Source organism: Nelusetta ayraudi, unplaced genomic scaffold (genome assembly GCF_046127955.1).
Source record: "Nelusetta ayraudi isolate G7.1 ecotype Tasmania unplaced genomic scaffold, CSIRO-AGI_Nayr_v1 ptg000053l, whole genome shotgun sequence".
NCBI lineage: Eukaryota > Metazoa > Chordata > Actinopteri > Tetraodontiformes > Monacanthidae > Nelusetta > Nelusetta ayraudi.
The window spans coordinates 2,603,017-2,675,105 of record NW_027466103.1 but is presented as its reverse complement, the minus strand read 5'-3'; the positions used below and the strand labels follow the sequence as shown (position 1 = coordinate 2,675,105).

The following is a 72,089-nucleotide window of genomic DNA, read 5'->3' as shown; positions in this document are numbered from 1 at the left end:
CGTCACCGCCGTTCCCTCCTGCTGGCCAACCCCGGAAGTGACGTTTTTATAGTATCACGCTAACCATTGGTTCGCCATCTAACGATGCCGTTGAATGTTCAAATAAATAAAATCCTACGTTAAAAACTGGATACTTTATGTGAAACGTCAATATTTAGATTTATATGTCGTGCCTTAACCAGTACATGCCGCTAATTTCAGCTGACTTCCCAGGATCCCACGATGCTTTGCAGCAGCACGCAAAGCATCATGGGATACCCAAGTACGCGAAGGATAGTAGCGGTGTATCCTTGGAATCGGCTAAAACGAGTGCGTATTTACGAGTGCGCATTTTGAGCGTCCTAAACACCCTCGGGAATTGGGACAAGCCTTCGCGCAGTGCGATGACGCAACTTCCTTTCAAAATGCGCACTTCAAGGATGCAGAACCTGAATTGAGACACAGCAATTGAATCCAAATCTACTTTCCTCTGACCTTCCTGCTCTGCCGATGTTCCTGTAGGCCACTGCTACACCAACCCCCTAAAATAAACCACAGAAGTCACTCCCCCTTCTCCACTCAACCTCCCAGTAACATCGTCCAGTCACACCTTCTCTACTCAGGACCTGCTTCTTGTCAGTGAATCTGTCTGGATGATCACAATAAGACTGAACTTCCTCCATGAATGTCACTTTTCTGTTCTCCTCAGATAATAACAGACGTTTGTGCACTCTGCAGAACTTGCTGTATTTCATCTCTCAGCTTGGTCACAGCTGCTGCCACGTCCTCAAAGTATCTCAGAGGACGGATCTCCAGGCTGGAGGAGTCTGGAGACGGACTGAGTGCTGGCAGTGAGGAGAACCTGTGGAGAAACTGGCTGTGGTCCAGTGTGTGTGAGATCTTCTCCAGCTCAGCGTCTCTCCTCTTCAGCTCCATCATCTCCTGCTCCAGCTTCTTCTCAAGCTCTTTGACTCCACTCACTGCTGCCCCCTGTGTGGATCTGACCTGCTGCTGCACCTCAGAGCGTCTTTTCTCCAGCAGACGGGTCATCTGGGTGAGGATCTTCTCGCTGTCCTTCACTGCTTTATCAGCAGAGCCGTTGATGGACTCCACCCCCTTCAGGTCTTCCTCTGTGTGCTGGATCTTCTGCTGGATCTTCTGCCTGGTCTCCTCCAGCTCTCTCTGCCTCCCAGGCCTCTGTACTGCTGCTGACACTGTCTGATGACCTTTATGTTCATCCATACAGCATAAAGCACAGATGATCTTCTGATCAGTGCGGCAGAACATCTTCATCACCTCATCATGACGAGGGCAGATGTTCTCCTGGAGCTGCTGGCTGGGTTCCACCAGCTTGTGTCTCTGTAGGGGAGCAGCATCACGATGAGGCTGGAGGTGAGAGTCACAGTAGGAGGCCCGACAGACCAGACAGGACTTGAGGGCCTTCAGTTTCCTCCCAGTGCAGACATCACAGGCCACATCTCCAGCTCCAGCATAGCAGTGATCAGCAGGAGCATCTTGGAGTCCAGTCCCCCCACCCCGCAACGAAACTTGGCACGTTAACTTTGCCGACACGTTACCGTAGCGCGACAGCGATAGCGTGCTTCCCCCCCCGCCCCCCCCCCCACCACCCCCCGTCAACGTTAGCGCAATTTCCAACCAGCACTGCAGAGAGAAAGGCAATATCCAGGTGGAGTGAAAATACATCCCAGTGCCCACCATCACAGGCATATAGACATAGATAAGATAAATTTACATAAAATACCAGAATGTTTGTCAATTTTTCATTAAAACATATTTTATTTATTTAGTTAGATAAAAATGTTTCCTCCCAGCACAATATGTATTTGTTAATTTAACTCACATTCCTGCCATCATCTTAACACAATTCAGTGTCACTTTTAAGTTGGAAAAGCATAATAATTAAATTACTTAAATGGCACATTTCAAGTAAAACAGTTGCTATTTAGTCTATTTGTGGTGGTATGTGAGTTATACTTCCCATAAAAAGACTTCCTTTTACATCAAGAATATTTACATTTTTCATAGATGACAGACATATTCTGTCAAGTTCTAACCTGAAGACCACTCTGTCTGGTCCAAAAAGAATTATATTGAATTGAGAGCAGCTGTTCTTATTTTCTCTTTTTTGAGAGAGATTTGCTCAGATTTTCAGTTGACCTGTTGATTTGATTTCTCTGATTAAAATTAAAACAAAGTCTGATATTTGGCAGCTTGTTTAATTCTTATACATAGGTATAAAATACATTTTTTATAATAACATTCACAAGTTTTCGTTGTAAAAGTCATCATTTTCATATTGGTATCTGTATTGGTATCGGGATACTAGCCTTGGTATCACCTGGTATCGTATCGAAAGGAAAAATAGTGGTATCGCACATCCCTACTTCCACACACACACACACACACACTATACTGTAAATGGCTGCAGTTTCTTTTACAAAAGTGCTACAGACGTCATTCAAACATCCATGTGTTTGTCTCATCAAGACCTATATTTTACATTTGACAGCCACTTAAAAAAAAATGCAGGTCAAAAATATGCATCATTTGCATACACAGGCATATGATGATTAGACCTCTTCTCCCTCTTTGTCAACACACAAATGCCTGCAGTTTCCTTTAGAAAAGTGCTACAGACGTCATTCAAATACCTACGTGTTTGTCTCATCAAGGCCAATATTTTACATTTGACAGCATCCTCAAAAAAAAAAAAATGGAGGTGAGAAATCTGCATCATTTGCATTGACTTCTTTCAGCAGATGTCGCCGGGCGTCGGCAGAGGACGGGGGTCAATTGCGGGCGTCGACAGGGGTCAGGCGTCATCGGGGGTCATCGGGCATCGCGTCGGCCACGGCGGCTCAGTCCCGCAAACGCTGCTTGCAGCTTTAATTTATTGTTTTGATTTAATTTAATTTATTAGTGTTAATGGCTGCTGAAAAAAGGGGATGAATAGTTCAAATTCGAGTTGAAAGTAAAATATACAAATGTTGGAAGTACTAGTAATCATTACTATGTACAGTTATGCCCATCTGTTATCTTTGTTGGGCTTGAGTTTATGATTATTTTTTTTACCCTGTGCATCTTTTGTTTTGTTAGTAGTACTTGCCATGGCTCCAACACGAATAAACATGCTGCATCCCACTAGATGGCGCATTTGCCTTATTTACAAGCACCACTGTCATCGGAGCTGATTGCTGCCACTCTCAGCAGCATGCGTCTACTAAGGTCTACTAAGATTCCACAATCTATTACACCTCGCGAGCAAAACACTATAATACTAGGAAAAGAATCCTCTATATGTCAATAAATACAACAGATTGAGTATTCATAAAAAAAATGCTTACTTTAAATAAGAAAATCCAACAAACCAACAAGTGCAACACTAAAAAGCAAACCAACAATCAAAATAATGCTTAATTGCCTTAGCTTCGTCCCACACTTATCAGCTTAGCTACTAAGAATAACACACATTATTCACCTGGACAGAAGGAGGTTCTGAGGAATGTGTTGGTCCTGGAGCTTCCTGGTCAGGATGTTCGGGAGATCCCTCGGGCTCAATGTCTGCAGCGCCAACATATTTTAGAATTGCTCCTGCAGAGACAAAGCTCATTAGATCATCAAGCAAAACAGATCAGAAGCGCATTTTCCTATTTTATTATTACAGTGATGTTGCAGTAATATAGGAAAATTAAAAATGTATTTGTTTTTAAATTAAACATTATGATTGCAGTGTCCCTTTAAAGCTTTTACCCAATTACAAAACTGTCACTTTTAAGAGTTTTTGGCATTTCTTTACACACTGTACTAGTTAAAGTAATAAAACTAAGATAAATGACCCACTGCCACAATAGTCTAAAATAGTCAACACCATGCCAAATAAAGTATTTCCATAAAATATTTCTTTGAATTATAAAACAGTAGCACATTTCTAATTAAGGGCCTACAAAATACAAACTAAGCTTAGTAAATTCATCCTAAGTTAAGGCTAAAATAACATTAAGAGTCAAATATGTGAGAGACAACTTCCACTGAACAATAACAGGGGACTGACTACAACAACAACTACAACATGCTCTCCCTCCCTCCCTGTTAGAATGTGAATAAACGGGTGTGGAGTCAATCACTCATTCCCATGGCAGGATAGGCCAACTTGACAGGACATGGTCAACTTTCATAAAACAAACAAAAACGCTGATTCATGACGAACAAATATTAGCCAGCCAGCTAACATTTATCCGACGCTAGCTAGCTGGCTAGCAGGACAAATAAACAAACTTGGGGGGGGGGGGGGGGAAACAGCGTTTCACCTCCACCTCTCCAGCCCACATAAACAAATAACTTACCTTTCCCCTTTGCAAGTTTTTCTTGATCAGTTTTCTTTTCCTTCCGTTTTTCCGCACCGCTGGGATAACTCCTTTCTGATGCCATTATGGTGTCTGTTTGTTTTTAATCCTCTCGCTAACGGGAACGAATGGTAGCTGTCAATCATTCACATCATACCTGTCGGCGTCGCCGGCCCTCCACGTCACAACCTGCGTGACAGTGCGGCAAGCCCCCAGAGTCCAAGATGGCGTCCCATTCCTTTCAATGAAGTTGCTCACCCAGCGCATGGCTCCCAAAAACTTTTTGACTTCCGCATTGATGGGATAATAGAGCATGCGCAGTTGTGTCAGTGTGGAGACCGTCACGAACCGTACGAAATTCAACCTGGAAATGAATGTATTTTTTACGGAACAACTGACGATTGTTGTTTGGAAATTTTGATGATGATGATGATGATGAATATTATTATTATATTAATAAAATAGTATTATTATAATAATATACTATTATTTGTGTATTAAACAAGTGAGCAATGTGCCACTGAATAATAAATGATAATTCTTTGAAGCAACTCTCTTTGGAAAGCAGACAAAGTAATGAAATGATTGGTCTATTTATTTCATCAGAACTAAAAAATAAAAAATAAAAACTCAACGATCTTGAAAGTTCCTCCCTTTCTCTTGCACCTGTCGACCGGTCAACTTTTGGCTTCTCTACAGTGTTCGAGAAAATGCCGACCTGTGCTGCAATTAACTGTGTCACCCAATCAACAGGCAAAGGGTGCAAAGGACCCACGTTATTTCGGTTAGAATGATTAATGAAATGACTGTAAGGAACTTTTATGCCGCTGACGTTTTTACGTACTTACGTCCGTGTGTGTGTGGCTAACACAAATTTGCAAATATTTTGTCGTCCTCATGGAATTAAACAGCACACCATGTTAATTTATCAGTGAGTGCTCTCTCTTTTCATGCAATTCATCACGCTTAACATGTAATGCTGAATCATGAAAGCTATGGAGCAAAAAATAATAATTACATAAATGACGAGTGAAATAAAATGTGTCATTCATTCAATAAAGATTTCATTCATTCATCTTCTATACCCGCTTATTCCTATTCAGGGTCACGGGGGTCTGCTGGAGCCTATCCCAGCTGTCTTAGGGCGAAGGCAGGGTGACACCCTGGACAAGTCGCCAGTTCATCGCAGGGCCACATAGAGACAAACAACCATTCACACTCACATGCACACCTACGGACAATTTAGAATGTTCAATTGACCTCACGTGCATGTTTTTGGAGTGTGGGAGGAAGCCGGAGAACCCAGAGAGAACCCACGCAGACATAGGGAGAACATGCAAACTCCACACAGAAAGGTCCCAGGTCCGGGCAGTTGAAAATGCCATTTTATTTCATTTAACAAAGCATATCATTATTTCATCATGCATTTAATTGTTTTGTGGTCCTGTGTTTTAGTGCTTCATAATTGTATTCTGTTGTCAAATTTGCCCATCAAAGTCAGATTAGTAATCCTGTACATCAGTTTAAGGAAAACCAATTCTAGGTAATGGATTGCAGATCTTGTAGTGACCTGTTACAATGGAAAGAAATGTATACATAATAAGTACGTCTGTGTGCCCGATATTTTAGCTAACACTAAACTTTCTGCACAACTGTCTGCATTGTGTTCAAGCTTAAATGAGTTAAATATGTTTGCATACCCAATTTTAAGTAAAATTACACAAAAATTTTTTTGGAATGTTTTGCTTTTTACAGCTTTCCTTTTGGGGACAGAAAAAGGTTGCACAAATGGGTGGAAAATGTGAGAAGAAAAAACTGGACACCCAATGACAACTCCAGGCTGTGTGCTCTTCACTTTGAGGAGAAATCTTTCATTTTGCGCGGTGAGAGAAAGTGCCTAACTTCAACAGCTGTACCAACCATTTTTAGTTTCTTCAAATCAGGTAAGAGCATGGCTACCAAACAAAAGGTAAGTGAGTCACACACACACCCACACACACACACACGTGATTTTGATCAAATCTTTGACCATACATATTCTAAAAAATATAAGAGGTGTCAGAGATCTTTGAAGAAGACAGTTTTCTCGTGATTCAGGAACCATGTGACAGCCATACTGTGTCTGATGTACATGTAGAGTTCACAAATGATGTAGAGATCACCAATGATGAAGAGGTCACAAATGATGAAGAGGTCAGAGCAACAATGAAGGGATTTTACATTGACTGTTCAGTTAACATGTTCAATGTTAAAATATTCACATGAAAAAAACTTGAAAATCGTTACGGCAGACGTAAAAAAAAATTTGTAAGAAAGTGTTGAAAGTTATCTTGAAATCATTTATGAGGATACTCATTATAATATTGATGAAGTGTTATTTCATGTTTTGTTGGCTGTTTCAAGGGTTTATTTAGTTTGTTGTGACACAATCTAAGGTTCAATTTGTAAAGAAATAAAAGTTCTTGTGAAAAAAGATAGTGGTCAAAGTGATATTAGTGTTATTTGTGTTTGTGTTTTTTGTAGTCTTGTCTGGATTTGTCCTGTTCGTTTCTGGTCTGTGTTTGTGTTCCCACTCTTGGCCTGCATCTTGTCGTGGTGAGTGGGCTTTTAACTAAGACAGGACAATTATATATATTGTGTGAAGCCAGCAAAATAGTCATTATGAGAATTATAACTGAAGCACACTAAATAATACACCATCAGTCACATTTTCCTTTTCTGTTATTAATCTAATGTGTGTTATGTCAAGCCTCCACAGTGGCGTGCTGCAGTCAGGATGAGACAAACAAGGTGAATGGATGGACGGATTGATGAGCCCAGCGAGCCTCCACCATCCACAGACAAGCCAGTCCCATTTTCCACCCAGAAGGATGTCTCTTCCATCTATCTTTGCCTGCCAGGGAAATGCAACCAAACATAGTAATTACAGATGGCGTTGTCTCTGTTAAAGTGACACATGGAAAAATAATAATAATAATAATAATAATAATAATAATAATAATAAAAATAATAATATATATATGTTTTGTGATTCATGTTCATGACAATAACAATCAAACAGATTTTCTTCATTCTTCCAATGAGTTTCGCAAACAAACATGGAATTTTCCCTGGATCATACAAATACGTTTGTAGATTATATAAAGGCAATTATAAAACACATTTGTTGTGGTTTTATATTAAAGCAGATAGTCAAACGTAAATGTAGCATGGTAATGTTGCGAAGACACATTTATTTTTGTTTTTCTTTGTTTCTTTAGAAGCTTTTATTTTGGTTTTCTGTGGAAGCACAATAGACAACACACATGTTAACGTCCGCTACTACGGTTCGCTCCGCATAGGTCTCACGAGCCACTTGAGAGACTTCCTCTCGAGCGTTATCTACTTTTTACATTTCAAAACACAGATCCATACCCGACTTCGACTTGAACTTATTAATCATGTCGTTTCCCACATTCAATCTTACTCGTATACATTTAAATATTCACATTTCTACTGAATAAACATCCCATAACGTTAAACGAACACTAACGTAACCGAGCGTCAACCCCGCCTCCTGGTAACCTAGCAACGGGCTAGCCGTTGTTTCCTCTTTGCTAGGTAATCACTCAGAGACGATACATTCAAAACGTAAATTTAACTCACATACCCTCGATCTCAGACTTCAATTACGAAACAGCCACACATACATTTGCTCTTATTTTCAACCATTTCCCCTTCTCACCTGTGGAAGCACAACAGATAACACACACGTTAACGTCCGCTACGACGGTTCGCTCCACATAGGTCTCACGAGCCACTTGAGAGCCCTCTGTAGCGTTATTCCCCGGGGCGAACACGACCTCCACTGGTAGAAGTGGGTAACTGCACCCTGCTCACTGATCACTCTCACACACGCCACAAACCACAACAAAAGCAGGAACAGTGCTTTGCCACAATTATGCTACATAAACACGTCCTGGTCCCCTCTGGATCCTCTTTTCCGGTCCTCGCGATCACTCTCTTGGCTGCGGTGGGCATGGTTGTGCCCGCGGTGTCTTCCTTTGTCAGGGCATTCTCTGGCCCAGTGACCCATTCGGCCGCAGATGTGGCACGCCCCCTTTTCGCCTCTGTCTCCGCTAGTCGCCCTTCGTCGGTTGTCGTTGTTCCTGTAGGGCCGTCTCGCCGTGTCACTGAGGTGCTTCATCATGGTGAGGGAGGCACGCTTTATCTTCTTGTCCTCTGCATCGCTGGCCTCCTGCAGAAGCCTCTCAGCGTGCACTGCATGACGTCGGACCTCTGTCAGCCGGGCATCTTCAATCCCCACGCAGCAGCTTGTGTTAACTGCTTTGGCGATCTGGGGGAGCAGCCCTTGTCTGAAAGCAGTGATGAGGCTGGCCGTTTGGTTGACGGCAGTCCTGATGAACGTGGCGACGCTGCGGCGTCGGTGCTGGAGTGCGCAGGGTTGTACGGTGGTAGCGTTGGATGAGGGCAGGCGGGAGGAGGGAAGACAGGCATGTCCAGGAGAGGGTCCCTCGGGCCTGTAAGAGAAGGATACAGACGATTTGGTGCATTTGAATGCTCGTGTGTGAGTGGCTCCTTTTCTCCCTCCTCTGGGGAGTGTGTGTGAGTGTGTGCACCCTCTGCCGTTATCTCTGTCACCCCTGTGCTCCAGCGCCCAGCGCTGTTCACACGTTTCTTTACTTGTTTCCTGTCCCTGACCTCTGCTTCAGGTTTCCAGAATGAAAAACACCTTTCATGATCTTTGATGATTTGAATCTCCCACCTGTTTGGGTTTTTCTTTTTTGTAACCTTTCCCTCGGCTATATTCAGTTTATCCCGGAGGTTTCTCAATTCCTCCATACTCAGTGATCCCCCCTCTGGGAAACCATACTTTTCAACCCAAACATCCAACATATCAAGACAATCTGGACCGTATTTTTTCCGCATGTCGTCCACAATTTGTCCCCCCTGGGGAACTGCAGCAGCCACTTTGCGCTGGTTCTTCCCCATCCCTGTCTAGACTTATTACTTGTAGCTGCACAGGCGTCCCTGTGCCCCCTTTTTTTACTCAGGCGCAAAAAGGTAGAGAAAAAATTCACCCCTTCGGTACTTAGTCACCAAAGGTTTTGCCCGCTCAGCCCTCACCAACCTTCTTGGATATCTGGTGAGCGGGACAGGCCCGGCCAACGCACACTCTGTACTGGGACTGCAGTGATTCACAATCACCGCCTACCCACACAGAAACGACTAACGCATGCGTTCCGTCCTGTACTGGGACCGTTCGTGGACGACAAGAAAAAACACCTTGGTCACTGTTATGTCTGGAAAAAGAACAATTACTTCTCACCCGATCTCCGGATTAGCACTTTCTCTCCAGGTTCGTTGGATAGACGTGAAGCCGATCAGATCCACTCTTAGACGCCGATCCTCTCGTCTCTGAATGCTTGGTTCGAGGTAGAGGGGGAACGAGGAGTTTCCTCCGTTCCTGGTCCCGGGCCGTCGACGTCCCAGAGTTTCACTGACGGGTCTCCAGCTATCCTGTTCGTGACACCAAACTGTTGTGGAAAAGAGCAAAGCTACCGATGCAGAAATGCTGAGTAAATAAGTAATTTAATGAACATGAAATAAATGATCGGATATCCGAGGCACAAACAAAGTACAACCAACAGAACAGATGCAACAGGTGCAACAGCTCGAATGAATGCCAGTGCGAGTGCAAAGAGAGAAGGAAGAAGAAGGTCTTTTATACAGTGGAGGCTTTGTCACCGTCAACCTAGTTAGACATAAGCTTTACTAACTGTGGCAACACAAAGGAGCAGTGTGTGGGGGGGGAGCGGGGGGGAAGATGATGATGTGGATGAGTTTACAGAATGCAAGGGGGTTATTGTTAAGGGGTAAGGATATGGACGACAACGCCACCTCAAGTTGTTTGTGGAGGAAATAAAATAATGAAAAGCACACAGGTTTCGTGTACAAATGAGCTGAGACGTGGTTTGCAAAAAAACAGACAAGGCTTTATTATAATTGAAGGAAATGCATCTAGACAGAAAGGAATCCAGGCAGTTACGAATTTAAATTAACTAAACTCAGAAAAAGGAAAACAAATTTATAAGTAAACTACCAAGACCAAAAAGACACAAGGGGGGGGGGGGGAAGCACCGTTCGACACAAACAACGTACGAACAAGGGGGGGAAACTTAAACCATAAATATCAAAGCAAATGAGCGAATCAACTTCTGAAACTCAAAAAAAAAAGGGAAAGGATCTTCAAAATAAAGGAGGCCAATGATTCAAATAAGGGGGGAGAGATGGGTCAAACAAAAGCAGGACAGGCTGACACCACACGGGGAGGGGGGGGGGCAACAGAAACAAGACGACTCACGGGATGTGATGATGGTGTTCAGGGCTGAGGCCACCGAGATATAGCAGAGCAGGTTGGATGGGGACGGAAGCCCAAGGGAGTCACCCCAATCACACGTGCACATCCCAGTGGGCAGTCAAAATTGGGTGGCGACGACACAGCAAACTAAAACCAAAAAAAAAAAGAGGGATACCACCACCCGTCCACACCTGTCGACCTCAGCCTCTGAATCACAAAAGAAAAGAAAACAATTAGGAGGGATCACGAGCGCGTATGCGAACTCAATGGTTAAGCTCACACCACCACACACACACACAAATCAGGATTAGATCGACATTTAAATAAACCAAAAATACAATTAAATCAACAATACAACAAACGAAAATTGAACAAACAAACAAAACAATTAGAAGTGGTTAGTGGCCACTACGCGCCGACTGTCACACGTCGAACGGCCGCGTATTTCAGGTCTTAATAGACGACGTGATCGGACACTTTCGGCATCAGCAAAGCAGCAGTAAGTTGACTGGTTTTTAGAGGCTGTCAGTGCAGCGGCAAAGCCAAGTTTCTTGGCGGTATCTACAAAAAAAACAAACGATGCCATTAAGTGGTTTGGTCAGCTGTTAGATGCTAGTGACGAAAACTAAAGAAAGTAAAAGACTCACCGGGAGTTGCAATAGGTGGTACATGCCGAAAGCGCCACGGCGCACTACATGTCAGACCCTAAAAATAAACCACAGTCTAAAACCAGTACTCCAAAACAATGAAAAACAAAGTCGGCAGAGGCAACCATACCTGAGGCAGACGCGGACAGGCGCACGGAAACGTGACGACGGCAACGGAAGTGACGTGACGGGGCGTCAAAGTGCAGTAATAGCCAACTGTTTCCACCCCTGTCTTTATAGCACCCCACCCCCTAATCATTGGTTGACGGGCCAGGCAATCAGTGCGTCGGGCGTGACTATGATGCCACATAATGATAGAGAATCACTCTATTTATACTGATGTGCAGAACCACTAGAGTGTCATTTCTTCACTGCTGTCAGCAACAAGCATTTGGTGTCACACTGGTGTACAACACTTATGGGCTAATTAATAAGAAATGACATATTTATGAATCACCCGCAATGCCCAGATTGTTGCTGCTTATCTGCTGATATGAGCCGTCAACTGTTGCAATATAGAACCACGGGCAGGAAATTACAAATAGTGTAGAGCGTATTATAATTTAAAAGTTTACTAACGGTAGTTCTTTAAAGAATTTAGCAGGGATGGAACAGGCTAACGTGACGACGTCACTTGTAAAACGGTAGGAGCTCAACCTGCTGTCACGGTGAAAACTCTGTGTTACGTCCCGTCTAGGGGGACCGAGACGCAATGTGTGGGACACCTTCCCCCACTCCCAAGCCTCATTAATTTCTCACGGCAGTTGGCAGTTTCAACAAAAACATTTATTAATCAGTAAATGAAATAAACAAAACAACTTAACCGGTGGGCAGCAAAGGCTTCAGGGTGGGCCCAGGCCAAAATAATAAACCAAACTCCAACTAGCTCGCCTTAAGAACTAACTAAAGAAAGAAAGAGAAGCCAAATACAGAAAGGCTAACCTCCCTACATACTTAATAAACAGGAGAAAAGAGGGGACAAAGAAAATGGCAGCCCACCCCTACGGCTGCGTGCTCTAACGCCATTTCAGAAGTGACTAACTGCAGACTTGGGAGCGGAGGAGGGATGACCGTCAGGCTGGCTCGACTGCTCCTCCTTCTCAGCCGTGGCGCGTCCAATCAGCAGCCGACATCCAGGACCGCACCTGCAAGGCGTCATCCACTCTCACACACACACAGACACACACACACACACACACAGACACAAACATAGAGGCATCTAGACCCACGTGTGGGTCATAACATCCCCTCCCTTAAGAACTAAACCCTATTAACATACCTACAAACAAAACTAAACAAGAAAAACCTCACTTCCCCCGAAATTCTTTCGCAGCTAGTCCACATGTACACGTGATAATGCATCTGCCAACACCTTATCAACCCCCCTTCTTGTGGCAAATCTGGAGATTGAAGTCATGCAGGAGCAGAGACCACCGCATCTACGGCTGGTTTGATTGCGCATCCTATCCAGGACCACGAGGGCATTATAGTCTGTAAAAACCTGACCTCAAATAAACATCAAGATGGGCACTGTCAGAAAGAGAGCCAAGGTTGCTTTCTCAACTCCAACATTGGCTCTATGTGCGTACTGCTTAGTTGTGGCATGTCCCTCTACTTCTATGTCATGGTGCAAAACTGACGTACGGCGGGGGTGGTCAGAAAACAATAGTGGGTGGCTCTCAATTAATTTAACAATATCATGACGGGCTGATGCAGGCAAATGGGACAAAAACAAGCTTAAGTTATTCATAATTTCAGAGTTTCCCAGGCGCGCCGAAGGAACACCGTTTTTTTTTTTTTTTCAATGAGCCCTCCCTCCGCCAATGGGCACGGAGGGGGCGGAGGCTCACCCCTGTTTTACACCAGAAGCGTTTGCAGAGCGTCAGCAGAGCGTCCGTGTCGACGCAGTGAAACGCGGCCACTAAAGTCAATGAGCAGGTTTACACCAGGCGCAGAGCGTCCGCGTTTCAGAAGCGTCCCAGAAGCAGTAAAACGCGAGCCGCTGGAAAAGAACGCCATAATTTATTCTTTGACGCTTGCTGCGTCAATCGCAGCAGGTAGGATCGTTCAGACAGGAAGTCAATGGTGTAAAAACACGGTGGATCCGGTTGATTTTCATCATAACACAATGTGCTGGATTTTGTACTTATGTGCTGTACTTTACTGTGAAACATCAACGTGACGCATCGGCTTCAACGCTGTTCAGGTCGGCCGTCAAACAAAAACAGATTTCACTTTGAATCTCAAACTATGATGAACAAAATGCATCTATACTTTAAATACCTGCATTTTGTATGATGCCAGTAGTTTACTTTATTATTATTTTTCTTTTTTACACACATCGATACTTCAAGACACTGTTGGGACAGTGTCTCGAAGTATCGATGTTTTGTTTCATTGTTGTTTTCTTTAAAAACACGCGAAAACTACCTGGGTTGTCGCGCGATCTTGCAATCCTCGCGTGAACTGATCGAGCCGCTGCACGAGACGCTCTGCTCGTAAAACGCGTCCTGTGTGGGAGGGTGCTGGAGCGTGAGCAGAGCGTCAACGCGGTCGCTCTGCAGACGCTCTGCAGACAGATACTTCGAGACACTGTCCCAACAGTGTCTCGAAGTATCGATGTGTGTAAAAAAGAAAAATAATAATAAAACCGAACTGCTGGCATCATACAAAATGCAGGTATTTAAAGTATAGATGCATTTTGTTCATCATAGTTTGAGATTCAAAGTGAAATCTGTTTTTGTTTGACGGCCGACCTGAACAGCGTTGAAGCCGATGCGTCACGTTGATGTTTCACAGTAAAGTACAGCACATATAAATACAAAATCCAGCACATTGTGTGTTATGATGAAAATCAACCGGATCCACTGTGTTTTTACACCATTGACTTCCTGTCCGAACGATCCCACCTGCTACGATTGACGCAGGAGGGACGCGGCAAGTGTCAAAGAATAAATTCTGGCGTTCTTTTCCAGCGGCTCGCGTTTTACTGCTTCTGGGACGCTTCTGAAACACGGACGCTCTGCGCCTGGTGTAAACCTGCTCATTGACTTTAGTGGCCGCGTTTCACTGCGTCGACGCAGACGCTCTGCTGACACTCTGCAAACGCTTCTGGTGTAAAACAGGGGTAACTTTTCAACATTTTGACGTGGCAGACTGGCTGCTAATAGGAGTCAATGCGCCAAGAGCCATGGAACCATGGAAGGTAATCAGCAGCCAGGGTAGTGGGCCTGCTGTGAAAACCTTGCTTGGATGGGTCATCAATGGGCCTCTCAGTGATGATGGGAATGATGGATCTCTGCAGTGTAACAGAATATCAATTGAAGAGCTGCTGGTTCAACAATACAACCAAGATTTTATTGAGCAACACTACGAAGAAAAAAAGAAAATGTCTATTGAAGTCCTTGAGTTTATGAAAATAGCCTCAAGCTCCGCTGTTTTGAAAAATGGACATTACAGCCTAAGGCTGCCCTTTTGTAAAGCTGATGTGAAGCTTCCGTACAACAAAGCTGTGGCCCAGCAAAGAGCACATCATCTTCTGAAAAGGTTCAAGAGGAAGGACAAGTTCTTCAGTGAGTACAAAGATTGCATGAAAGATGTTTTTGCAAAGAATTATGCAGAAATTGTGCCAATAGATGAATTGGATCATGAAAGTGGAAAGGTGTGGTTTATATCACACCATGGCGTCTATCACCCACGCAAAAAAAAACTTGCGTGTGGTATTTGACTGTACTGCCACCTACTGTGGAACATCATTAAATAAAGAGCTCCTGCAGGGTCCCAATTTGACAAGTACACTGCTAGGTGTGCTGCTTCGTTTTCGCCAAGGCCCTGTAGCATTCATGACTGACATTGAGGGAACGTTTCATCAAGTAAGAGTTTTCAACCAGGATGTAAACTTCTTACGCTTCCTCTGGTGGCCAGATGGGGACATTACAAAGGACCTACAAGAGCACAGGATGCTAGTCCACATTACTGGGGCAGTGTCATCTCCAAGCTGTGCTTCATTCGACGACAATCAGCATGACTTCCCAGCCGAGGTTATAAACACTGTTCGTCAAAATTTCTACGTGGATGATTGTCTAAAGGCCGTCAGCACGGTGGAACAAGCAATACATCTGTACCAGCAGCTAACAGACCTGTGCGGTAGAGGTGGATTTAAGCTCAATAAGTGGGTGAGCAATCATCGCTCGGTGCTGGCCGCCATTCCTGAAGAGCAGAGAGCTAAAGAGGTAAAAACACTTAACCTTGACAGAGACCAGCTCCCTATGGAGAGGGCCCTTGGAGCTCAGTGGGATGTACAGCAAGATACATTCACATTCAGCATCAGAACCACGCTGGGATGGGATGAGGAAATCCCTCAGGTCATGGTACATCCCATATATAGTTTTTCAAGCGCCAAACTACAACAAAGGAACTCATCTATAACAAATCTACAACCTTGTAAGGGCAAAACCTACTTATTTTAATTCTGATTAATAAATTAAAGCTTATTCGATTTATTTGATTATCATTATGTTGTTGTTTTTTTTAAACGCTCATACAAAACAAAAAAAGTGGAGGGAGAGTAGTCTGAATCATTGCTCCACCTTATCCATCGCACTCATTTGCCAGCCGCAAGCGATTCCAAGTTAGTTAGCGTCACATCCACTTGTAGTGCATCATTTCCACCAGCAAGTTTCTCCGGTTACGACTGCCCACGCTGACCCATATTTTCCATATACTCACTCACCTGTATCAGATACCCTGCAAGGGCAACGATCTTGTCTCAGACCTTCCCCGAGGTGATTGGTGGAGTGACGCGCACACAGCACGTGACCTCTACGACGAGGTTCCTCCCACGGAAGTGCCATAGGAGGACACGGATTAAATAGTATGGCTTGTCCACCAGAAGGCTGTGTTGTGGTGTACATAATATAAAACTTCGGCCCAGTTCTGCTTGTATTGCAATGGGTGGTGTTCCTGAAGTTTCATTTTTTGTCCCTTTTTATTTTTTACATCCATGTTTGTGATGAAATAGTATTGTGAATCGCTAGCTCGCATTGCATGTGTAAAGGGTTATAATTGAAGAGTCATGTAATTGATCACAATACTGCGTTAATGTTAAAAAAGATGAAAAGTGTTAAAAAGAAATGTTAGAAATTGTTAAATTGAATAAGATTTAATTCATTCATTTAGTATTTTATCTTTTATATTTTTTTGTTGTTGGTGTTAAAAAGTAATGTTAACAGTGATCCGCACGGCGATCTGAATCCAGGAGTCTGTGATCGATTGTGTTTGCCTCCACACCGTACCCCACGGGAGTCGCAGTGTCTTCCTCATTGCAATAAACACTCTGATGAGGAAGCACTGTCATCACCCTGTGTGATAACTTCTCCCTGTTTTCAGGTGTGTCGTGAGCAGGAAAGCAGTAAAGGGGTGTGGGAATATTATAAAAATGTTTTGGACGCTAAGAGCGTGTTATGGAATATTTTCGGTTTGATCGAAAGTAATTTTGCTGCGTGCGCGTGTGCGTGCGTGTGTAAGCGATTAATAATAAATAAATAAATAAATCTCATTGCAATAAACACTCTGATGAGGAAGCACTGTCATCACCCTGTGTGATAACTTCTCCCTGCTTTCAGGGGCGCAACATTTTGGAGGCACCGCTGGGATGAGCGCTACGTGGGCTAACTTTTATTACGAAACACGCCCCGTTGTCGTTCAGCCTACCCAAATCACCCAGTCCAGCGACATCTGGTAGTGAAGTAACTGCAGTGAACTGCGGGATCCCTGATACAGCCTGCTTGCAATCTGAGGTACAATAAAGTTACCAGGAGAGCTGACGCCGCTAACTCGGAGCTAACGCTATCACGGCCAACTTATTACCTCGTCACTACGCGGAATATGGAGTCACCAGAGCTAGAGAAACTACAGCTTGAGGTAATACAAGGATTGTGCACACTGTCAAAGGACCACCTTGTGAACTTGTGTGATTTCTTGACAATCTCCGGTCCAGAATTTGAGCATGTAAGTGGCAAGAACAAAACATCACTGATTTCAATGATAAGCAACCATTTGCAACAAGAGGAGTTAAGAGAATTAGAGGATGATGGTATGGCTGAACTCCTCCCCCTAATGGATAAAATAATTCAGTGCCAGGCTGTTAGTGAGAAAACTCTAACTGGGAATGTATCTCAACCCACTGAACAAGTTAACATGTCTCAGAAACAAGATGAACGCCAGCAAAGTCAAGCAAATGAAAAAAATGAGGAACAGATGCGGTTGTCTAAGGAAATTGAGGCACTGCAACTTCGATCGTCGTTGATGAAAAGACAAAGTGAGTGTGAAAAACCATCAAGGGGAGTCACCACACACAACAGATTGTCAGCCCCCCATACCACCCTCTCTCAAGCTCCACATTCATGGCATAAAGATTTTAAAATATCTGGCCAAATTGGTGAGCCCGGACAGAAAGATCGCCTTACCTTTTCCAGTCTTGCACGCCAAATAGAGCATGGTTTGAGCAAGGGCTTCCCCGAGGTGGAGATATTGGATGCTGTGATAAGGGCTATTGCTCCTGGTATGCAACTCCGCAGTTATCTAGAGGGTAAAACTAATCTGACATTGCCCACACTGAGACGTATCCTCAGGTGCCACTATCAGGAGAAAAGTGCAACAGATCTTTACAAGCAGTTAAGTTCTGAGGTTCAAGGTGCTAAAGAGACCCCTCAAAATGTTGTTATTCGTGCATTGGACCTGAGACAAAAGATTTTATTTGCATCACAAGAATCTGAGTCTGGATTAAAATATAACCCTGGTCTTGTCCAAAACATGTTCCTGCACACAGTATTAACTGGTTTGCAAAGCGACAACATTAAACGTGATCTTCAACCATATCTTAAGCAGCCAAATGTTTCTGATGAGCTGCTATTGGAAAAACTAAACACTTCTTGTGCCTATGAAAATGAGAGACAGGACAAGAGGAGAATGCTAACGCCACACCGTTCTGCAGCCATCCATTCTGCACAGACCTGCGACAGTCCTGGAGAAAAGAAAGAGAAAACAACAGTCCAGCAGACCAGCAGTAAGATGCAACCAGACATCCTGTCTGAGCTCAAGGAAATGCGGTCCAACATGGCTCTTCTGAACGACCTGAAAGCAGAAGTTTCTGAAATCAAAGAGTTCATACAGAAACCTCAGTGCTCACCTTTGCCAAACACCAACCAAGTAGGAGGTCCACAAGATAATGTTATTCAGCAGATGACAGTCTCTTCCCCATCACAGATGCCACCGCCAGGACAATGGTCTCTGCCAGGCTATGGTCAACGAGGCAGTCACAATCGGTATAACCACATGGTCGTCCCCCAGCCCGCATTCCCAACGGCAGCCCCTCGACGCCGTAGGAGATGCTTCGCTTGTCAGCAAAACAACACTGAAGACTGTATGCATTGCTATGGCTGTGGCAGCAGCGAGCACTTCCTGGCCGGCTGCAGGATGAGGGAAGCAAGGCAGGTGAGGAGCAATCCTTTAAACGGAGTCGGGTCACTCCAGCGAGACAGGGAGTGACTCATCCAACAACATTGTCCCAGTTCTGTGTACACTGTGGCAGAAAGGGTAATAACATGAAACTCAGACAATGCACGTCATGCAAAAAAGTGCTGTACTGTTCCAAGTTCTGCCAGGCTGAAAACTGGACTGTTCATAAAAACCATTGTGCACAAACATCATGTGAGACGGTCCAAGCAAAGTCATCAAAGCAAAAGACACAAGTAAAAATGGCTCCACTAATTGGAAAAAAGTATCTGATCGACTGTTACATCCAAAACAAAATGACTAGAGCTCTATGGGATTCGGGGTCTCAGGTAACAATAATCGACAAGAAATGGAGGAGGGAAAACTTGCCAAATGTGGTGCCCAGAGACATTAATGAAATACTGGAAGCTGACAACAGCCTAGATATCACTGCAGCTAATGGAGAAAGTATGCCATATGTTGGCTGGGTTGAAATTACATTCAAGTTAGCTACTGATGGAGCTCCAGTGACAGAGGTTATCGTCCCCACACTTGTCATGAAAGGCACCAGTCTGGCCCGGCCCATCATCGGTTCCAATGTAATAGGGCTCATTGTTGACACCGAGTTAAAACAGTCTAACACAGCCAACAAGCATCAGTTGATTCAGTGTGTCGTGGCAGCATTTCCTGGATTTGAAACAAGTGGTGTTCAAACCTGTGTGGAACAAGTGAGCACAGAACAGACATATGAGTACATGGTAAAAACAACAAAAGAGAGACTAAATGTGCCTAAACACACTTCTATTAAGGTAGAATGCCGTGTACAAACATCTCCCTTTCAAGAGGAAATCACCCTCATATTTGAGCCTGATGTAAACCCACAGTGGGCAGAGGGGCTTGAGTTCTGCGACACCCTTGTGAAACTAAAAAAAGGAGTGAAGCCATTCATTATCATTGATGTACAGAACCCCACGGACCATGATATTGTGTTGGCTGGGAGAACAGTTGTAGGAACAGTGCAACCAATTCAAGCTGTTTACCCTGCCTCAGTCTTCGCAAATTTCCACCTGTCTCTACAGCCGTGGTGAGTCAAGTGGATGTGGAAAAGGATGAAGCCTCCAGTGATGCTTGGGACCCCCCAATTGACCTAAATCATCTTACTGAGCCTGAAAAAGCAGTGGTACAAAAAATGTTGAGAGATGAATCAGCTTCCTTCTCCAAATCAGAGAATGATATTGGGTGTATAGACAAGCTACAGCTCTCTATCTCATTAACAGACACTGAGCCTGTTGCAAAAACTTACCTGTCTGTTCCCCAGCCATTGTACAGAGAAATGAAGGACTATCTGCATGACCTGATTGCACAGGGATGGATAAGAAAATCGAACTCACCGTATGCATCTGCAGTCGTCTGTGTCCGCAAGAAGTGTGGTGGCTTGCGGTTGTGCATAGACTACCGTGAGCTTAACAAAAAGACAATCCCTGACCGCCAGCCAATTCCAAGAGTGCAAGACATCATGGATGGCCTGGGAGGCCACTCTTGGTTCTCCTTGTTAGATCAAGGTAAAGCATACCATCAGGGCTTTATGGCTGAAAAGAGTAGACCTCACTGCTTTTGTGACCCCCTGGGGTCTGTATGAGTGGATCAGGATACCATTCGGCCTGATGAATGCACCCGCTGCCTTCCAGCGATGTATGGAGGACTGTCTGGAGGGTCTAAGGGATGAAATTTGTATCCCATATCTCGATGACACAATAGTGTTCAGCAAAGCATTTTTAGCCCACGTGGAGGATGTCAGAACAGTACTAAGGCGGCTCCAACACCATGGCATTAAATTGAAGCCCAGCAAATGTGAGCTCTTCAGGCGGGAAGTGCGCTACCTGGGACGCATAGTATCAGCAGAGGGCAGTAAAATGGATCCGGCTGACACTATTGCAGTGAGAGTCCTGAAAGAGAAAAGACCTCGCACAGTAGGAGAGCTTCGAACCATTATGGGCCTCCTTAGCTACTACAGTATATTAGAGGCTTCTCCTGCATTGCCAGCCCCCTCTACAACCTCCTAAAAGCATCCCCAGATACGCAACAGTCTGAAAACAAACCAAGAGGCACAAAGAGAACACAGATGAAAGTAAAATGCAAAGGGGTTCCCTCAAATCAGCCCATTACATGGACTGACAAACATCAAGAACTACTGGAGAAGTTGATAGACTGTTTAGTAGAGCCACCCATTCTTGCATTTCCCGATTTTAGTAAACCTTTTGTTCTACACACAGATGCCTCCAATCAAGGACTCGGTGCAGTTTTATATCAAGAGCAAGCTGGAAAGATGCGAGTCATTGCATATGCATCACGCACACTTACCGAGTCTGAGAAGAACTATCATCTTCACTCAGGGAAACTGGAGTTCCTGGCTCTAAAGTGGTCTGTCTGTGAAAAATTCAGAGACTATTTGATCAGCTCCTCTTGCACTGTCTATACAGACAATAATCCGCTCACTTATGTGTTGTCAACAGCCAAACTGAATGCGACTGGATGTCGGTGGGTAGCTGAGCTGGCAGATTTTCACATCACTGTCAAGTACCGTCCAGGCAGAGAGAATACAGATGCTGACACTCTTTCCAGGATGCCTGTTGATATTGAGACTCTGATGGAGGAGTGTACAGAGGAACTCTCATCTCGATCAGTACAAGCCACAGTACAGTCTGTTGAGGAGCAGGGCACCATTCTATGGCCTATGACCCTGTCAGCACAGTGTACAGCAATAGGTGACTCAGCGCATCAGCCTATCCCTCCTGAAGAGATCCGTCTGGCCCAAAGAGAGGATCAGCACATTGGCCCTGTGGTTGAGTCTATGATGTCTGGTATCAAGCCCACAATTCAACAGTTGAAGTCATTCAGTATGCAGTCTAAACGGCTGATGCGTGAATGGGAGAGGCTGATGCTGGATGATGATGGCATTCTGCGTCGCAAAACAGCTGTAAGAACACAAATGGTCCTTCCTGAAAAGTACAAAGACACAGTATTAAAAGCACTACATAATGAGATGGGACATCAAGGAGCAGAAAGAACAACCTCGTTGGTAAGAGACAGATTCTTCTGGCCACAGATGCAGAAAGAGATTGAACATTATGTGTCTTCAAGTTGCTCCTGTCTGAAAAGCAAGAAGCCCAGTAGAGAAACGAGAACACCTCTCACCAGCATTATCACTACTCAGCCTTTTGAATTAGTGTCTGTTGACTTCCTGCATCTAGATAGATGTTCGGGGGGATATGAGTATATATTGGTAATAATTGATCATTTTACAAGGTTTGCACAAGCCTACGCGACCACATCAAAGTCTGGCAAAACAGTAGCTGACAAAATATTTAACGACTATGCCCTGAAGTTCGGATTCCCCTTGAGAATACATCACGATCAAGGAGGCGAGTTCGAAAATCAACTGTTTGCTCAGTTGACGAAAAACTGTGGCATTGTAGGCTCAAGAACGACACCATATCATCCAGAAGGCAATGGTCAAGTTGAGCGCTTTAACAGAACGCTCCTACAGATGCTGAAAACGCTCACAGAGAGGGAGAAAGCTAACTGGAAGGAGTCATTAAACAAGCTCATCTACTCATACAACTGTAAGAGGAGTGACGTCACGGGATTCTCCCCCTTCTACTTGTTGTTTGGAAGAGCTCCACGACTTCCTATTGACTTCCTATTTAGACTAACACCAGAGACTGGAACCTCAGACCACCAGCAATATATGAAAAAATGGAAGAGTGGGATGCAAGAAGCATATGAGATTGCCAGAGAAAGGGCACAAAAATCTGCAGATAGAGGAAAAAGGAATTACAACAAAGTCAGGAGCTCTGTGTTGGAAGAGGGTGACCACGTCCTTGTCAGAAACATGACTCCCAGGGGTGGGACAGGCAAACTCCGCAGTCACTGGGAAGACTGTATCTACAAAGTTGTGCGTCAGGTAAACAAAGAGCTTCCAATCTACGAAGTTGTGCCTGAGCAAGGGAGAAAAAGAGACAGCAGGATCCTGCATCGGAACCTTCTTCTTCCCTGTAATTACTTACCATTGGAAATCCCACTTAAAGTTGTTAAACCGCCAAAGAAAAAGAGCATCAGTGATGACAAAGGTGACAACACAGTACAATCTGAAAATAGCAGTGACGATGAGGATGAGGATGATTGGTATTGCTACTTGCCAGTACAACCTCCACCAGCAATGCAGTCTCAGGCTGATGACAACACAGTCCTAACCGAAACCGAATCTGTGAATGATACTATGAACGCTGACTCCAGGGAGGAACCGATGGAACGGATAAATGACAATCAAAGTGAATCACACTTGCTGGATCAAAGCTGTGCACCAAACCAGGTAGAAATTGTCTGTCCAGAGGAGGTTCCTGCAGAGGACAGTACACCAGCACCTGCATCACCTGGTCCAAGTGGAAATCCCAGTGAGGCTCTGCAGCTTTCCAGAAGGCCGATGAGAGAGAGACAGGCACCAAGAGTCTTCACCTACAATGAACTGGGTAAACCAGTTTGTTACAGCGTCGGGCCACAAGCTCATCCTCAATATTTACACCAAGTTCTGCCTCATGAACGAGAAATAGCAGGGATGCAATGGAGGTATGCTGTGCCGGTTCCCCACCATCAACCGGTACTCCTACATGGGTACTGACCACAAAGCACTCACACTCATACATTTCATAGACTGTTAAGAACACAGAACACACACTCATACATTTCATGGACTGTTGAGAACACAGAACACACACTCATACATTTCATGGACTGTTATACACACACATGCACTCTCATGGACTTTTCCAGAAGCTGAGTGCTACCACATACATTCATGGACTGTGTAAAAGCCGAGTGTGACAAACACACATACACATCCCATACATGCATGGACTTTTGAGAAAGCAGAGTGTTAATACACACAAATACACTCACAATGGACTGTTGAAGCAGCTTGATCTGCGCTACACACATATTGCAAACACTTAAACACTTTTTTTTTTTTTTTTTTCTTAAAGCTTATAGTTAGACTCCATCCACTGTCAGTTAAGCTGCTGTAGGCTTACGCCGTGGAGGGAGATCTTTCGCTCCCGTTACAGGGATCGTTGCTCTGTGCAGGCGGAACCTTTATCACTCTCCTCACCCAATCAATCTTTTACTCTATCCAATCTTTTACTCTATCCACTCTGTCCAAGCTCTCATTATGCTTTGTACAGTATGCTCGATATGCATGATACTGCCGCAGTCTCTGTGTCCCCGGCAGGTGATGACCACTGCGCCAGGAGCTGGATTGTGCTGTCCTGGGGGTCTTGCTGTCATCGCTTCATCCCACCACCACGCTTAAGACCTGGACTAGTCCTATCGGCAGATTGTCCATCGAGCTAGGCTCTTGCCTTCCAAAGCATGGACACTTACACTCCACATGGACAGCAGCCTTGAATTATTTCCTATTCTTTGTGTTTATATCCGTTTTGCCTGGTTGGTGTATCTGTTTTTCACTCTGTCCTGTCTGCCACCCTGGCTCACTCTGCTCCTTTCTCTCTTTCTCTGTCTCTCCTCTATCTTTCTACTTCACCCCAACTACTCATAGGCAGATGATGGCCCTCTGGAGTCTGGTTCTGCCCTAGGTTTCTTCCCACAGGGGAGTTTTTCCCAGCCACTGTCGCATCTTGCTTGCTCCGGGGGCCCAGTTGGTTCTCTCTGATTGTATAAAGCGCTTTGAGACGCCTTTGGCTGTGATTTAGCGCTGTACAAATAAAAGTTTATTATTATTATTATTATTATTAAGGACTTTAAGTAGGCCAAATGTCTGCATACGAACTGTTTGAATATTTTGATTGGATGATATGCATCTGCCCTAATCGTTTCATGTCGAGGACGACATCTTTGTTGAGGGGGAGTGTGTAAAGGGTTATAATTGAAGAGTCATGTAATTGATCACAATACTGCATTAATGTTAAAAAAGATGAAAAGTGTTAAAAAGAAATGTTAGAAATGGTTAAATTGAATAAGATTTAATTCATTCATTTAGTATTTTATCTTTTATATTTTTTTGTTGTTGGTGTTAAAAAGTAATGTTAACAGTGATCCGCACGGCGATCTGAATCCAGGAGTCTGTGATCGATTGTGTTTGCCTCCACACCGTACCCCACGGGAGTCGCGCAACACATGGTGGGAAACAGCATCACTCAAGGAAGTTTTGGCTTCGCTGACACGGTCCTGAAGGGAAGTGGGTTTTCGTGCACTGGAACGGGATGAATGTGTTCAATCAAGCAGTACAAACCTGATTAATTGTCTTAATACTTCACTTCGAATGGCCATATTGTTTCGGATTAGAATTAGATGACAACTTCTTCACAATATTTGCAACTATTCAATTTGACCAGCAGGTGTCAGTAGAAGACGAAATTTCATGATGACTATTTCCTAATGGAAGTGCTCTCTTTACGTTGGATTTTTCTCATAATTATTTGAAGTGTAGGCCTGTAGTTGATGAGGAATCACGGTGGGCTAACGCTACTCAAACAGCTTCGATGAAAAAAGGGAGTGTGATTTGGGTTTGTGGTACATTATGACAATCTTGGACTTGCAAGACTGAGGCGACGGTTCAATTCCCATCAATGTGTTATTTAGCTCATCTATTCTACATTTTAAATAGATCACATTTGACATCTGACCCACTGAACACTTACTATTGAACATATTTTTAAACTATGGGCTATTTAGCCTTGTTTTAGGATATAATATAATTCATTGCACAAACTGTCAAGCTAAGTATAAGAGCTATAGTCTACTACAATCAGTCGTGCCAAAAAAGAGACATTGTCTTTATTTTTCATTTTTATTTTATTGTGTCAGCATTGAACCATACAAGCATGTAGTGTTGTCCAACAAGAATGCATGGCGAATCAAATCCCAAACAACCTATGAAACAATGAACACGTTTCTATTGCACTTCATTTTATTGAGCACTAGATGACCTCCTCGAGCACTGTGTCATTGAAGCCTCGAGTAATGAACCATTTTTTGAAACAAGTGTCGAAGCTTCAACAAAGCCTCCATCGGCCATCACTACCTACGGCTGCGTGCTCTAACACCATTTCAGAAGTGACTAACTGCAGACTTGGGAGCGGAGGAGGGATGACCGTCAGGCTGGCTCGACTGCTCCTCCTTCTCAGCCGTGGCACATCCAATCAGCAGCCGACATCCAGGACCGCACCTGCAAGGCGTCATCCACTCTCTCTCACACACAGACACAAAGATAGAGGCACCTAGACCCACCCGTGGGTCATAACACTCCGTGTGGATCTTTTCACTCTGGCATTGAAAGGGGGTGCTAGCGCTAGCCGTTTGCTAAGCTATGTACAGACAGCACCATCGCTTGCCGAACCACATAGTCACACCGTTTATATACAACAACTCGTCAAGTCAAGTACTTCTTTCAAAAACGATAACTAACTCAAACTTTTTTGTGTGTTTATAAAAACAAACTAAAACAAACTTAAATTGAAGTCATATTTCACTTCGTTTACGTCTGTCAAATGAATATTTGCACAGGAAAATCTTTTAGTTTTACGCAGCAGCACCTAAATGCACCTCGCTTTCTGTGACGTCACTCCTCTTTCACAGCAGTATGTTGACGAGCGACTCGCGGCGGGAAAGTCCGATATGCCACTTTTTCCCAATACGACGAAGAGAGTGACAAAAGCCAATGTCTTGTGGTGGAAAGACACAAAATATGTGGCTTGCTTCTAAAAAGGGAAAAACCCCGACAAACCTCCATTTAAGAAGCTCGCACAAAGCAGTAGTGAACATTTTTATTGAGACTGGGAAGTAGACACGACAGTTTGACTCAGTTGACTCAAATATCCTGTGGCGATGAGAGTGGTTATGGCTATCTGATAAAGCAAGATTTAATATTGGGAATTTAACAAAATGAAAAGGAACCGACAACACCACCCTGGGAATTTCACCCAGGGAGTTCGACTAAACACAAAAGTAATAATTAGGCACACAGGTAAGTTCTACGAGGAAGGAGTAGGAGACGTGGTTCAGAATGTTTAAAATATCAAACCAACTTTTATTCAACATTTAAAAATAAAAGGAACAAACAGCCCAACACTTAAAACGGAGCTACTGAGCTCCTTATTCTTGGTGTAGAAACTGAGGCTTACCGATGAGGGGGCCAAACGGGGGAGGAACCAAAGAAAACAAGGAACACCCCACTCACACGTGACACACCTGCAAAGAAAGTGAAGTGCAAAAAAAAGAAGAAAACAACCACAATCCCGGGTCACAGCACTCAAAGGGGCCCACCACCCGGGACACCGCCACCACCAGCAGCTCTCAGCGACTACAAAAGAAAAGATAAACAGTTGGTTACTAAAAGTTCCCTAAAATCTGTCACATGTACTGAAATAGCAAGAAAAACAAACAATGCAATCTCACACACACACACACACACACACACACACACACACACACACACACACACACACACACACACACACACACACACACACAGGATAAGAAAATCGAACTCACCGTATGCATCTGCAGTCGTCTGTGTCCACAAGAAGTGTGGTGGCTTGCGGTTGTGCATAGACTACCGTGATCCCTGACCGCCAGCCAATTCCAAGAGTGCAAGACATCATGGATGGCCTGGGAGGCCACTCTTGGTTCTCCTTGTTAGATCAAGGTAAAGCATACCATCAGGGCTTTATGGCTGAAAAGAGTAGACCTTTAACTGCTTAATGCTGACACAATAAAATAAAAATGAAAAATAAAGACAATGTCTCTTTTTTGGCACGACTGATTGTAGTAGACTATAGCTCTTATACTTAGCCTGACAGTTTGTGCAATGAATTATATTATATCCTAAAACAAGACATCCATGATGTCACACACACACTTCGACGGAAGCAACATGCACCGTCGACCGTCTGTACAGGGCGGCTAGCGCAATCAAGTGCGGGCGAGGCAGCAGTGTTCCTGCACTTATCTTATAGGACCGAGTTTTGGGCCACAGGTCTTGATCACCAAGCGTCCTCCAGGTGAGGAGAACAACGAGGAGGCTCTGCGCAGCTTTGTGCTAGCAGGCGGCTGTAGTGTGCCGGTGAGGTGTTCAGGAAGCACTGTGCTGAACAGACGAACGGAGGTGTAAGATGCCTGTGTGACCAGCAGGGGGCAGCAGAGGACCGACAGCCGCAAGTTCCTCCTCAGAGAGGCCTGAGAAGGTTCTGCACTTTCAGCTCCTCCAGGAGGTCCTCAGCAAAGTGTCAGAGTTTGTTGTTTGTTTTTTTTACCTCGGTCGGCAGAGTCACAGTATGAAACTTGTAGCCAGGGGCGCTGCAGCTCACTCAACACCTACAAGGTTTGAAAAGGAAATGGAGTGGAATTCATCTGGAATGAAAAGAAAAGCATAACTACAGCAGAAAAACTGAACACAAAGACGCACAAAGTTTGAACTACACACTGATTTTCTTCTTCTGTTGATTCAAATGAATTTGACAGAAATAAAATCTGAAAAAATAGAAACCAAATGTTAAATTTCGACATTTAAAAAATGGACAGATTCATTTACACCCAGAAAGATAAGAAGATATTTAGCTCTCAGCCAATTAGAGCTGCTGTGTGTGTGTGTGTGTGTGTGTGTGTGTGTGTGTGTGTGTGTGTGTGTGTGTGTGTGTGTGTAGCTGCTCTCAGGGGTAGATCCTCAAAAAAAGGGCGCGCAGCGCTAAAATGCGGCGCATTTTGCGGCGGGATTGTGGCGGCAATTTGCGCAACAGTTGCGGGTATCCACAAAGGTTTTTGCGCTAATGACATGCAGGCGCAAACACGCCCACGAATGCGGCACCTGAAACAGGTGCGAATGTTGCGGTCGTGGCAACCTGAGAGCAGTTTGCGCCAAAGGTTGTTGGTGAGTGCATGTGTTTGACAGTGAAACTCTGCTAGGATAAAAGCGCTCCTGGCATTTCGATGCAAGACGCGTTTGTCACCAACACCTCAGTACCATTTGTATTTTTCATAGCCGATCTAAAATATTGGCATATATACTGTAGTCTATGCTGATCTATATGTAAGATTTGGGGACCTACATATGTAACCGTGTTATTAAATTGTGTTCAATCATTTTTAAACTTGGTTGGGGCACAGCCATGGCACTTTATATTTTATTTTTATTTTATTTTGTATTTTATTTTGAAGTTAGCGCTTTGCATTCTGGGCGATCCTTAGTACAGAGGAAGCCCATGAAGCAGGTGAGACGGTCTCCTCCCTGCTGAGACAGAAATTAATGCAATAAGTTGAGCTATGCTTCATGTAACTGTGTTTGAGTGTTTAAATGTGTGCTGGTGTCTTTCATTTAATTTTTTTTTTTTTAAAGCAAAGTTCGTTTTTATTTTTATTGCTATTAAAAACGATTAGCATGCTAGCATGTCCATTAGCAGGACACAGCTCTCATACGGAGCACGTTGTCTCTGCAGGAGGTGACCAAGTTTCACGGAGCAAGTTATGGTTGTGTCCCATTCTGTTTCAGGTATGTGTGTGTAACTGGAAGAATGTTACAGTGTATAAAAATGGAGCTTTAGGGAGTTTATTATTTAAATTGCGAATGTCATTTTTTTGTATTTTGTAGAAAAATGTATTTTATTTTTAATATTATTTGTATTGTAAAAACAACTATACGATCACTACTTCAGTACAGAGGAAGCCCATGAAGCAGGAGGTGACCAAGTTTCACGGAGCAAGTTATGGTTGTGTCCCATTCTGTTTCAGAGAATAAACTGCTGCTCCACACCTGACTTATGCAAGTCTTCATTATACAGCAAGCAGGACAGTAGGAGAGGTCACACATATATATATATATATATTGCAGGCTTTTCAGAGAGGAAAGTTACACTCAGAAGCCAGAAACACTTTGACAGACAGAAGCTACGCCTGGTTTTGGCCGGCGGTGTTTGCGTCTGTCAAACTGCGCGCAGACACAAGCGCAAACTCTTTCTGGATCTGCCACGGTTTGAATTAGGCATATTCGCATAGAGGGGGCGCGTAATGACTCATTTAAATACATTCAAATGAGTCTGGCGCAACCCTGCCGCTACTTTTGCGCCGATTTTCACGTTTGCGTCCTCTCTGTGGATCGGAATCACCGTTTTTGGCGCTATTTACACGGATTTTCAGGCGCAAAAGCCGCGCAATCGCTTTGTGGATCTGGCCCACAGTCTTTTAAACTGGGACAGTCTTCACACATTTGCAGATTTAATTTTGATTTCTAAAGTACTGCATAGTTTGGCTCCAGATCCTCTGGCAGAGTTCACCAGCCAAAGAAACAGGTGTGTGTGTGTGTGTGTGTGTGGGGGGGGGGGGGGGGTTAGAGAGCGAGTCTGGACACAATTTGAACAGCTTGAAGATCTCGATTGAGATTGAAGCAGCACAAGTCCTCCATGCAGACATCAGGTTGCACAGCAGTGGGTTGAGGACCACTCAGCTGCCCGCTGAGCTGCCCACTCAGCTGCCCGATGACAAAAGAACACAGAAAAAACAGTTCCTGAAAGCTCAACCCTCGGGGATTTGAAACAACTGATGAATGTGATATTTATGTCCCAAGTTTAGTTGTGTCTGTTTGAAACAGGGAGCTCACTCACTCACTCACTCACTCAATCATTCACAGTGCTCTGGGATTTCAGGTAACGGGGAGCAGCTCAAAGCCCAAGTGGTTCTCCGTCAGGCTCCATGTTGAGTGGAGGCAGCAGCAGCAGCAGGGTGAGTCCTCACTGACTCATGGATCCACATGAAATGTGATACCAGTCAACAGGGTCAGTGAGAGGTGGACCAGTGTCTGTTTCACTCCACTGAAGACTCAGTGACATTGTTTGAAGCAAGTGTGATCGTCCTCCTGTAGGTGGCTCTGCTCTGCTGTGATGTGGAACTGGCCAATCCTTGATCCACAGTCTCTATTGCAGTGGGTGCATGTGTGAATGCTTGTCGTGGTGGTGGTGGAGGTGTCAGGACGCGTCTTGGTGGTTGCTCTCTCCTTTCTCAGTGGCCTCTTTTTCCCTGCGGCACTGTGGACGTCCCTCTCTATTTGTACTGAGCCTTCATGATCCATCCTGCTCCACATGCCTCTCTGGAGGGCAGCCTCCTCCCAGGTGTTGAGCTTCAAGTGGCACTTTCTCTAAAGTGTGGTCTTCTAGTTAATGTTTATCACTCTCTTGAAGGTTTATCGTTCATGTTTTCTGGAATTTCTGGTGAAAAACAGATTGTAATTGTTATTTTTCATGGGGATGAAAAGTGGATGAAAACTGTTTTTATCTTCATCATATGTTGAAAAAAGTCAAATTCAGTTCATTTGATTAATTTACTGGAAATGTCATATTTTAGTATATACAGACTATTGACGTTCCATGATTACTGACTTTTTTTTAAACCTTTTTCCAGAGTGTGCTGTCATTTCAGGCAACACTTCCTGTATGAGAAAGACTAGAACCAGGAATCCTGAAACACTAAAGCAGCAGCTCAAAGTCCAACACGGTCGTGTTCACCTCCCGCCCCTTACTTTAGTCGCAGATCAGAGGCGAGGAGTGTTGGTAGATCACAGCCAACGATCCATACACTGGAAGAACCCAAAACGCTGGAAATTGGACATGAGATGTGCTGCGGAGACCAGGACCAAGCAGGTACGGATGATGAATGAATGATAAGATATGATACGTTGTTTCATCAGGAAGTTGGTTCACCTGGGACGGTCGGCACGTAAGCCCGGGAAAGAGATGTGTACCTGCAAAATACTTTGTTCAGTGTGAAATGAGTGAGTGAGTGAATTGGTGAGTGAATGAGTTGGGGTGGTGTGTATGGGTCTGGATACCCATTCATTTCCTATGGCGGTCACTTTTGACCGGGAACACCACAGGTGTTGATTAAAACACTCAAAATTCAATGAAAGAGCTCAAAATTAATTTTATATGTTCAAGTGCGTAGAGTGTAAGGCCTTGAGGCAATCAGATGTAAAACACAATATTTATGAGTGTTTTAACTTGTACATCAATCAGATTTGACCCAAACACGACAGGAAGGTGAAGAGGAGGTGAAAGTGAAAGTACAGCCACCACCAGTGGACACACAGACCTGGAGAGAATTCTTGGTCAACTCCACAGTGTTGTTCCTCCAACAATGATTCTCACCTGCTTTGTGGTGCTTCTTCCCTGGTTGTGCAGCTCAGCACCAAGTAAGTTTCTAATGGCTTCACAATGCTGTCCAATATTTCTGCCGTTTGGTACAATCTGCCACTTATCAGATTCACCCACTAATTATGTTTGAAGGCTCTTCTATGACAATAAACAACCTACTGCTGTGTAGAACCAATATATGAACGCAAGAAGGTGAAAATGAGGAGATGATGAGTGTGTGTGTGCGCGTGCGCTCTTGGTGTTAGCCTCTCTGCTATATCAGCAGCTCCTCCAGTCACAGGGTGGATCAACATCAGCAGATCCACTTGTGACTGCAGGTCTCCAAGAAAACAATGAGGGAAACACTGAGTGGTGACTTATAGCAGCAGGCTGTCAACACAGGGTTAACTCAGCTGCTTTGTGTTGGATGGTGAGTGCAGTGAAGCTGCTCCACTGGAGTCTAGGATGGAGATGAAGATGTGACAGTGGCAGAATGAGGAGCTTTGTTCAGTGTGAAGGATTCATGCAGACAGTCAATCAACACATTGAACACACAAACACATCACATCCTTCCTTCATTTGGCAGCAGACAATAAAACAGCAGTTGGATCAAAGATGCAGTGGAGTCCGAAGAGACGCCAGTGAAGGATCTCTGATCCAGTGGAGCTCCAAGCTGCAGTGACTTTACACACAACTGAGCATCATGTTGAGTTGAAGCAGCAGATCAGAGCAACACTGTCAGTCACAACAGGACATGTTGACACTCAGTGGCTGGAACACACTGGAGTGTGAAGCTGCACTGAGGACACTGTAGTGGAGACACTGAGGACCTGGGGCTTCATTTACAAAAACGTACATGGATTTCATCCTGAAACAAAAAAATCTGGATGTTCAAAATGTTGCGAACGCACAAACGCACACCCATTTCCTTTGAGCGTCCCAATCCTTGTGGAATTGATCGCACATGAGCACGAGCCCTGCTCCTCCCTCGGAACACCTCCACATACAAAGCGTTGTCCCCCCTTGTTGGAAATCCAACATGCTGGTGGACTTTTGGAAGGACAGTCTTGAGGTCAGCATGACTAAAATCTCCAGTGAGGATGGTAAAGCTTTTGGGTTTGCTGTCTGTTGATCACTGATGGCCTGGTACAGTTCATTGAGTGCAGCGTTCCTCTCACTGCTGTTGTTGGTGGGAGGGATGTAAACTGCAACTAGCAAAATGGCAGTAAACTGCCAGGGCAGATAGAATGGACGGCACTTTATGATCATCAACTGTGCCAGTGGTGAACAGTGTTTGCATACCACTGCAGTGTCCCGGCACCACGCACCACAGATGTAAACACATGCTGCACCACCGTGGGACTTCCCTCCATTTACATGGTGATGATGATGATGATGATCAGACATTAATGAGTCTTGATTCACTTTCACTGTCTTCAGAATCTCACATGTCGACCACAACTTCTCTCTTTGCTCTCCTTCATCCAGTGAACTCTCAGAGCTTCAGTGTGCAGTGGTGTCTTCAGCTCTGCAGTCCAGCCCCTCCCACCTCACACTGCTGGACCTGAGTGAGAACTTCCTGAGGGATCCTGGAGTGAAGCTGCTCTGTGCTGGACTGCAGAGTCCAAACTGCAGACTGGAAGTTCTCAGGTCAGTTCCTGCTTTCTACTGGTGGACAGTGTGTGTCAGCAGATGACAACTGGTGTGTAACGCTGCTCAGTGTGAAGACTTTGAAGCAGATATTCAAGACTCATCTAGACAAAGTGGATGTTGTTGATATTTTCATGTCAACAATCTGCAGCCAGAAAAGACTTTGGATGGTGGAAGAAAGTGTGGAAAATGTCTCCAGTCACTTTGGAGCTCAATGGAAGTTGTTGATTGGTGATGAAGGTCACATGACTGAGCAGAAGATCCTGTGAAGAAACATTAGAGGCAGATTAATAGTGCAGCAGTATTTCTTCATCTTGTCCTTTGAATGTGTTTGACTTGTAACGAGACTCTGATGACTGAAAACAGCCACAAGCACACAAAGGACTCACTGATTATTTTCCATCTTCACTACTGATTGGCTGCACACTGACTGACACACTGCTGTTGTTATTGTGTTGACAACACACTGGCACAATGACTCCTTTGAGGGAATGACTCAGTGATCCCAACAGCTACACATCTGGATCATCAACAGGGAGAAATGACTCTGAATATGACATTTACACCATGGAAGAAATCAAATATTAATTCTTTATTCAGGCTGGAGAACTGCTGGTTGACAAAGCTCAGCTGTGATTGGCTGCTCTCAGCTCTGAAGTCCAACCCCTCCCACCTCAGAGAGCTGAACCTGAGTTGGAACCACCTTAAGGATTCATCAGTGAAGGAGCTGAGTGGTTTTCTGCAGAGTCCAGACTGTAAACTGGAGACTCTGAGGTCAGTTCACCCTCTTCACTCTACAACTTCTATCACTCTTGTTGTTGTCATGATTTTCACTTCACTGCTGTTGGAAATTCAATTTGCAGTCACATTTTTTTGATAATGAATGAAAGGGCGTGTTTTCATTGCCTCACCTCGCCTCGCCACGGTATGGTGTTAGGGTGTTTGCACTGGCTGCTACACAGTTGTAGGGGGCGCTGTTTTGGTACCTCAATCCCCCAGGGTCCGAGCAAGACGAAGCGAGTTTAGTGGTGACGTAGCGACGAGCAGGGCACTGGATTGGCTCCGTGTCCGCGTCGATGTTCCCTGTCAGAGCGGACATCCACGCCAACTCCTTTGACACAGAACTTCCGTGTCAGGTACATTTTACCGTGAATACAAGTAGCTACTATTGGTGTTGTACAAATACATTTATGTGTATACAGTTTTTGAAAACAGCTTTTTCAATACATGTTTACTTTTGTCTTTTGGGGAGAGGCAGGCGAACCGGGAATGCCCTCGACGTCGCGAGTGTGTTCAACCATATTCGCGAAAACGACAAAGGGCAAATGGCGAAGCGCTCGGTAAAGAAAACAAATCGAGTTGCTCCTGCGTGAGGCGCGGTAAGCTAGGGAACCCCAGGAGTCTTGAGGAGAGAAGAAATACTGATTCGTCGAGAGGACGTGGCTCTTGGCCGCGAGGAAGCCTCAAACACTGCGGCATATAACAAAGTCGTCCTTGGCTCGCGAGGGCAGCTATTTCAAATAAGGAGGCGTGTTTACTGTCTGTTTTTCTGTTTGTTTTTAAATAAACGCTATTTCCCGTTGTATCCGTCTCGTGTTTACTTTTGGTGAAAATATAAAGGTTGAACTACACATTTGCTCGCATGGAAAACGAAACAATAAATTATAAATGTTGCTGCATAAACGATCAACTGTGACTTCAGTGAGGGAAAGTGTTCTTTCTTGAACAGAAAAGCAACCACAGACCGAGCAGCAGGTATGAAACAACTACTTTGTTGTTGTTCTACTTTGTCCATCGCTGCGCTGTTGTGTATCGCACAGAAGTAATACTGGGGAAAACATTGTCCCGCTTTACCGTGTCGACTCCGTCCACGGTCTCGTAATCACAGAGCCAATGAAAACGCAATCGTACCGAGGCGAACCGTGGTGAGGCGAGGCAATGAAAACACGCCCTAAACTGGGCTTGAAGGTACAGTGGGTAAAATCCTCCCATCTAGTGGTCAGATTGCAGACTGCTTTTGTTGCAGATTCTGAAGTCGACATTTCAGTTTGATGTTCAGAGTGATGACACCCTGGTAAAATTCCATCGTTATAAACTCTCCATCATTTCTTCTCTATTCAGGTTGGAGTACTGCTGGTTGTCAAAGCTCAGCTGTGATTGGCTGCTCTCAGCTCTGAAATCCAACCCCTCCCACCTCAGACACCTGGACCTGAGTCAGAACCAGCTGCAGGATTCATGAGTGAAGGTTCTGAGTGGTTTTCTGCAGAGTCCAGATTGTAAACTGGAGACTCTGAGGTCAGTTCACCCTCTTCACTCTACAACTTATATCAGTCTTGTTGTTGTCGTCATGATTTGCACTTGACTGCTGTTGGAAATTCAATTTGCAGACACTGGTTTGTGTTTGAAATGAGTGGAACTGGGTTTGAAGCAGGGGTGTCCATTAGGTCAATCATGTGGAGTCCTCGTCACTTCCAGCAGGTAGAATGGTTCAGGCAGGAACTCAGTGATCTTGGTCATAATATACGATGTGCTGGATTTTGTTTTTATATGTGCTGTATTTTACAGTCAAAGGTAAATGAGACGAATCGGCTTCTGCACCGCTCAGATCAAATAAAGGAGACATAAAGCAGATTTCATTTTAAATCTGAAACTGTAATAATTGTTAAAATCAATGTATACTTCAGATACCTGCATTCTGTATGAGAGCAGACAGGGACAGCAAAAAGAGTTTGGCTGTTGTTTTCTTTAAATACACGCCAAACTACCGTGCTTGTCGCGTGAGCCTGCAATCCTGGTGTAAACTGACGGAGACGCCTCACTCGCAAAATACGCTTCAAAGTCACGCACAGCAGAAGCACCGGAGATCCTGGGAGATGCTGCTAGCAAAACATCTGCGTTCCACACACACACACACACACACACACACACACACACACACACACACACACCGATTGTATTGTAGGTAGATCTTTTTGACTTGGTCATTTTAAAAGTAGCTTGCATGTTGAAAAAGTGTGAGCACCCCTGGTTTAAAGGTACAGAGTACAGAGAATTGCAGCGCTCATTCACTCACCCTCTCTCCTTTGTTGAGTGTCAGATTCTAAAGTCGACATTTGACTTTGATTCTAAACTCTCCATCATTTCTTCTCTATTCAGGTTGGAGGGCTGCAGGTTGTCAGAGCTCAGCTGTGATTGGCTGCTCTCAGCTCTGAAGTCCAACGACTCCCACCTCAGACACCTGGACCTGGGTCAGAACCAACTGCAGGATTCATCAGTGAAGGAGCTGAGTGGTTTTCTACAGAGTCCAGACTGTAAACTGGAGACTCTGAGGTCAGTTCACCCTCTTCACTCTACAACTTCTATCACTCGTTATTGTTGTCATGATTTTCACTTCACTGCTGTTAGAAATTCAGTTTGCAGTCACTGGTTTGTGTTTGAAATGAGTGAAACTGGGTTTGAAACAGGGGTGCCCATTAGGTCGAAGAGAGAGAGAGAGGGAAAGAGAGAGAGAGCGAAAGAGAGAGAGAGCTTTAAGAGTGGAGTCCTCGTCAATTACAGCAGGTAGAATGGTTCAGGCAGGAAGTCAATGATTAGAAAACACGGTGGTTGTGGTTGATCTTGGGGTGAATTCCAATTCCTCCCTTAACCCTCAATCTCAACCCTCAATCTCAAAAATGCGCGCTCTCTGCTAGGTGCAAATGCTGTCCCGATTCTAAGAACGTCCAGTTGAGGGAGGAGATTAAGGGCTGTATCGCCCTCAATATTGAGATTCTCCGGGACCGCCCTTGGCAGTGAGGGCTACCCAGAAGGCATTGTGTATTTTCGCCAAGACATCTTCGAAAAAGATGGCGATGAAAAAGCGAGCTACAAATGGAAGTATTTTCTTAGTTAATAAAGATATAAATATTACGAAACCATTTTATTGTCTTAGTTTAAGAGTTTTTTATGGATTATTGACATCGTTGTTGCGTAACATTTTTATTTTTTTTTACTTTACGATGTTTGTCAGCCGGACCGGCGGTCCCGGCTTCACGTTACTTGTGTACCTCGTTGTGTAGCGACGGAGGACTTCTTCTTTTTCATCATCTTTTTCTTCTTCACCTTCTTCTGCGTCGTTGTCGTCTTCTTGACAGACTGGACTTAGCTTTGGCGTAAGGCAGCCCCCCACAGTCTGAAGACGTAACTGCACTTAAGGGGTGTCCCATTTCTAAGCCCTTACACTTATTTTTGAGGGCCAAGATTGAGGGCCAAAGATTGAGGGTTAAGGGCGAGGGTTGAGATTGAGGAGTTAAGGGAGGAATTGGAATTGGCCCTTGGTCATAATGTCCGATGTACTGAATTTTGTTTTGACGCCTCGCTCGGAAAATACGCTTCAAAGTCACGCACAGCAGAAGCACCGGAGATCCTGGGAGATGCTGCTAGCAAAACATCTGCGTTCCACACACACACACACACACACACACACACACCGATTGTATAGTAGGTAGATCTTTTTGACTTAGTCATTTTAAAAGTAGCTCGCATGTTGAAAAAGTGTGAGCACCCCTGGTTTAAAGGTACAGAGTGTAAAATCCTGCCATCTGGTGGTCAGATTTCAGCGCTCATTCACTCACCCTCTCTCCTTTGTTGAGTGTCAGATTCTAAAGTCGACTTTTGACTTTGATTCTCAGAGTGATGACACCCTGGAAAAACTCTCCATCATTTCTTCTCTATTCAGGTTGTGGAGATGTAGTTTGTTAGAGCTCAGCTGTGATTGGCTGCTCTCAGCTCTGAAGTCCAACCCCTCCCAACTCAGACACCTGGAGCTGAGTTGGAACTGCCTTCTGGATTCAACAGTGAAGGTGCTGAGTGGTTTTCTGCAGAGTCCAGACTGTAAACTGGAGGCTCTGAGGTCAGTTCACCCTCTTCACTCTACAACTGCTGCAGTTATTGTTGTCATGACTTTGAATTGAGTTTGTTGGAATTCACTTTGATTCCATTAGAAATGTGTAAAACTGGTTTTAAATTACACACACACACGTATGCGCACATACGCACTCACGCACGCACACACACACACGCGCGGATGCGCGCGCACACCCAACTGTGAATGACACTCTCCATCATTTATTCCGTATTCAGGTTGGAGAGGTGCAGGTTGTCATAGATCAGCTGTGGTTGGCTGCTCTCAGCTCTGAAGTCCAACCCCTCCCACCTCAGAGAGCTGGACCTGGCTGAGAACTATCTTCAGGATTCATCAGTTAAGGAGCTGAGTGGTTTTCTGCAGAGTCCAGACTGTTAACTGGAGACTCTGAGGTCAGTTCACCCTCTTCACTCTACAACTTCTATCACTCTTGTTGTTGTCGTCATGATTTTCACTTCACTGCTGTTGGAAATTCAATTTGCAGACACTGGTTTGTGATAGTAATGAATGAAACTGTGCTTGAAGGTACAGTGGGTAAAATCCTCCCATCTAGTGGTCAGATTGCAGATTGCAGATGCTGAAGTGGACATTTCACTTTGATTTTCAGAGTGATGACACCCAGGAAAAACTCTCTATCATTATAAACTCCATCATTTATTCTCTGTTCAGGTTGTGGGGCTGCAATTTGTCAGAGCTCAGCTGTGATTGGCTGCTCTCAGCTCTGAAGTCCAACCCCTCCCACCTCAGAGAGCTGGACCTGAATATGAACCCCCTGAAGGAGTCATCAGTGAAGGAGCCACTGATGGATCTTGTCTACAGCAGTGACCATCAACTGCAGAGTGTGAGGTCAGTACTGGTTTGGAACCAGTGGATGATGGTTCCAGCACCAAAGCCAGTTGATCCCACAGCAGAGGTCCAGTGTTCCCAGTCACAGTGTGAGAGGAGGATGGTGACGTCCAGCTGCTCCTCATTCATCCAACATCTGCTGCCAAACTGCTTCTTCTCTCAGTTCACCACCCAATTATTGATCAGTTCATCTTCATCAGGCCTCAGTATCAGTCCAACACTCCATGGTCACATGACCTTCACATGTTCCACACTAGACATGTGACTGAGAGTCTGCTTCTTCTCACCAGTCACTCCACCATCTCCATCAACAGTCAGCGTCTCTGTGATGATGCGTTCAAGGACCCTGAGTCCTGACTCCTGCTGTCTCTTCTTCTCTCTACAGGTGGAGGTAAGGGAGGATGAGGAGGAGAGTGAAGAGAATCGCTCCATCTACTGGTGGCTGACAGAACTACAACAAGTGGAGCCAAACAGCAAGCTGCACGCACCAACGCTGTGTGGGCGTGTCACGACCTTTGACCCCAGTGGAGCCTGGTGGCTGGCGGACTGCTTCTCCCTACAAGCTGCTGTGGTTACTGGGAGAGACGTCCCAGAAGCCACTGGTGGAGCTGAATCCTCAGTGGAAGAAGCAGGACTTGGAGCAGCTGCTCAGTGAAGGCAGCAGCAACACAACCACTGCTTCTGCTCTCATCATCCACGGCTGGAACATCTCAGCATGAAGGTTCCACACATCAACAACACACTGCTCTGCTCTCATGAAATCATGTGGAAAAGATAAAGTGATTCACAACACCTGTGATGGGAACTCAAATCATAATTGAATCATAAGTAAGACAAAAGAAGTTTCCCTCAAAATAATTCATGGTTTTGATGCTTGCCAGATGTTTGTGTGGAGATTTCAGAAGGACGTCAATGAATCAGAAGGAAACCAGATCATTTATTTTATGTGATTATGTTATATCATCCTAACTTTGTTACAAGCTCAAACATTATATTTCAATGATTCAATATTCTGACAATAGAAGCCATCACAACCTGTGTGACCTTGACCTCAACTGACGTTTCATTTCTGCTGCTTTAACACTTTGATTATATATCTCCTGAAGTCCTGCCATGGGGATTCTCCATATCTGAATAACTTGTGTACTCAAACCTTCTGTAGGCCATACCCACTTCTCCACTAGGTCTCAACATAAACCACATGAATCAATGAAAATAAATCTCACTTTTACAAACAATCCAATTCAGTTCAAATATAATTTAAATAAAATAAATGATACATTATAATTAATCACCAACAGATAAATCAATGCAAGATATGAGGTGGTTTGCCCTCTCTGGGTCGGTGGGGAGGCCCTGCCTCAGGGGGAGGAGTTCCAGCATCTCGGGGTCTTGTTTGGGACGCCTCCCTGGGGAGGTGTTCCAGGCATGTCCCACCAGGAGGAGACCCTGCTGGAGGGACCAGGTCTCTGGGCTGGACTGGGAAGCCTTGGGGTCCCACTGGAGGAGCTGGAGGAGGTGAATGGGTCCAGGGAAGTCTGGGGGTCTCTGCTGAGGCTGCTGCCCCCGAGACCTGACTCCGGATACGGCAGTAGAAGATGGATGGATGGATGGATGGATGGATGGATGGATGGATGCCAGGTGATAGAACATTTCATAAAAACAGACTCTGCATTATAACTTCTATTACACTAAAAATAACTCACTCCAATATAACTGCATCTCTCACACACATTGGATCACAATGACCAAACAACACAACAAAGACAATGATCCAACTGTACTGCCACTTCCAGACTCAGTGTAGGTCTGTAGGCCTCTTGGACCTTCATGTGAACCACTGCGTGTTGACTGGAGGTGAAACATGGCTGACTGCTGTCCTCCTACCTGGACAATGCAATCTCACTTTCAATCTCACAGCCACTAAAAAACCTGATTGTGATTGAGAGGTCCTCAGCAGCCAATCACTGTTGGGAGTCCAGCCTTCAAACACTCCTCCTGAATCCACAGTCACATCTGTGAGCATCTGGAACTTTGGCCCTGATCCTCCACACCACACAACTTGGGATGACAGCGCCACCTACCTGGATCCTTTCAGCAGCCAGTCCATGCTCTGACCCGTTTCCACTGTGGCCTGTTGTGTCATCTGGACCGGAGTCTGGATCATCAGTGTCCAGGTTCATGGAATCTGTCAGAGTGCCGCCGTCCTGTGATGTAATGATAGAGAATCACTCTATTTATACTAATGTGCAGAACCACGAGAGTGTCATTTCTTCACTGCTGTCAGCAACAAGCATTTGGTGTCACACTGGTGTACAACACTTATGGGCTAATTAATAAGAAATGACATATTTATGAATCACCCGCAATGCCCAGATTGTTGCTGCTTATCTGCTGATATGAGCCGTCAACTGTTGCAATATAGAACCACGGGCAGGAAATTACAATTAGTGTAGAGCGTATTATAATTTAAAAGTTTACTAACGGTAGTTCTTTAAAGAATTTAGCAGGGATGGAACAGCCTAACGTGACGACGTCACTTGTAAAACGGTAGGAGCTCAACCTGCTGTCACGGTGAAAACTCTGTGTTACGTCCCGTCGAGGGGGACCGAGACACAACGTGTGGGACACCTTCCCCCACTCCCAAGCCTCATTAATTTCTCACGGCAGTTGGCGGTTTTCAACAAAAACATTTATGAATCAGTAAATTAAATAAACAAAACAACTTAACCGGTGGGCAGCAAAGGCTTCAGGGTGGGCCCAGGCCAAAAATAATAAACCAAACTCCAACTAGCTCGCCTTAAGAACTAACTAAAGAAAGAAAGAGAAGCCAAATACAGAAAGGCTAACCTCCCTACATACTTAATAAACAGGAGAAAAGAGGGGACAAAGAAAATGGCAGCCCATCCCTACGGCTGCGTGCTCTAACGCCATTTCAGAAGTGACTAACTGCAGAGTTGGGAGCGGAGGAGGGATGACCGTCAGGCTGGCTCGACTGCTCCTCCTTCTCAGCCATGGCGCGTCCAATCAGCAGCCAACATCCAGGACCGCACCTGCAAGGCATCATCCACTCTCACACACACACACAGACAGAAACATAGAGGCACCTAGACCCACCCGTGGGTCATAACACCCCCTCCCTTAAGAACCAAACCCTATTAACATACCGACAAACAAAACTAAACAAGAAAACCCTCAGTTCCCCCGAAATAAGAATTTTGCAGCTATTCCACATGTACACGTGATAATGCATCTGCCAACACAATATCAAGATCCCTAGATAGTAAGTTTGATAGATGGATAGAAATAGATAAGTTAGTTAAAGTTACACACACTATATATATATACATATATATTATATTTTTTATTTTATTATTAACCTCTTTCAATGAACTCCAAAACATACATGGTCAAAATTGACATTATTATTATGTTGGGTTTTTTTTTAAATGCTCATACAAAATAAGAAAAGTGGAGGGTGAGTCGTCTGAATTGGGTTTAGTGAGCATCACATCCACTTGCAGGGCATTATTTTCAGCAGCAAGCTTCTGTTACGACTGTTCACTTGCAACGATTGGTGGAGTGACGAGCACCCAGCACGTGAAGTCTACGATGAGCTTCCACCCACGGAAGTACCATAGGAGGACACGGATTAAATAGTATGGCTTTTCCACCAGAAGGCTGTATTATGGTGTACATAATATAAAACTTCGGCCCAGTTCTGTTTGTATTGCATTGTATTGTTTTGTGTTCCTGAAGTTTCATTTTTCGTCCCTTTTTATTTTTTACATCCATGTTTGTGATGAAATTGTATTGTGAATCGCTAGCTCGCATTGCATGCTGGGAAAAAGCGTCACTCAAGGAAGTTTTGGCTTCGCTGACACGGTCCTGAAGGGAAGTGGGTTTTAGTGCACTGGAACGGGATGAATGTGTTCAATCAAGCAGTACAAACCTGATTAATTGTCTTAATACTTCACTTCGAATGGCCATATTGTTTAGGATTAGAATTAGATGACAACTTCTTCACAATATTTGCAACTATTCAATTTGACCAGCAGGTGTCAGTAGAAGACGAAATTTCATGTTGACTATTTCCTAATGGAAGTGCTCTCTTTACGTTGGATTTTTCTCATAATTATTTGAAGTGTAGGCCTGTATCTGCACACAATTTGGAATTCGTCCCAGCGCCCTGAGCTGTAAATTTGGACAGTGTAAAATGAAAATGGCCATCTGCAGCAGAAAAGTGGACCCATATATATATATATATATATATCTGCAAGGCTCCATTCAAAATGGGTGTTATTATAGGAGAGTTGCAGTCAACTGAGATTTGGAGAGAGTTTGGATTACTAGATTTTGGATAGTGTTTATAGTTTGGAGTGTTTGAGACTAGATAGCGTTTAGTTTGGAGATAGTTTTGAGAGCTTAGGGAGAGAGTGAGGAGAGGAGAGGTGATAGGATGGAGCCCCCTGTCCTGTACATCAACGTCCATGTTACACAAGCATCTATGCCAAGGGGTGCCCATTAAGTCCATCGCGATCTACTGGTCAATTGCGAAGGGAGTTTGGGTCTATCGCATGGAGAGAGAGAGGGAGAGAGAGAGAGAGTGTGTGAGAGAGAGAGTGTGTGAGAGAGAGAGAGATCCACGTCAATTACAGCAGGTAGAATCGTTCAGGTAGGATTAGAAAACACGGTGGATCTGGTTGATTTTGGTCATAATGTACGATGTGCTGGATTTTGATCTTATATGTGCTGTGCTTTACATTCATTCATTCATTCATTCATTCATTCATTTTCCATACCCGCTTAGTCCCGAACTCTGGGTCACGGGGGTCTGCTGGAGCCTCTCCCAGCTGTCTTAGGGCGAAGGCAGGGGACACCCTGGACAAGGGTGTCCAGGGTAAATGTGACGTATCGGCTTCGGCACCATTCAGATCAAATAAAGACCAGACAGGGACAGGAAAAAGAGTTTCGCTGTTGTTTTACACGCAAAACTACCGGGGTTGTTGCGTGAGCTTGCAATCCTGGCGTAAACTGATGGAGACGCCTCGCTTGGAAAATGCGCTTCAAAGTGCACACGCACTACAGACGCGCCGAAGATGCTGGGAGATGCTGCTGGCAAAACGTCTGCATCACACACACACACACACACACACACACACACACACACACACACACACACACACACACCAATTATCCCTAACTTATGCGCTGGAAAACACAAAAATATGCAGCAAAACATCTTAACGTAAACACACTTTTATTGATAAAATCAAACATAGGCAGATATAACCTAAACAATTTTAAACCATGAGTTTTCTGTGCAATGATGAGCATAAATGCTCATGGGAACATGTTGACCCATTTAATCCTTTCTTTCTTTATCATTGGACTACAAATATATTTCTGAATGACTTTTCCTGTTTTATAGGAGGTGGATCTTTTTGACTTGCTCATTTTAAAAGTAGCTTGCATGTTGAAAAGGTGTGAGCACCCCTGATCTATGCCCTTTTCCAAGTCCCACAATCACTTTCACTGTCATCTGCCTGATTACACCCATGCCATTTTCAGAAAAAAATTGCACAAACAGAATACATTCAAAAAATGTATCATACACATAGTTATCAAGTCAAGTTATTTATTTATTGTCATTGTTGAACAAAGTTAACAACAAAATTTGTTTGGAGCATCCCCATAACCACTGGCATCAGTACCAATAAAATAATCATAAATAAGTGAGAAAAAAAAACAAAAATATATATATAATTTATGTACAGAAATTATTTGGTCATTCATTTTTTGCAATTCATAGTCATTCCCAACAGACATAACAGACACAAAAATTCAATGCATCACACGTGGTTCAGACACAGCTTGCCTGTGATTGTACATTTGGCCAGTAGGTGGTTTCGTGTGCACATGAAGCTTCGAGAAATGAACCGTTTCTCGAACCAGTTGGCTCAAGTGGTTCAATGCCTCATGAGGCTTCACCTCACCATCACTACAGTCACTGCATCCTGAATCAGTCACACTCAAAGTCGCACACCACCTCTGCTTTGTTCTGGACTGTGGAATGGGCAATATTAATTTAATCTAATTACATTCTGTTTTATTACTTTATGTCTATTTTAATGCTCTTTATTGGTGCTGAATGGAAGTGTGGTTGTTGTTTTATGAGCTAATGGATAGACAAGTGGCCTATAACATAAGACGCTTAAATGAAGTGAATAGGATATGTCCACAATGTCAAGAAAGGAAGCAGGGTGTCTTTAAAATCGATAACATTTGAATAAGTATTAAAAGTTGAGTTGATGTTATACTTGTATTGACATTTTGAGTAATTTATACAACTTTTCCCAGGAACTTTTCCCAATGATGAGGTTGAGGGCCCATCATCTGCAATTCAGCATTCTGCAGGTAGTCAACACCAAAACAAGCGTATTCAGCTGTCATAATCCTGTTTGTAAATAATACACATAAACTGTGTACTTGTAATATAAGTCAAACTTTGGTAACTTGAATATAATTCTCACAAAGGGATTTTTCATGTGTATGCACTTTGTATCTGTTATGAATTTTAAAAAAAAACATTCATAACTAAACTCAGTTGTTGGTTTCCATCTCTATAAGTTAACAAAGATACATAGATACCTATGAAACACTTGTTTATCTTGCTGAAACTAATACTAGGTTACTAGTACTAGATACACCAGTATACTCTCCCGGAGCACAGATCAACCCACTCAAACAAACAAAAAGCATTTTACTCAGTCAGATAAGATTACTAAATGCTGGATGATACACTGTTTTGTGCATTATTTGGGTAAATAAAATAGTTCTATTATTCATACCTCCGCCTACCATTTATTATTACCTAAGGCATAGGGCATTTAAAAAAACAAAACAAATGTCATTCCGGTGTGCCACCCATCTGTGCCCCGAGCTTGCCCCCCCAAGAAAAAAATTCTAGGACCGCCCCTGTTTCCAACACTGTGGATGCTCGGTTGTTTATTGCAGCAGACAGATAAACAATTAAACGGCTAAAGCCATCTATTCCACCGTGAATGACAAATCTCCAGCTTTTGGTAAAAAAGGGAGAGAAGATGGAAAGAGAAATCTAAAATATATAAGGCATCAGATAGCTAATTGAAAAAGGTTCATGCACAGCTTATTTGACACAAAAAAGGTATGGTACAAAGATGAAAAGATTTGGAGTGGGTAGAAAATCTCAATGTTTCATTTGTTCAAGTATTTAAAAACAGTTTTGAAAAATACCGTATTAATTTGTGGTTTCCATCTATGTGCCACATTACATTTGGTGCAGGAACAGAATACTGCCTCCGTCTTAGTGTGCGATTGGCCAAGGCTCGCACTTCAGTCCCAATTGGGTCCACTCTTCTTAAGGAATCACGTACTCTTTGAACTACAACAACAGCAAAAAAAAAAGAAAGACAAACTACATAAAATATTAAAGGCACAAATCCGTGTTAACACAGATAATGCTGACAAAAGGTATGATTTAATTTATTAAATACCCCCACTTTCTTTTTTTTTAAATATACCGCCATTCTTTTTTTAATCATCCATGTAAGCACTTTTAGCTACATTTTGTACGGAAAGCGTTATACAAATAAAGCTAATTATATTTGTTTGTTTCGGTTAAACTGATGCACAATACAGATTACTGAATACATTCATGTGGGGATCAACTTCATATCAAACTTACTTTGCACTCGTACATCCCCTGGCATGAAGGAATGCTCTCATCATTCTGTACCCTGTGTTTGGGTGACTGAGTTGGATTTCTGCAATGACGGCATCCAGCTCTTCATCACAAAGTGCTGAATACATGTCCGACATTCTAAACAAACAAAGAATAATTCCTGAAATTTTACTTGGCAAGAGCCAAAACATATATGATTAAAAGCGTCCATTTTCACTGCAACCATTTTGACGTGTATTTGTTGTATCATTAGTGTTATTAGGTACAAGTGTTGCTGCGTTCATTGCAAGGTTAACGTCATTTGCGTCAATAGATATGGAAAACAACTACACTTAAGTTTAAAAGAAATGTGCACGTTTTGTAAATGGCAATTTATTATTATTATTATTATTATTATTATTATTATTATTATTATTATTATTATCAGTGTTCTATTAAGGTGAAACAACAAAGAAAACTTTAAGTCTAAATTGTTTAATAAATAGGTTAAGAGCAGTTGGTGTAAGTATGAAAGTCATTTCATTTATTTGTTGCATTAAGAGAAGCATTTATAGAGCGTCGTTGCCACCTACTGGCATCTTTCAGTAGTTTCTGTTGTAATTTTGAAGCGAACTTTATACCGGAAGTAAGACACGGGAAACACACTGCCAGCGTTTTCTGATGAGCACCCGTTCCTGTAAACCAGTGTTTGTGTGCCGCGAGATATTGTCAGGTGTGCCGTGGGAAATTATCCCATTTGTGTGCATGTGCAGTCTAGCGCCTGGCAGAGTAATCATGTAGTACTCTTCCATACCAGTAGGTGGCAGCAGCAGGTAGCTAATTGCCTTGCGCTTGGAGACAAGCGAATTAGTGACGCATGGATGCAGCGACAGGTGTGTGGATTGTGGATAGCGGGACGACGGTTGAAAGTGATGGATAAGTTTTTGAAGAGGAAAAATGCTGACTCTGAACTGGACCCTGGACAAAATCCGGACCCAGATGAAGGCCCTAGTATGAGTGGAGGCAAAGACGGTGACGTCGAGCAAAGTTTCTGGCGTGAGGCAATACAATGAAAGCTATCTTTCATTTGGATTTACTTTTACCGGAGATGCAACGGCACCGACTCCGTTGTGCTTGGTATGTGGTGAAAAGCTCTCCAACAGTGCTATGGTCCCAAGTAAGCTTAAACGTCATCTCCAAACGAAACAGCCCTCAGTTCAAAAGAAAAATGTGGAGTATTTTGTTCGCCTGCGTGAACACACGGAGAAACAGGCAACTTTCATGAGAAAAACCGCAAAAGTAAACGAGAGAGCCCTTAAAGCTAGCTACCACGTCGCTGAACTAGGGTTGCCACCTACCAGAGTTACAAATCCGGGACCTCTGTGGGGGGGGGGGGTCAAGTCTGTCGACGGGGGGGGGGTCCACCGAAATATACGGGACAGTCCTGTATCAGTTCATTCGGGACAGGTTTTTTAGTTGCCAAGTACGGGACAATCGCGTATTTTACGGGAGTAGACCACAGGCAGAAATCAAATGAGGTTTTGTCATTTTCCCTTAAAAACGGGACAAATTGTGTCCTGGGAGAGATTTTATTTTTCCCGGGACAGGTGGTGAAAAAAGAGAACAATTCTGGGAAAAACGGGACGGGTGGCAACACTACGCTGAACTTGTGGCTAAATCAAAAAAAGTCCCACACTGTGGCAGAGCAATTAATACTTCCCGCCTGCAAAGCCATTGTAAATGAGACGCTCGGACCCGAAGCGGCTAAAGAAATAGCCAAAGTCCCTCTCTCAGATAGCACAATCTCCAGACGTATTAATGAGATGTCTGCAGACATCGAAAGTGTGGTTTTGGACAAGATCCCTATCAGTAAGAAATTTGCCTTGCAACTTGATGAGTCTACTGATATAAGTGTTGTTGCAGCTTCTGAAGTGGACATTTCACTTTGATTTTCAGAGTGATGACACCCTGGAAAAACTCTCCATCATTATAAACTCTCCATCATTTATGCTCTATTCAGGTTGGAGTATTGCAGGTTGTCAAAGCTCTGCTGTGATTGGCTGCTCTCAGCTCTGAAGTCCAACCCCTCCCACCTCAGACACCTGGACCTGAGTGAGAACCAGCTGCAGGATTCAGCAGTGAAGGAGCTGAGTGGTTTTCTGCAGAGTCCAGACTGTAAACTGGAGACTCTGAGGTCAGTTCACCCTCTTCACTCGACAACTTCTATCACTCTTGTTGTTGTCGTCATGATTTGCACTTGACTGCTGTTGGAAATTCAATTTGCAGACACTGGTTTGTGTTTGAAATGAGTGAAACTGGGTTTGAAGCAGGGGTGCCCATTAGGTCGAGGGGGTGGGTAGAGAGACGAACCGCTCTCTCAGTCATTAGAAAACACAGTGGTTGTGGTTGATCTTGGTCATAATGTACGATGTGCTGGAGTTTGTTTCTATATGTGCTGTGTTTTACAGTCAAAGGTAAATGTGATGAATCGGCTTCTGCACTGCTCAGATCAAATAAAGGAGATATAAAGCAGGTTTCATTTTAAATCTGCAACTATAGTGAACAAAATCAAGGTATACTTCAGATACCTGCATTCTGTTTGAGAGCAGACAGGGACAGCAAAAAGAGTTTGGCTGTTGTTTTCTTTAACTACACGCCAAACTACCGGGGTTGTTGCGTGAGCTTGCAATCCTGGCGTAAACTGACGGAGACGCCTCGCTCGCAAAATACGCTTCAAAGTCACGCACAGCAGAAGCACTGGACATCCTGGGAGATGCTGCTAGCAAAACATCTGCGTTCCACACACACACACACACACACACACACACACACACACACACACACCGATTGTATAGTAGGTAGATCTTTTTGACTTGGTCATTTTAAAAGTAGCTCGCATGTTGAAAAAGTGTGAGCACCCCTGGTTTAAAGGTGCAGTGTGTAAAATCCTGCCATCTGGTGGTCAGATTTCAGATTGCAGCGCTCATTCACTCACCCTCTCTCCTTTGATGAGTGTCAGATTCTAAAGTCGACATTTGACTTTGATTCTCAGAGTGAAGACACCCTGGAAAAACTCTCCATCATTTCTTCTCTATTCAGGTTGTGGAGGTGCAGGTTGTCAAAGCTCAGCTGTGAATGGCTGCTCTCAGCTCTGAAGTCCAACCCCTCCCAACTCAGACACCTGGAGCTGAGTTGGAACTGCCTTCTGGATTCAACAGTGAAGGTGCTGAGTGGTTTTCTGCAGAGTCCAGACTGTAAACTGGAGACTCTGAGGTCAGTTCACCCTCTTCACTCTACAACTTCTATCACTCTTGTTGTTGTTGTCATGATTTTCACTTTACTGCTGTTGGAAATTCAATTTGCAGTCACTGGTTTGTGGTTGAAATGAATGAAACTGGGTTTAAAGGTACAGTGTGTAAAATCCTCCCATCTAGTGGTCAGCTTGCAGATTGCAGATTCTGAAGTGGACATTTCACTTTGATTTTCAGAGTGATGACACCCTGGAAAAACTCCATCATTATAAACTCTTCATCATTTATTCTCTATTCAGGTTGTGGTGCTGCAGTTTGTCAGAGCTCAGCTGTGATTGGCTGCTCTCAGCTCTGAAGTCCAACCCCTCCCACCTCAGACACCTGGACCTGGATGGGAACCAGCTGCAGGATTCAGGAGTGAAGCCACTAATGGATCTTGTCCACAGCAGAGACCATCAACTGGAGAGTGTGAGGTCAGTACTGGTTTAGAACCATTGGATGATGGTTCCAGCACCAAAGCCAGCTGATCCCACAGCAGAGGTCCAGTGTTCCCAGTCACAGTGTGAGAGGAGGACGGTGACGTCCAGCTGCTCCTCATTCATCCAACATCTGCTGCCAAACTGCTTCTTCTCTCAGTTCACCACCCAATTATTGATCAGTTCATCTTCATCAGGCCTCAGTATCAGTCCAACACTCCTTGGTCACATGACCTTCACATGTTCCACACTAGACATGTGACTGAGAGTCTGCTTCTTCTCACCAGTCACTCCACCATCTCCATCAACAGTCAGCGTCTCTGTGATGATGCGTTCAAGGACCCTGAGTCCTGACTCCTGCTGTCTCTTCTTCTCTCTACAGGTGGAGGTGAGGGAGGATGAGGAGGAGAGTGAAGAGGAGCGCTCCATCTAGTGGTGGCTGACAGAACTACAACAAGTGGAGCCAAACAGCAAGCTGTGTGTCACGACTAGTGATGGTGAGGTGAAGCCTCATGAGGCATTGAACCACTTGAGCCAACTGGTTCGAGAAACGGTTCATTTCTCGAAGCTTCATGTGCACACGAAACCACCTACTGGCCAAATGTACAATCACAGGCAAGCTGTGTCTGAACCATGTGTGATGCATTGAATTTTTGTGTCTGTTATGTCTGTTGGGAATGACTATGAATTGCAAAAAATGAATGACCAAATAATTTCTGTACATAAATTATATATATATTTTTGTTTTTTTTTCTCACTTATTTATGATTATTTTTATCGGTACTGATGCCAGTGGTTATGGGGATGCTCCAAACAAATTTTGTTGTTAACTTTGTTCAACAATGACAATAAATAAATAACTTGACTTGATAACTATGTGTATGATACATTTTTTGAATGTATTCTGTTTGTGCAATTTTTTTCTGAAAATTGCATGGGTGTAATCAGGCAGATGACAGTGAAAGTGATTGTGGGACTTGGAAAAGGGCATAGATCAGGGGTGCTCACACCTTTTCAACATGCAAGCTACTTTTAAAATGAGCAAGTCAAAAAGATCCACCTCCTATAAAACAGGAAAAGTCATTCAGCAATATATTTGTAGTCCAATGATAAAGAAAGAAAGAGGATTAAATGGGTCAACATGTTCCCATGTGCATTTATGCTCATCATTGCACAGAAAACTCATGGTTTAAAATTGTTTAGGTTATATCTGCTTATGTTTGATTTTATCAATTAAAGTGTGTTTACGTTAAGATGTTTTGCTGTATAGTTTTCTGTTTTCCAGTGCATAGGTTAGGGATAATTGGTGTGTGTGTGTGTGTGTGTGTGTGTGTGTGTGTGTGTGTGAAGCAGCATCTCCCAGGATCTCCGGCGCGTCTGTAGTGCGTGCGCACTTTGAAGCGCATTTTCCGAGCGAGGTGTCTCCATCAGTTTATGCCAGGATTGCAAGCTCACGCGACAACCCCGGTAGTTTTGCGTGTAAAACAACAGCGAAACTCTTTCTCCTCTTTTTCCTGTCCCTGTCTGGTCTTTATTTGATCTGAATAGTGCCGAAGCCGATAGTCACATTTACGTTTCACTGTAAAGCACAGCACATTTAAGAACAAAATCCAGCACATCGTACATTATGACCAAAATCAACCAGATCCACCGTGTTTTCTAATCCTGCCTGAACGATTCTACCTGCTGTAATTGACGCGGATCTCTCTCTCTCTCTCTCTCTCTCTCTCTCTCTCCCTCTCTCCCTCTCTCTCTCCATGCGATCACCCAAACTCCCTTCGCAATTGACCAGTAGATCGCGATGGACGTAATGGGCACCCCTGGCATAGATGCTTGTGTAACATGGACATTGATGTACAGGACAGGGGGCTCCATCCTATCACCTCTCCTCTCCTCACTCTCTCCCTAAGCTCTCAAAACTATCTCCAAACTAAACGCTATCTAGTCTCAAACACTCCAAACTATAAACACTATCCAAAATCTAGTCATCCAAACTCTCTTCAAATCTCAGTTGACTGCAACTCTCCTACAATAACCCCCATTTTGAATGGAGCCTCAGGGGTCTATATAAACCGTTAAAATATGAATTGCAGATATATATATATATATATGTATATATATATATATATATATATATATATATATATATATATATATATATATATATATATATATAAAAAAGGTCCACTTTTCTGCTGCAGCTGGCCATTTTCATTTTACACCGTCCAAATTTACAGCTCAGGGCGCTGCGACGAATTGCAAATTGTGTGCAGATACAGGCCTACACTTCAAATAATTATGAGAAAAATCCAACGTCAAGAGAGCACTTCCATTAGGAAATAGTCAACATGAAATTTCGTCTTCTACTGACACCTGCTGGTCAAATTGAATAGTTGCAAATATTGTGAAGAAGTTGTCATCTAATTCTAATCCTAAACAATATGGCCATTCGAAGTGAAGTATTAAGACAATTAATCAGGTTTGTACTGCTTGATTAAACACATTCATCCCGTTCCAGTGCACTAAAACCCACTTCCCTTCAGGACCGTGTCAGCGAAGCGAAAACTTCCTTGAGTGACGCTTTTTCCCAGCATGCAATGCGAGCTAGTGATTCACAATACTATTTCATCACAAACATGGATGTAAAAAATAAAAAGGGACGAAAAATGAAACTTCAGGAACACCAACCAATACAATGCAATACAAGCAGAACTGGGCCGAAGTTTTATATTATGTACACCATAATCCAGCCTTCTGGTGGACAAGCCATACTATTTAATCCGTGTCATCATATGGCACTTCCGTGGGAGGAAGCTCATTTTAGAGGTCACATGCTGGTTGCACGTCACTCCACCGATCACCTCGGGGAAGGTCGTTGCCCTTGCAGGGTACCTGATTCAGGTGAGTATATGGAAAATATGGGTCAATGTGGTCAGTAGTAACAAGAGAAGCTTGCTGGCAAAAATAATGCACTACAAGTGGATGTGACACTTTTTTCTTGTTTTGTATGAGCATTTAAAAAAAACCACAACATAATAATAATATGGATTTTGACCATGTATGTTTTGGAGTTCATTGAAAGAGATTAATATATATATGTATATATATATATGTGCGTGTGTGTAACTTTAACTAACTTATCTATTTCTATCCATCTATCAAACTTACTATCTAGGGATCTATCTACTACTAACTCTCAAAAAACTAACGGACAACCAAGAGCAACAAAACCAACCTACTGCAATTCGTATATTTTAGTGTGTGTGTGTGTGTGTGTGTGTGTGTGTGGGGGGGGGGGGGTTAAAATGAGCACAGTGATGGTTCCGCAGCATAAAGTGTATCTTCAGTCGTCGATTGTATGTGTGGGAGTCCCTCAGGTTCAGCCCAGCTGATTTAGTGTTCGGTGAGAGGACCCTTGCGTCTGTTAAGGGGTAAGTGGCTTTCCGATGTTAAACGAGTAGAGAATAATGTGTTAGATTACGTAATTTTTTTTCCGTGAACGCTTGCATCGTGCTTGTGAAACTGCTCACCAAACTCTTGTCGCCAGCCAGTCTAAAATGAAGCGGCAGTTTGACAAGAAAGCTGTGGCTCGAGTTTTTGAGACAGGCGTTGTGTGTTGGTATTGTTGCCGTTACCCGGTTCCGGTTTGCAGGCTGGTTTTTCTGGTCCGTATGTCGTGGAGCGCAAACTTTCCGATACAGATTATGTAGTGCACACTCCTGATAGAAAACGATCATCCCGCGTCTGCCACGTCAAAATGTTGAAAAGTTACGCCCGGTTCACACAGGACGCGGAAGCGCCGCGAAGCGAAGTGAAGCGCTGCGAATCGCCGCGAAGTGAAGTGCTGCAAATCGCCAAGCGCTTCCATTCAGCGCCCATGTTAATCAATCAGTGCGTTTACATGCAGAGCTTAATCGGACTAAGCAATCATTCGGTTTTCTCGTCCAATCGGAGTTCTCACCTTGGTCCCCGTATACATGCAGCTGAGAAATTCAAATTATTGACGGGTCCTCCTCCCAACACTAGGGGGTGGAGTGAGTCTTTTCAGCCGGTCAGCTGCTTTCGGTTGACATATTAAATGTATTATGATATGGAACGATAGTTCATAATGTACGTGTTACTTGCTTTGCAGATAAGGTGTACCCTATGTCTTGTGCTCCTGGTTATTTTAAAAGGCAGACAAGAACGTTGTTTGCTGTTGGAGGGCTACAACAACACTTCGATGCTACGCTTTGTGCCGTCGCTACGGACCCCAAACTCTCGTTCTTGTTGGATTCAGGTTCGGAGCAGACTGGTGGGAGAGTTTGTGTACAGGTTTTGCAAAGGAACGGTGTCTTCAGTTATACACACGCTCATTAAAGTGCCGACCGTGGAGGAAGCTGGTGCCGCTGCACGCCGTTTCCAGCAGAATAACAGCGAAATTACCCAAATAAAAACAAATCAGGAAAACATCTCTTTGCTGTGCTTTTATTTACAAAGTTAAAATTCTTCTAATTTACAAAAAATGTGAACGAAAAGGTAGAAATATAAATTCGAAGGAATACGTATTTGTTCAGGGGTGCGCAAAGCCGGAGCCCTGCATTTGCTGCGCTACCCTTTTTAAAAAGGTCTCCGTTGCGCGTTATTTTAATATGTCCATCTCTTTTAGAAGAGAAAGCATCGCCCCGGTCTCATCCTCTCTCCAAATGTCAACATTCTTATTCGCGTTTGCCAGGTTGTTTCGCGCCGTCTGTTTTGTTAGACGACGTAGTTGTGCGGTCATGAGTCGCGAGAGCGATGCGTGGCGCATGCGCACTCGCATTGTCCAGTTAATAGTCCGATTAAGGCGTATACATGGCAGAGAAATTTGAATTCCAATCGCATTATCTGGGTGTCTCAATCGGAGTTCTCCGATTCCAATCGGAGTTCTCAAACTCCAATCATAATCGGAGTAAGGTGTTTACATGCACGTGAGTTCTCCGATCATAATCAGACTAAGGCAATAATTCGATTTTCTCTAGTGCCATGTAAACGCACTGAATGTAGTGGTTCAGACCAGACGCGAACAGGCGAACGGCTCGTGCCATTCATTTCAATGGAAGCGGAAGCGCCGCGCCAACGAATTTCGCGAGCGAGGCTCCAACTGGTTCACACCAGACGCGAACAGCTCCGCGACGGTCGACAAGCGCTTCTGCTCTCTTTTTTTCACTCCCACTTTTTCACTTCTTTTTTTTTCTTTAAAAAAAATAGAATAAAATAAATCATTTTCGTCATCGCCCCCCCTCGCCCCGTAGCCAGCCCGCTCCATAGCTCACTTTTGTGCGTGTGTGTGTAAATAAATAGAAACACGCACTCAGGTGTCCATCTCAAGACAAAGACCTCTTTCATAATGATCATTGACCGGCATCTCTAGGATCAAACAGACGTATTTTGATCAAGTCTTTCTCTGTGTGTGTGTGTGTGTGTGTGTGTTTAATCTCTCTCGCACTCTGATACAATGTACTGACAAATATAACATACAAATATGATATATGATCGAATTTGTCATTGGGTTTTTATTTTGAAATTAGTTTATTTTGAAAATTCACCGGATTTTCTCGTTTTTATTGAGCGACTTCCTGTACTATTGACGAGGACCGCTCGCGGCTCGCGCACGAAATAGAGCAGACGCCGAAACAACAAATGCATGCCGCGAGCCGCGCAACCACCACATTGATTAACGTCGGCGCCGAATGGAAGCGCTCGGCGGCGCTTCGCTTCCACGTCCAGTGGACTGACGTTAAATGCATGGCGCGATCCGCGAGGGGAGCCGCACGCCTGTTCACGTCTGGTGTGAACTACTACATTGATTAACATGGGCGCCGAATGGAAGAGCTCGGCGCTTCGCGGCGCTTCGTGGCGCTTCCGCGTCCAGTGTGAACCGGGCGTTACGTCGCTTGGAAAAATATGTCGCCTGAGCCTCCGCCCCCTCCGTGCCCATTGGCGGAGGGAGGGCTCATTGAAAAAAAGAAATCGGTGTTCCTTCGGCGCGCCTGGGAAACTCTGAAATTATGAATAACTTAAGCTCGTTTTTGTCCCATTTGCCTGCATCAGCCCGTCATGATATTGTTAAATTAATTGAGAGCCACCCACTATTGTTTTCTGACCACCCCCGCCGTACGTCAGTTTTGCACCATGACATAGAAGTAGAGGGACATGCCACAAGTAAGCAGCACGCACACAGAGTCCATTCTGGGAAGTTAAGAAAGAAGCTTTGGCTCTCCTTCTGACAGTGCCCATCTTGATGTTAATTTGGGGTCAGGTTTTTACAGACTATAATGCCCTCGTGGTCCTGGATAGGATGCGCAATCAAACCAGCCGTACATGCGGTGGTCTCTGCTCCTGCAAGACTTCAATCTCCAGATTTGCCACAGGAAGGGGGGTTGATAATGTGTTGGCAGATGCGTTATCACGTGTACATGTGGACTAGCTGCGGAATTCTTATTTCAGGGGAACTGAGGTTTTTCTTGTTTAGTTTTGTTTGTAGGTATGTTAATAGGGTTTAGTTCTTAAGAGAGGGGATGTTATGACCCACAGGTGGGTCTAGGTGCCTCTATCTAAATAACTATTACCAATTTTAAACGTTTAGTTTTTTACTACTACACAAATGTAAAGTCAAACAACATACGCTTACAGAAACTCACACAACAAAATATAAATTAAAATGTGTAAAACAAAAAGAAAAAAAAAACTCAGCATTCAGATAACAGTTTTGTCCTTTAGTGAAGATTGACAATGAGAAAAACCAAGAGCCTCATCTTTGTGCGGCTGATCCTGTTTCTTCTCTCTGTAAATATCTGCCCTGTTTTGGAGAAGATTCTCTCTGAGGGGACTGATGTTGCTACAATGCACAGTCTCCATGCCATCACATGTGTAAGGCGTCGGTAAATTGAAGCCTGCAGTTTGCAGTTGCAGCTGTTGCACGACAAAACGGGTCAACCAACCCGACAAACGACCCGGGTGATAATCGGCTCCGATCGGCTTGCGATGAAATTGGGACACCCGGGACAACACCACCTTTTTTTTTACCTGCCGCACGGAATGACGTTGAGCGTAACATATGCTAAATCATAATATCGCGCCAGTCAAGGTCATATCGCGGGCCTGTCCCGCTCACCAGATATCCAAGAAGGTTGGTGAGGGCTGAGCGGGCAAAACCTTTGGTGACTAAGTACCGAAGGGGTGAATTTTTTCTCTACCTTTTTGCGCCTGAGTAAAAAAAGGGGGCACAGGGACGCCTGTGCAGCTACAAGTAATAAGTCTAGACAGGGATGGGGAAGAACCAGCACAAAGTGGCTGCTGCAGTTCCCCAGGGGGGACAAATTGTGGACGACATGCGGAAAAAATACGGTCCAGATTGTCTTGATATGTTGGATGTTTGGGTTGAAAAGTATGGTTTCCCAGAGGGGGGATCACTGAGTATGGAGGAATTGAGAAACCTCCGGGATAAACTGAATATAGCCGAGGGAAAGGTTACAAAAAAGAAAAACCCAAACAGGTGGGAGATTCAAATCATCAAAGATCATGAAAGGTGTTTTTCATTCTGGAAACCTGAAGCAGAGGTCAGGGACAGGAAACAAGTAAAGAAACGTGTGAACAGCGCTGGGCGCTGGAGCACAGGGGTGACAGAGATAACGGCAGAGGGTGCACACACTCACACACACTCCCCAGAGGAGGGAGAAAAGGAGCCACTCACACACGAGCATTCAAATGCACCAAATCGTCTGTATCCTTCTCTTACAGGCCCGAGGGACCCTCTCCTGGACATGCCTGTCTTCCCTCCTCCCGCCTGCCCTCATCCAACGCTACCACCGTACAACCCTGCGCACTCCAGCACCGACGCCGCAGCGTCGCCACGTTCATCAGGACTGCCGTCAACCAAACGGCCAGCCTCATCACTGCTTTCAGACAAGGGCTGCTCCCCCAGATCGCCAAAGCAGTTAACACAAGCTGCTGCGTGGGGATTGAAGATGCCCGGCTGACAGAGGTCCGACGTCATGCAGTGCACGCTGAGAGGCTTCTGCAGGAGGCCAGCGATGCAGAGGACAAGAAGATAAAGCGTGCCTCCCTCACCATGATGAAGCACCTCAGTGACACGGCGAGACGGCCCTACAGGAACAACGACAACCGACGAAGGGGGCGAAAAGGGGGCGTGCCACATCTGCGGCCGCATGGGTCACTGGGCCAGAGAATGCCCTGACAAAGGAAGACACCGCGGGCAGAACCATGCCCACCGCAGCCAAGAGAGTGATCGCGAGGACCGGAAAAGAGGATCCAGAGGGGACCAGGACGTGTTTATGTAGCATAATTGTGGCAAAGCACTGTTCCTGCTTTTGTTGTGGTTTGTGGCGTGTGTGAGAGTGATCAGTGAGCAGGGTGCAGTTACCCACTTCTACCAGTGGAGGTCGTGTTCGCCCCGGGGAATAACGCTACAGAGGGCTCTCAAGTGGCTCGTGAGACCTATGTGGAGCGAACCGTCTTAGCGGACGTTAACGTGTGTTATCTGTTGTGCTTCCACAGGTGAGAAGGGGAAATGGTTGAAAATAAGAGCAAATGTATGTGTGGCTGTTTCGTAATTGAAGTCTGAGATCGAGGGTATGTGAGTTAAATTTACGTTTTGAATGTATCGTCTCTGAGTGATTACCTAGCGAAGAGGAAACAACGGCTAGCCCGTTGCTAGGTTACCAGGAGGCGGGGTTGACGCTCGGTTACGTTAGTGTTCGTTTAACGTTATGGGATGTTTATTCAGTAGAAATGTGAATATTTAAACGTATACGAGTAAGATTGAATGTGGGAAACGACATGATTAATAAGTTCAAGTCGAAGTCGGGTATGGATCTGTGTTTTGAAATGTAAAAAGTAGATAACGCTCGAGAGGAAGTCTCTCAAGTGGCTCGTGAGACGTATGCGGAGCGAACCGTAGTAGCGGACGTTAACATGTGTGTTGTCTATTGTGCTTCCACAGAAAACCAAAATAAAAGCTTCTAAAGAAACAAAGAAAAACAAAAATAAATGTGTCTTCGCAACATTACCATGCTACATTTACGTTTGACTATCTGCTTTAATATAAAACCACAACAAATGTGTTTTATAATTGTCTTTATATAATCTACAAACGTATTTGTATGATCCAGGGAAAATTCCATGTTTGTTTGCGAAACTCATTGGAAGAATGAAGAAAATCTGTTTGATTGTTATTGTCATGAACATGAATCACAAAACATATGTATATATATATATATATATATATATATATATATATATATATATATATATATATATATATATATATATATATATATACATATATATATATATATATATATATATATATATATACACATATATATATATATATATATATGTATATATATATATATATATATATGTATATATGTATATATATATATATATATATATATATATATATATATATATATATATATATATATATATATATATTATTATTATTATTATTATTATTATTATTATTATTATTATTATTTTTCCATGTGTCACTTTAACAGAGACAACGCCATCTGTAATTACTATGTTTGGTTGCATTTCCCTGGCAGGCAAAGATAGATGGAAGAGACATCCTTCTGGGTGGAAAATGGGACTGGCTTGTCTGTGGCTGGTGGAGGCTCACTGGGCTCATCAATCCGTCCATCCATTCACCTTGTTTGTCTCATCCTGACTGCAGCACGCCACTGTGGAGGCTTGACATAACACACATTAGATTAATAACAGAAAAGCAAAATGTGACTGATGGTGTATTATTTAGTGTGCTTCAGTTATAATTCTCATAATGACTATTTTGCTGGCTTCAGACAATATATATAATTGTCCTGTCTTAGTTAAAAGCCCACTCACCACGACGAGGTGCAGGCCAAGAGTGGGAACACAAACACAGACCAGAAACGAACAGGACAAATCCAGACAAGACTACAAAAAACACAAACACAAATAACACTAATATCACTTTGACCACTATCTTTTTTCACAAGAACTTTTATTTCTTTACAAATTGAACCTTAGATTGTGTCACAACAAACTAAATAAACCCTTGAAACAGCCAACAAAACATGAAATAACACTTCATCAATATTATAATGAGTATCCTCATAAATGATTTCAAGATAACTTTCAACACTTTCTTACAAATTTTTTTTTACGTCTGCCGTAACGATTTTCAAGTTTTTTTCATGTGAATATTTTAACATTGAACATGTTAACTGAACAGTCAATGTAAAATCCCTTCATTGTTGCTCTGACCTCTTCATCATTTGTGACCTCTTCATCATTGGTGATCTCTACATCATTTGTGAACTCTACATGTACATCAGACACAGTATGGCTCTTACATGGTTCCTGAATCACGAGAAAACTGTCTTCTTCAAAGATCTCTGACACCTCTTTACATTTTTTAGAATATGTGTGGTCAAAGATTTGATCAAAATCACGTGTGTGTGTGTGTGTGTGTGTGTGACTCACTTACCTTTTGTTTGGTAGCCATGCTCTTACCTGATTTGAAGAAACTAAAAATGGTTGGGACAGCTGTTGAAGTTAGGCACTTTCTCTCACCGCGCAAAATGAAAGATTTCTCCTCAAAGTGAAGAGCACACAGCCTGGAGTTGTCATTGGGTGTCCAGTTTTTTCTTCTCACATTTTCCACCCATTTGTGCAACCTTTTTCTGTCCCCAAAAGGAAAGCTGTAAAAAGCAAAACATTCCAAACATTTTTTTGTGTAATTTTACTTAAAATTGGGTATGCAAACATATTTAACTCATTTAAGCTTGAACACAATGCAGACAGTTGTGCAGAAAGTTTAGTGTTAGCTAAAATATCGGGCACACAGACGTACTTATTATGTATACATTTCTTTCCATTGTAACAGGTCACTACAAGATCTGCAATCCATTACCTAGAATTGGTTTTCCTTAAACTGATGTACAGGATTACTAATCTGACTTTGATGGGCAAATTTGACAACAGAATACAATTATGAAGCACTAAAACACAGGACCACAAAACAATTAAATGCATGATGAAATAATGATATGCTTTGTTAAATGAAATAAAATGGCATTTTCAACTGCCCGGACCTGGGACCTTTCTGTGTGGAGTTTGCATGTTCTCCCTATGTCTGCGTGGGTTCTCTCTGGGTTCTCCGGCTTCCTCCCACACTCCAAAAACATGCACGTGAGGTCAATTGAACATTCTAAATTGTCCGTAGGTGTGCATGTGAGTGTGAATGGTTGTTTGTCTCTATGTGGCCCTGCGATGACCTGCTGACTTGTCCAGGGTGTCACCCTGCCTTCGCCCTAAGACAGCTGGGATAGGCTCCAGCAGACCCCCGTGACCCTGAATAGGAATAAGCGGGTATAGAAGATGAATGAATGAAATCTTTATTGAATGAATGACACATTTTATTTCACTCGTCGTTTATGTAATTATTATTTTTTGCTCCATAGCTTTCATGATTCAGCATTACATGTTAAGCGTGATGAATTGCATGAAAAGAGAGAGCACTCACTGATAAATTAACATGGTGTGCTGTTTAATTCCATGAGGACGACAAAATATTTGCAAATTTGTGTTAGCCACACACACACGGACGTAAGTACGTAAAAACGTCAGCGGCATAAAAGTTCCTTACAGTCATTTCATTAATCCTTCTTACCGAAATAACGTGGGTCCTTTGCACCCTTTGCCTGTTGATTGGGTGACACAGTTAATTGCAGCACAGGTCGGCATTTTCTCGAACACTGTAGAGAAGCCAAAAGTTGACCGGTCGACAGGTGCACGAGAAAGGGAGGAACTTTCAAGATCGTTGAGTTTTTATTTTTTATTTTTTAGTTCTGATGAAATAAATAGACCAATCATTTCATTACTTTGTCTGCTTTCCAAAGAGAGTTGCTTCAAAGAATTATCATTTATTATTCAGTGGCACATTGCTCACTTGTTTAATACACAAATAATAGTATATTATTATAATAATACTATTTTATTAATATAATAATAATATTCATCATCATCATCATCATCATCATCATCATCATCAAAATTTCCAAACAACAATCGTCAGTTGTTCCGTAAAAAATACATTCATTTCCAGGTTGAATTTCGTACGGTTCGTGACGGTCTCCACACTGACACAACTGCGCATGCTCTATTATCCCATCAATGCGGAAGTCAAAAAGTTTTTGGGAGCCATGCGCTGGGTGAGCAACTTCATTGAAAGGAATGGGACGCCATCTTGGACTCTGGGGGCTTGCCGCACTGTCACGCAGGTTGTGACGTGGAGGGCCGGCGACGCCGACAGGTATGATGTGAATGATTGACAGCTACCATTCGTTCCCGTTAGCGAGAGGATTAAAAACAAACAGACACCATAATGGCATCAGAAAGGAGTTATCCCAGCGGTGCGGAAAAACGGAAGGAAAAGAAAACTGATCAAGAAAAACTTGCAAAGGGGAAAGGTAAGTTATTTGTTTATGTGGGCTGGAGAGGTGGAGGTGAAACGCTGTTGTCCCCCCCCCAAGTTTGTTTATTTGTCCTGCTAGCCAGCTAGCTAGCGTCGGATAAATGTTAGCTGGCTGGCTAATATTTGTTCGTCATGAATCAGCGTTTTTGTTTGTTTTATGAAAGTTGACCATGTCCTGTCAAGTTGGCCTATCCTGCCATGGGAATGAGTGATTGACTCCACACCCGTTTATTCACATTCTAACAGGGAGGGAGGGAGAGCATGTTGTAGTTGTTGTTGTAGTCAGTCCCCTGTTATTGTTCAGTGGAAGTTGTCTCTCACATATTTGACTCTTAATGTTATTTTAGCCTTAACTTAGGATGAATTTACTAAGCTTAGTTTGTATTTTGTAGGCCCTTAATTAGAAATGTGCTACTGTTTTATAATTCAAAGAAATATTTTATGGAAATACTTTATTTGGCATGGTGTTGACTATTTTAGACTATTGTGGCAGTGGGTCATTTATCTTAGTTTTATTACTTTAACTAGTACAGTGTGTAAAGAAATGCCAAAAACTCTTAAAAGTGACAGTTTTGTAATTGGGTAAAAGCTTTAAAGGGACACTGCAATCATAATGTTTAATTTAAAAACAAATACATTTTTAATTTTCCTATATTACTGCAACATCACTGTAATAATAAAATAGGAAAATGCGCTTCTGATCTGTTTTGCTTGATGATCTAATGAGCTTTGTCTCTGCAGGAGCAATTCTAAAATATGTTGGCGCTGCAGACATTGAGCCCGAGGGATCTCCCGAACATCCTGACCAGGAAGCTCCAGGACCAACACATTCCTCAGAACCTCCTTCTGTCCAGGTGAATAATGTGTGTTATTCTTAGTAGCTAAGCTGATAAGTGTGGGACGAAGTGTGGTGAATTCTTCTGGTGGATTCAGGTGATGTAGATGTTGAAGGAGTCTTCACTGACACAGACTTAGTTGGATAAAAACTGGTTTATTTCAAAGAAGTCAAGAGTCAGACAGGCACCATGGAAAGCCTGTGGAGGTCTCTGGGCCAGATGTGAGCAACTCCAATGATGCTTTGTTCGCATCACCTTTTATGCCTCCCAACAAGAAGAGGAGGAAGATCCAGGATATGGGGGGGATGTATGCATTCATAGTTACACCCCTAATGACCATCTGGTTTCAATCAAATAACAGTGGTAATAACAAAACCATACATGGACAATAATTCCCCTTTTTGGGAGGAAGGCAGCAGTGGGTTCAGATTGAGTTCACATTCTGCCATATATCAAATGGTGTCATATGCATAGGAAGGCAGCAGCAGTTTCAGATACTACATATTTCCCCCCTTCGAGACTTCATAAAGTCTCGAAACAAACAGAAGATACCCACACATGATATATGTATCGCAAAGGATGTAAATACAAATACAAAGTACAAACTTGATGAGGTAATTGTCACCTCATATATCATAATGATTATAAGCAACGCTGTAAATTTGTAGAGTGTGAGAGCGAAAAACCTATCAGACAGCTATCTTTCAATCAAAGCCATCAAAACCTTCTAGATAGGAAAATTCTCTCACGGCCCCTCTGTCCTAGGCGACCACCTTACGGCCCTCCAAATCAATTCTGTAGAGAAAACAGCATTCAGGGAAAAGTTTGGCAAACACACACATGAGAAACTCAAAAACAAAATCAAAAACATCCAGGGCTTGGCTGGTCATCCCATCGGACCTACACCGTGGACCTTTCCCTGCCTAACACCCCTGTCCCTGTTCACCAAAACAAAGAAAAAGAGATTGAGTTCCCATAAGCATCTGCCTACTGATAAAATCCCCCAAATAACTTTATTCTCAAAAAATAAATGTTGTGTTGCAATTCAGATTAATTCAGGTTAATACAAATAAACACAGTGGTTAATACACAGTGGTTTCAATGAGTTCTGTTGTTCACAGTCCCCTGATGCAGGATCTTCACATGTTCTGCATCCTCATTCAGGGTCCTCCAGTGTTCATCAGCTTATTTGAGTTTCTGAGTCCATTCTGAACATAGTTGACACCCCCACGTAGGCTCCCCAACTATCGTCCTGAAACAGAGAAAATATCTGCCAGTATCTTTTGTATACAGAACATCACAAATGTACTTCCATTACAAGAGATACATCAAACATCAAACATGAGTACACATACTATTTCCCCCCTTGGGCACTCGCCCACAAGGAAGAGAATAGAAACACAAAGTCATAAGTATCGTTGGCACAAAAACATGTAGGAACTCTCCCAGTTTTCACCCCAATAGAATCAGGTACTGCTGCTAAAAGATCATCCTGTTGATCCAATAGATTAATGTATGGCAGCCCTCTGTAAGGATCGCAAATACCGGTGTTCTCATCCATCGACACATTTCTCGATCTCAGGTCCATACCCCTTTGGAGATGGAAAAGCCATGTCAACAAAGAAAATTGACACTCGTAAGGCAACGGCTCTGCTATTGCCTCTAGAATTGAAGGCCAAGTGCTTGGTGAAGGCACTCTTACGATGCATGGGCCCTTTACTGATGCTTGTGATCTCACTGCATGAGTTAGCTGTTGAAACCACAAATTTTTCGCCGCAAATGGATCCGAAATCTCCAAGACAGATGAATCGAATCCAAACGCTGTCCATCTGTGATTACGTCTCGCCTTGGCACGCAAAGTTTTGTGTTTGTGATCACGTCCCGCCTTGGCACGCGAAGATTTGTGTCGCCCTTCTGAATTCCGTAAGGCTACTCCCAGGTCAATTTGCTTCGGAATAGATTCGGTCGTAACAACTGTAGTTGTCACAGTCGTTGGTTGAACCACACTGTTATCTTTTGGAGACAGAGTCGTCTCCGCCCGTCGCGTTGTCATCGTCGGAATAGTAACAGCTTGTAGAGTGACATGAGTACTTAAAGATGTAGTCAACAGCGTCATAGTCTGCTGAGTAGTAATTAGTGAAGTTGTGGTCTGTAAAGTTGAACATTGGTTTGATTGGATTGCATCGATGACACCTGACCAGGTTGACCTGTCATGACCACTGCTTGTGTTTTCTCTTTGCGTTTATTATCGCCTAGCAGCAACTGATTGAGTTTTCTGAGAGTCTCCTGCTCTTGAGTTTTCAGGTCAGACTCCTTCTTACGAAAAAGTTCAACCTGATGGGCAATGTGATCAATGTACACGCTTTTGGCCATGCCGCCGAGACCAACCACCTCTGCTAATTTACTGCGTACTGCCAGTGGCAGTCCCTGTTGGATTTTAGTCCGCACAATAGATTGTTCCATTTGATTAGCGTCGGGGTCATTGCCGGTAACGTTTCTCCAAGATTGGAGAGCTCTTGGCACATAAGCTCTGGGATTCTCATGATCTCCCAACGGCTCTATTAGAATGTTGTCAGGGTGTACGTTTGTTGGGAAGGCATCACGCAACGCACCCCAAAATTGACCTCTATATGCAGCAAATAATTCAGCATCATTTACCGCTGTACCTATGAAGCGAAGCATCTTAGCCTTCTGCAAAAGTTCCTCCATAGCAGGGACACCAATGAGGCTAGCTAAGAGTCGCTTGATGTCACCCACTGCAGACTGTGTGCCTACCATGAGCTCCTCTAATTTTGAAATCCAAGGATGTGCCCCATCCTGGAGAATTGGTAGTTTCTCCAATATGTCGGACATGTCCGAGTTTTGCCAAGGCTTATATTCGAAGGTTTGTCCGCGAACGACCACTGGGCACATTTTAGCAGATGCTCCTCCTTTTCTTGAACGCAAGGCATAGCCTGATTGTTCCCTATGGAAAGATTTTTCCATCGACTCCAAGTCACTCAATTTTCTTTCCAGTTTTTTACAGACCTCTGGAGTTCTGGCCTCACAAATGTCTGAACGACATTGCAATATTTTCTTTTCAAGGGTCCTGAGAGACTTCTGTCTCTCTCCCATGGAAGAGTGATCAAAGTCGGGATCATCTTCACTGTCAGATTCTGAACTCTCATCAGAGGGATCTCGATTTATTTTCTTTGCTTTCCGGAGTTTAGATCCTAGTTTCTCCGCTCTGGCCAGCATCTTTTTAATGGCAGGATCGTAGCCGCCAATGGCCTCTCCCGAGTCACTGTCACTATCATCCAGCTCCAACTTTCTCATTTTACCCTCTAGTTTCCCCACTGCTGTATTTTTAGTTTTCGTGGAAGGATACATTTTCACCGTTGTTTTTGCTTTCCCCGTCTCGAGTATTTCGTCCCGGTCATCTTTAATACTGTAATTACCTTTTTGCTTAATTACTGGAAGCTGTGGATAAATGTCAACGTACTCCGCTTCCTGATAAGATGGCGGATTTTTCACAGGAGCAGTATGCGAGAAAGGAGTATTGATTTTTTCCAGTAGTGTCGCTGTTGACTCTGTGGCTTTGGCGATTACTTCCATAGCCACTTTATCTTTTCCTTCAGCCGCAGCTCTCAACTTTTGTCCCTCATCCTCAAAAAGCTGCAACATTGCGAGTTCAATTTGTCTCTTCTCAGCACGTGATCTACCTTTTTTACCTTTCTTCTCTTTAGCTTTGTATGCGGTAATGAGCACGCTCATTGTTTTGATCACATCCGAATTGAAAGTACCTTCAACTGGCCAGGGTCTCTCAATATCTGGCCAACGCTTGTTCCACTTCTTAGAGGCTTCTGGTAAACCTTTAACAAGAGGATTATTTTTCTGCATCACCTCAAGTGGTGTTATGGGTTTAGCAACAACCTCCGTCATTTTCGTCTTTCGCGGGGTTTATCTACTGTAAAAAAAGAACTGAAAGGTTTCCGATATGGGCTCTCAATCTAAAAAATAAACTCAGTTATGAATTCTAAAAAATTGACCCTTAATTTTCAAAAACAGAGATAACAAAGGTAAAGCAAGATGATATGCACCGAGCTAGAAAAAGACAAAAGATTCAAAAATGACCTGTAAAAAATCAGAGTATGCAAGAATAGTTCGGAATGTGTATAAACGTATTTTATGTCCTTCCGAACCTGTTCAAAAGGAGGCCACAAGAGAACAAGCGTAAATTTCCAAATCATAAACAATACATGTATATATAAATTTCACTGGTCTTAAATGCAAGACCTCTATGCCGTCACCAACAGGGCAACTCGTCCTCCTGTCTGCCTCCAAAGGATCCAGGTTCAGATGAATCACAAATACAGAAAAGGAAAAGAGAAAAAATTAGATAATAAATAAACTGGTGAAATTCTCTAAAGAAAACACAAAGCTTATTTACTTTTTATTATTACTTACTGAGAAATCATTATTTTAGTTTATAAAGTTATAAACAATTATTATCAAATTATAAACAGCCATCAACAAAAGTTAATAAACTGCTCTATTATAGCCAAACCGCTCTATCATAGCAGACCTACTCCCCCCTTTTTTTTTTTTTTTTTTTTTTCTTTATCTCAAAAACTGTGAGGAGGGGGTGAGGAAAAAGAATAACCCCCACTTGTAGGAGGAGCAAACAAGCCCCGCCCCTCGAGGCCGGAAAGAACTTCCAGTCCACACTTGACCACCGAAGGTGAAACACCCCACTCAGCTCCTTGGGAGCCAGGCGCACCAACCCCTGACTGACCACACAAAGACAGACCACGCCCTAGTCCAAAAAACCTCCAAGGCCAAGATAACCCAAAATGAACTAAAAGAAAATGCACACAATCTTTATGAGAAAAGAAAAACCCACAAAATCACCCAATTTTGAAACTAACAAAATGAAAATTCTTTATTTCCACACGTTTCTTTATCTAGCTCCCCTTGCACGCACTCACAGCTCCGGCTGCTCATTCACAGCCAGCGCCACACGCACACAAGAGCCAGCACATTCAACGCATATGTGTGTTGGTGCAACAGAAAGTTACTGATGAGGCTCCTCTCTTCACCACCTCAACAGAGACCTCCAAAAATGTTACCTAAGCAAAAAGTCCTCATTTGGGCTCATGGAAATTAACTTCAAAATATTCTAAAAAGTCCTCATTTGGGCTCATAGAAATTAACTTCAAAATATTCTAATAAACAATAAAACGTTCTAGCTGGGGCTCATAAGTTAACTAGATGTTGAAAGACATATGTCCCTCTAAACACCTTATATTCAGTCTATGCAAAAGTCCCCAGTAGGCTCATAAACTTAACAATGAGAGAATCAGCTCAACCTCTCCACATACACCACTATATTTCTAATATCAGCTCTAACACAGGTGATGTAAAACTTCAAACTTCCAACTTCTCCACACACAAAGAACATCAAGACAGACACACAGAGAACAAAAATCCCAGTCACTCCTCCTCTCATACACACACACATCCCCTCAAAAGAAAAACACAGACAACGGTACCCGACAGAAATAACACAATCACACACTCCTAACCGGCATATCAACTACGGCCGCAAAGAAAAAGACTACAGCATAAAACTTATGCAAACTAAATTTGTGCTACCTTGAAGTGTGGATATCAGATCAAACGGCATCAAACATCACTCGTCAGCATATGCCAGAGAGGTCATTTACAACCTGATATTTAACCCACAGTTCCAGCTGCCCGAAAGCTGCTGACCAGAATATCCCTAACGGACATCCAGGATTTCACGGCCACGTATGCTAGACGGCCTCCCAGAGGGCTTAGGTCAAATCCCGCGGCAGCTCGAGCGAACGTCCCAGACGCTCAAAACACGTGCACAAATAAAACACTTCACTAAACAGTGAACTTCTTGGGGGAGCCTTAAAATAACAAACTTCACTAAAGAGCGAACGTCCTGGAGGAGACTTAAAACAACAAACTTCACTAAAAAGCGAACATCCTGGCCACCAATCCAACCTACACGTCACTGAAAAGCGACTTTCCAGGGGAACTCCACCAAACCAACCTACACTTCGCACGCCGGCGACTTTCCAGGGGAACTAAAACAAAAATCTTCGCATATCAGCGAACTTCCCAAGGTATCCTAAAACGTTTAAAATAATAAAAAAAGAATTTTGACGAAGGGTCCTACAACATCAACACCCAAATCCACACCCACACAAATGATCTTTGTACAGTGTGACCAGACGACAGCCAGCCAAAGGCCTAACTGAACCAGCCAACACTCCTAAGACAAAAGGAACATTGCGCATTATTACCTTTTGTCGACAAGGAGCAGCAGCCAGGCCAAGGAAGCAGATGGCGACAGCGTCAGCAGCCACAGCAGATCCTGTTCGTGACGCCAAATTTGTGGTGAATTCTTCTGGTGGATTCAGGTGATGTAGATGTTGAAGGAGTCTTCACTGACACAGACTTAGTTGGATAAAAACTGGTTTATTTCAAAGAAGTCAAGAGTCAGACAGGCACCATGGAAAGCCTGTGGAGGTCTCTGGGCCAGATGTGAGCAACTCCAATGATGCTTTGTTCACATCACTTTTTATGCCTCCCAACAAGAAGAGGAGGAAGATCCAGGATATGGGGGGGATGCATGCATTCATAGTTACACCCCTAATGACCATCTGGTTTCAATCAAATAACAGTGGTAATAACAAAACCATGCATGGACAATAATTCCCCTTTTTGGGAGGAAGGCAGCAGTGGGTTCAGATTGAGTTCACATTCTGCCATATATCAAATGGTGTCATATGCATAGGAAGGCAGCAGCAGTTTCAGATACTACACGATCGACCCAAACTCCCTTCGCAATTGACCAGTAGATCGCGATGGACGTAATGGGCACCCCTGGCATAGATGCTTGTGTAACATGGACATTGATGTACAGGACAGGGGGCTCCATCCTATCACCTCTCCTCTCCTCACTCTCTCCCTAAGCTCTCAAAAATATCTCCAAACTAAACGCTATCTAGTCTCAAACACTCCAAACTATAAACACTATCCAAAATCTAGTAATCCAAACTCTCTCCAAATCTCAGTTGACTGCAACTCTCCTACAATAACCCCCATTTTGAATGGAGCCTGAGGGGTCTATATAAACCGTTAAAATATGAATTGCAGATATGTATATATATATATATATATATATATATATGTATATATATATATATATATATATATATATATATATGTATATATATATATATATATATATATATATGTATATATATATATATATATATATATATATATATATATATATATATATATATATATATATATATATATATAAATATATATATATACATAGGTCCACTTTTCTGCTGCAGCTGGCCATTTTCATTTTACACCGTCCAAATTTACAGCTCAGGGCGCTGGGACGAATTCCAAATTGTGTGCAGATACAGGCCTACACTTCAAATAATTATGAGAAAAATCCAACGTCAAGAGAGCACTTCCATTAGGAAATAGTCAACATGAAATTCCGTCTTCTACTGACACCTGCTGGTCAAATTGAATAGTTGCAAATATTGTGAAGAAGTTGTCATCTAATTCTAATCCTAAACAATATGGCCATTCGAAGTCAAGTATTAAGACAATTAATCAGGTTTGTAGTGCTTGATTGAACACATTCATCCCGTTCCAGTGCACTAAAACCCACTTCCATCTTCCCTTCAGGACCGTGTCAGCGAAGCCAAAACTTCCTTGAGTGACGCTGTTTCCCATCATGCAATGCGAGCTAGCGATTCACAATACTATTTCATCACAAACATGGATGTAAAAAATAAAAAGAGACGAAAAATGAAACTTCAGGAACACCAACCAATACATTGCAATA

General features: G+C 43.4%; 1 protein-coding gene and 1 pseudogene across 1 annotated transcript in view; both read left to right on the top strand.

Annotated features, from left to right (window-relative positions):
• The window catches only part of LOC142896356 (ribonuclease inhibitor-like), a 268,010-nt gene extending 258,434 nt beyond the window's left edge, over positions 1–9,576 (top strand). The window contains exon 4 of the mRNA XM_076037954.1: positions 9,567–9,576. Within this exon, the coding sequence (XP_075894069.1) occupies positions 9,567–9,576 (10 nt within the window). The remainder of the gene's footprint in view (positions 1–9,566) is intronic.
• Positions 9,577–31,510: 21,934 nt separating this feature from the next.
• On the top strand, positions 31,511–64,876 carry LOC142896355 (uncharacterized; annotated as a pseudogene).
• The last annotated feature ends 7,213 nt before the right edge of the window (positions 64,877–72,089 follow it).